We start from the raw sequence: 72089 nt of genomic DNA, 5'->3' as shown, positions 1-72089 counted from the left end.
TCCTTGCACTTCCCAATGCATCCTCTGCTACAATGGCCAGAAAGAGTCTACACTGGCTCCCCATACATCTGAGGATCTCTTTCAAGATCTTATGCTTAGCTTACAGAGCTCTGGCAGACGGGCCACTGGATCCTCTAGGTGCCCTGCTGACTCGTTACTTGCCCTGTAGACCTCTTAGATCCTCGGAGATGAATTTGCTGGTGGTTCCTCGTGCCAAAAGGGTACGTTGGGGCAATAGGGCATTTTCCATTGTTGCCCCCAAACTGTGGAATTCACTTCCCCAAGAGATTAAGACCCAACCATCTTTGTCCCTTTTTAAAAAAGCGCTGAAAACCTGGTGTTTTATCAAGGCCTACCCACAGTAAGAGTATACTTTAATAGCTGGTATCATTTGGTTAGGCACCTTAACGCCCATTGGGCTTAGTTGCGCTATAGAAATTTATTTTCATTTCATTTAATTTCATCTAGGTACTTTGCAAAAAAAGGGTAATTTTTCACTACAAAATTGAGGTGTGACCGCGTTGTGTTTTGCACTGTTTCGTCGCGGGCACTGGGCCGACCCACACAAGTGAGTTATCATTTTTCTTGTAAGACTTTGTGAAATGTGGGGTGGGAAGAAATTTGTGGATCCACGCAGATTCCAAAACTTTCCACCACAGAATTGTGGGTTTTTTGACAATTATTTAGGTTTGCAAGGGATTCTGGGTATCAGAACCTGGTGGAGGGCATTCAAGTCAACCCATCCTGGATTGCCCTGGGTGTCCAGTTTTCAAAACTATTTGGGTTTGCTAGCTTTCCCTAGGTGCCGGCAAAGGTAGGGTTCAAAAACTACAGCTAGGCATTTGCCAAAACAAGATCATTTTTCACTGCGAAATTGAGGTGTGATCACGTTGTGTTTTGCGCCATTTCCTGTTGCGGGCACTAGGCCGATACACACAAGTGAGGAACCATTTTTCTCGTAAGACTTTGTGAAATGCGGAGAGGGTGGAAATTCGTTGATCCACACAGATTCCGGAACTTTCCACCACAGAATTGTGGGGAAAACGTGGGTTTTTTTGACAAATATTTAGGTTTGCAAGGGATTCTGGTAACAGAACCTGGTGGGAGGCAGTCAAGTCACCCCATCCTGGATTCCCCTGTGTGTCTAGTTTTAAAAAATGTATAGGTTTGCTAGGTTTCACGAGGTGCCGGCAAAGGTAGGGTTCAAAAACTACACCTAAGCACTTTGCCAAAATAGGGCCATTTTTCATTGCGAAATTGAGGTGTGACCACGTTGCGTTTTTGCGCCATTTCTTTTCACAGGCACTAGGCTGACCCACACAAGTGAGGTACCCTTTTTCTTGTAAGACTTTGGGAAACACGTTGGGTGGAAATTTCTGGATCCACGCAGATTCCAGAACTTTCCACCTCAGAAATGGGGGGAAAATGTGTTTTTTTGACAATTTTTAGGTTTGTAAGGGATACTGGGTAACAGAACCTGGTGGGAGGCAGTCAAGACACCCCATCCTGGATTGCCTTTGTTATCTAGTTTTCAAAAAGGTATAGGTTTGCAGAGTTTTTCTAGGTGCCTCCAGAGCTAGGGTTAAAAAAGTACAGCCAGGCACTTTCCCAAAAAAGGGTCATTTTTCACTGCTAAATTGAGGTGGGACCACATTGCGTTTTGCACCGTTTCCTGTAACAGAACCTTGTGGGAGGCAGTCAAGTCACCCCATCCTAGATTTACCTGGGTGTCTAGTTTTAAAAAATGTATAGGTTTGCTAGGTTTCCCTAGGTGCTGGCAGAGGTAGGGTTCAAAACTACAGCTAGGCACTCTGCAAAAAAAGTGTCATTATTCACTGCAAAATTGAGGTGTGACCATGTTGCAATTTGCGCCATTTCCTGTGGTGGGCAGTAGGCCGACCCACACAAGTGAGGTACCATTTTCCTCAGAAGACTTTGGAGAACACAGGGTGGGTGGACATTCCTGGATCCACGCAGATTCCAGAACTTTCCATCACAGAAATGTGTAAAAATGTGTTCTTTTTGACAATTTTTTAGGTTTGCAAGGGATTCTGGGTAACAGAACCTGGTGGGAGGCAGTCAAGTCACCCCATCCTGGATTTCCCTGGGTGTCTAGTTTTCAAAAATGTATATGTTTGCTAGGTTTCCCTAAGTGCGGCAAAGGTAGAGTTAAAAAACTACAGCTAGGCACTTTACCAAAAAAGGGTCATTTTTCACTACGAAATTGAGGTGTGATCAGGTTGTTTTGCGCCATTTCCCGTGGCGGGCACTAGGCCGACCCACACAAGTGAGGTACCATTTTTCTCGTAAGGCCTTGGGAAACACGGGGAGTGTGGAAATTTGTGGATCCAGGCCGATTCCAGAACTTTCCACCATAGAAATGTGGGAAAAATGTGGGGTTTTTTAGACAATTATTTAGGTTTGCAAGGGATTCTGGGTAACAGAACCTGGTGGGAGGCAGTCAAATCACCGCATCCTAAATTTCCCTGGGTGTCTAGTTTTGAAAAATGTATAGGTTTGCTAGGTTTCCCTAGGTGCCCGCAGAGCTAGTGTTCAAAAACTACAGCTAGACACTTCGCAAAAAAAGGGTACATTTTCATTGTGAAAATGTGGTGTGTTGACATTGGGTTTTGAGCAATTTCCTGTCTTGGGAACTGTGCATACCCACACACGTGAGATACCATTTTTATCGGGAGACTTAGGGTAATTCAGATTTGTAAAGCAACTGTTATTATCTATTGATTGTTGATGCATTTCTGCCTTCCAAATGAAAGACATTGTTAAAAAAGAAGTCATTTTGAAAAATGACCGATAATACTAATGCTTGCATGAGTATTCCCAATTTAAAAAATGTGCAATTATATACTGTATCTAAACTCTAAATTTTGTTCCAATTTCAGAAATACATAGGTGTCTTTCATGCCGATTTTTCCATGTATACATTTTCCCACAATAATTGCTATGTAGCCAGTACATAATAAAAAGCCTTTGCTGCTCAGTTTTTGACTTGGGGTTCGACTGGTTCTTGGTGAACCTACAAGTCCTATATATCTCTACGACCATTACAGTCCAGCAGACATAACTATATATTGCTTTTAAAGAGCTGTAATAATTACAAGAAGTTAGAGGGGAAAACGTTGACACAAAAGGCTGTTTTTAACTAATTTTCAATGTTTCCTATTTTTAACTGTTAGTTTCTATAAAGAAACCTTGCTGGATCTACAGAAATGACCCCTTGCTGAATTCAGAATTGTATCTACTTTTCTAAAATGTATAGCTTACCAGGATTCATTATTTCCTTCACACCCATTTCTACCATTAACTTACGGAGGTTGAAAGCACAAATAATAGCGAAAATAATGCCATGTCTCAGACAAATGCCAAAACTGTTGTTTTTCTGACAAAAGTCTGTAATTTCCTAAAAGCTGGGAAAATGTTAATTTCAGCCCCACAAACCCTTTTTTGATAACATTTGCAGGGAAAAAATCCAGAAGCTTTCATTTGTAGCCTCTTTTTCCCACAAAATGTTGCTGTATTTTGGCTAATTTCTTGGACCTCTCCAAGGGAAACCGCAAACCCTGGTACCTTTAGAATCCCCATGATGTTGGAAGAAAAGGACACAAGCAAATTTGACATGGATACCTTATGTGGTCAAAAAGTTACAGGGGCATAAGCGCACCACCGCAAATAGCTAAAAAAAGGCTTAGCATGGGGGAAGGGGGGGAAGGCCTAGCAGCGAAGGGGTTAAAAAAGGTTCGGTAATCCACATAAACTATTCAAATGGTAATCCACCTCATTAAAAACTAACTGAGTGGCTGCTCTCTGGCTCAATGGTCCAGTGGAGCTCAGCTCATCTAATTTCGTGTGGTCGACATGTTTCATGCTTCGTGGTCAATACTGATCCATTGCATCTCATCAGGACCTAGTGGTTAATTACTATCTACACATGGTGGTGGTGGGCAATGAAGCTACTACCTACCTCACTTCTTGGAAGCGAGCATGCAGTCCCGCCAATCCTAGTGGTAACCTACGCAAGGAGGATGACATAAGGAGACAATATGCAGTCACAAGATACTTCACTCTAGCTGACAGATATACATTCCCCCCAACCCAGGGGAGGGTAAAACCTTCATCTCAGCTGTTAATATGCGGTCCAACTTAGTGTATAGTCTGACCTTTGATCAATGAGGAGTACTAAAATTTTAAAGTAAAAGTTAAAATCAATACTATTGCGACTGGACTACAGACCAGGCTTAAGAAGACTAAAAAGGCAGTCCTGCGGAGAGAATGATAGTAGATCATACACCGAAACATTGTAAAGTATTATCTCGAAGGGTCGTCAAAAAGCATGCAGGAGCAGATTCACCTAATGAAGGGATAAAACTCACTCCATACAGTTTGTTGGGGCTCTTAGACACCAGAATCGTGGTGTCCTGTTGAGAAGGAAGCAAGGGCAAGGGATACAGATTATAGCTGAACCTGTCATATGTACCGTCATGCTCAAATCTCTTGGTAACCTGCCCCAGTAGTGCCAACGAGCAAGTCTGTGGGAGGCACTCCTGCGAGGAAGAGGGTAGGGACACAAGACCTCCCTCCCCAAAATATTCAGGGCTAAATGCAAAATTTGCCCATGAAGCAATCGCTGTGAGCCTGTGGCCGCGGGGACCCAACAGCCGCTACAGAAATTGTAGGCACAGCAGATGACACTTGGATCTTAACAGCCTTAATTCTAGCTTATGTCTTCATGTAACTGAGTGTTTAATAAACAAAATCCATGCTAAGTGATCACACACCTTCTGTTCATGAGATAGATTCGGTCAACCCATCCACCTATTAAGCAATCCATTTTTAAACTGCCTACTTTGATAACTGGAATCACACCCATCCCATACAATGTTTGATGATCGTAGGTAAACACTACAAGTCCCCATTATGAATCTGGTGGCCAGGAGCAGTGAAGTAATTTCTACATTCAAGAGGTTATCTGACACTACATTAAATAACACCACACTACAAATACAAAAATAGTACATAAGCAAGAAAAACTTGAAAAAGCATGGTGGATAATTTGCTAACAGCGAACAAAATATACACTGCATCAATCATTTCAGAAGGTAAAGATATGAGCATTGACTAAGAAAATCTGGAAAACCTTCTCAAGAGATATTTGACAAGGATGGGTGGGGTTGAGATTCACAGCCAAGGTTCTTGCAGTGGAAAGGAATTAAACCAGTCATGTGCAACAAAGAGAGGACAGATCAAAAGGGGTGATATATTTGCTATGGACATTCCCTACCAACTGCTGATTCACATTTTCCTTGAGAAATTGTTCTTTTCCTTGAAGAAACGTAATTACATTTGACCAGATAGTCTAAAAATAACACAATGATTTGCATTAATGAGTCAATATAGGACAGTAGTCAGATAGATTCTTTTGAAAGTGGTGGTATACCTTGATTTGAAAAGCAAAGCAGTTCAGTAAAGACCTACAAAAATCACATACTTCCTTCTTTCAGAGCCTTCGCTATGGAATCAAATGTCCTTATGCATTGTCTAGCTGTCTTTCTGAGAATATTAAAGGTGTAGGAAGTGGTGTGTCTGTAAAAGGAATAAACATCTGAAAGGCATCCAAGCGAGGGGTAACATTTTTAAGGTAAAATAACTGCATCAGTATACCCAGTTAATCACAGAAAACTGCTCAAAAAGATGTACAACTGAATGCTTTCTAGATGAATATATATGACAGATACAATCACAGAAAACATATTCCACATTCAACTAGGAAAATGTAAAAGTAAAATAGAAGCCTCAACACTACTTATGTCTTAGCCTTACCTGTCCATTGACAGCAGTCGCCTTCTTTATACCTATACAAAAATAATTTTGGACTAAAAAACTATACTGAAGAGATAAAAAAATATACAACTAGGAATTAGTAAAAAAATAAATATATAAAAAATTATAAATGAATATATATTTAGGGGATAAAAAATATACAAATAGGAATTAATACAAAAATAATTGTATAAATAAATTATAAATGAATATATACTTAGGGGATAAAAAAATATACAAGTAGGATCAAAAAATAATTGTATGAAAAAGGATAAATTAATAGGTTATTAGAAATATTAAATATAAACTCCTCTCCAAAACTCCTCTCCAGTAAAAGCAATAGTCGCAATGACCAGTCAGGCAACCTGGCTACCCTCATGGGCAGCCATTACAACATAACCAGCAGGTGACATGTTCACTACATCATAAAGGATTGTGTTTATGTATAAACTTCAGTCTCCAGCCACAGGTATCATTGCCCTACAGTTTCAGGATATATTTAAGACATTGCATTTGGCCTACAGATTTTGAAAACAAGTTTGCATCAAATGAAGGAGATGAATATTGTTTAATGTACACCTTAAAAATCATTTCCTAAGCATATAATACAGTTCTGATCTAAAAAGTACAGACACTAGTTTGCTCAGCAATCCTGAAGTGCCATCAGTAGGGTACAGTGCTAGCAATATCTTTGTTTCTTCATTTTTGTGAGTTTTTTTCAGTGGAAATTAGGAAAGTGTTGGAGTTAGAGTACATCATAGAATGGTCCGATTTACATTCAGTCACAGGAGATGCCAGTAGTATTGACTGATATTGAGGATTGAGGATTTTCCACTCTTGAAGGGAAAGATTAACATAGTACCTGTTTTTCTGTTTATTTTTTTTAAGATCTTTAAAATCAAAAGGATTATCTATTCTTAGGTAAAGTTGTGTACCATCATTTTTTTATGTTTGGCGATTCCATTTTCCAGGAGCAGTGGAACCACTGGTTTCATGTAGAGCAGTGGTACTCAAAGTATGGCCCTGCAGGCTTTTTCTTGCCACCCGCAGACATTCATCTAGGAAAGAGCAGCAGAGAACTAAAAGCTGCCCCAGTTCCCTTTGTTCCATTCTTACTGACCAATCAACTTTGTTTGCTGATTCTGGGCTTTTTTCCTATAGCTCCGCTTCAGGTGGAACACTCAGGATTTTTAAAACCAAACATGGCTTTATATTAGGTGTTGCCTGGGTTTCAACATAAGCTACTGAGGAAAAGACATTCCCCGTTTTTTTCTAAATCTCCCATTTTCCAGATTTGAAAAGGCTTTGTTTTTTACCAGTCCCAATAATCTTCCTTTCATCAATGCTGCCCTCAAGCACATCCCAGACTCTAATGTGTGGCACTTGAGAACATATTTATGAGTACCCATGATGTAGAGGCTTGACAAGAAAAGGATAAGGTAGAAGCAAATGTGAGATCTGAAGTCATACATTTTCATGAATTTTGATCATGAAGTAAAGGGTGAAAAACATTTCAGCACTCAACCCTCTTTTCCTATTCAGTGGGAGGAGCTGTTGAAGAGTGTTTAGTAATCTACTGTAAGATAGGTCTAACAGAGCTGGAAGGACAATGTCACTCTCATCCATAATGTAATCGACTAACTTGATACCTTTTTGATGAAAACCAGATTGGAAAGAGATTAGTCAGTCCCCATTCCATACACTAAACATGACTTACTGGGCCTATGCCCTACCCTGCCTAAAGCTTGCTATGAATAAGCATGTGCGAAATTTGCAAATTCGCGTTCCGCGAATTCGCGGATTTCCCCGTGAAATTGCAAAAAAAATCTGCGAATTCGCGAATTTTCCTGCGAAATCGCAGATTTTTTTGCGATTTGCCCTGGAGTACTTTCTACTGGCTAATCCAGTAAGTGCTCCCTCATTGGGCAAATGTATAGTGCTTTTACTACACTGCAGCTGCGTAAAGGGCCAGAAGATGTGTCTCCAGAGACCATGTGTGCCTGTAACACAGGCACAGGCACACATGGTCACTGGAGACACATCTTCTGGCCCTTTACGCAGCTACAGTGTAGTAAAAGCACTATGGGGCAGATTTACAAGCCGCTTGCGACTCTTTTGCGCCACAGTTGCATCACTTTTGTGATGCAGCGGCAGCACAAAAGATGCGCCATGGTGCTGGGCATTAACAACGTGACGCATCTGAGAGATGCGTCACGTTGTAAAGCCCTGCGCCATCAGGAGGCGTTCCGGCACAGGGGAGGGCGTTCCTGCGCAGGAACGCCTCCTAAAAGTGGCTGAGTGAAATCTACAAGATTTCACTCATTCACTTTTAGACCAATGCTGCGTCAAAACCCTGCGCCTGCTTGAAGCAGGCGCAAGGCTTGACGCAGCATTGGGGAGATAGGGCCCCCCAAAGCATTGCTGGAGCTGTGTCGCGCTTGCGATGCAGCTCCAGCAATGCGCTGCTTTTACGGCACAGATGCGTGACGCATCTGTGACGTTTTTGCCACATGGTGCGCCACATTGTAAATGCGGCACACCATGGGTGGCGGAGCTGCGGCGCACAATAATTGGTGCATCCCAGGGGATGCGCCAGTTATTGTAAATCTGCCCCAATACATTTAGCCAACGAGGGAGCAATCACTGATTAGACAGTAGAAAGTACTCCAGTTGAGTAGAGGTATTGCACAATAAGGTGGCATCTTAGTGGACAAACACGCAGGGCGGGATTCATTCTTACCCTGTTAGACTCGTTTTTTGTGCCCTTCTGCCCTCTGTTAGACTTGTTTTTTCCTTGTTTTTGTGCCCTTCTGCCCTCTGTTAAACTCGTTTTTCCCTTGTTTTTCTGCCCTTATGCCCCCTGCTAGACTCGTTTTTTGTGCCCTTCTGCCCTCTGTTAGACTCGTTTTTCCCTTGTTTTTCTGCCCTTTTGCCCTCTGTTAGACTCACTTTTTGTGCCCTTCTGCCCTCTGTTATTCCCTTGTTTTAGTGCCCTTCTGCCCTCTGTTAGACTCGTTTTTTGTGCCCTTCTGCCCTCTGTTAGACTCGTTTTTCCCTTATTTTTCTGCCCTTCTGTCCTCTGTTAGACTATTTTTTGTGCCCTTCTGCCCTCTGTTAGGCTCGTTTTTCCCTTGTTTTTCTGCCCTTCTGCCCTTTGTTAGACTGCTTTTTGTGCCTTTCTGCCCTCTGCATCACCACATCATCACTCAGCGCTACCCCAGCATCACTCAGCACCACCACATTATCACTCAGCACCACCACATTATCACTCAGCACCACCACAGCACCACTCAGCACTACCACAGCATCACTCAGCACCACTCAGAACCACCACAGCACCACTCATCGCCACCACAGCACCACTCAGCACCACCACAGCATCACTCAGCACCACCACATTATCACTCAGCACCACCACAGCATCCCTCAGCGCCACCACAGCATCACTCAGCGCCACCACATTATCACTCAGCACCACCACAGCACCACTCAGCACCACCACAGCATCACTCAGCACCACCACAGCACCAATCAGCACCACAATAGCACTACTCAGCGCCACCACAGCATCACTCAGCACCGCCACAGCATCACTCAGCACCACCACATTATCACTCAGCACTACCACAGCACCACTCAGCACCACCACAGCATCACTCAGCACCATCCCAGTATCACTCAGCACCACCATAGCACCACTCAGCATCACCACAGCACCACTCAGCACCACCACAGCACCACTCAGCGCCACCCCAGCATCAATCTGCGCAACCATTCAACAACAACTGGTTCAAATATGTTCTCTCAATGTTTCAAGCTTTATTACAAATGTCACAAAAAGATGTCAATATTTCACTTCTGTTCTTGGATTTTCATCACAATAAAATTCACTGAACATATTCTTCACAAAAGTTATTTACAAAAGTTTAAGCTATTGCCATTATAAATTAAAATCACTTTTATTTAAGTATTAAATATTTTTAAAAATTAAAAGCCATTGTAATTTGTAATATTAATACATCTAAGTCACGTAAATACAAAACATGTTGCATTACACATGCTATAGGTGTCACATTTGCGAAAGTTATAACTATTGGCATTGTAAATGACAAATCTATTAATTTAGCCATATTCAAAACCAACACATAAATAAAAAAAATTGTCATTTACTAGACCAATAGCTCAAACTTTCCTAATGCGAGACCTATTGCATTGCAAATGCTTGTTTTTATATCTGTCAGTGCTTCCTGTTGAGGTTTAATTTTCGTAAAAGGCGCCTCATTGCCTACTTGTAACTATTCTCTGACCCGGCTTCAAGGGTCAGAGCAGTGTCAGAGAATAGTTGCAAGTAGGCAACAGGGCGCCAGGAAGCACTTACAGGCTTACAGCAGCAGGTGCCCAAGTTGAAGTTAATTTCTTTGTAACCCTTTTGTAAAAGGTTACAAAAAATTAGCTTCGACTTTTGCACCTGCTGCTGTAACCCTGTAAGTGCTTGGCTGAAAATTCGTCCCGGCTGATTCGCGGATTTTACCACGATTTCGCGAGATTCGCAGATCGCGAAATCGCGGAAAAACCGCAATTTCCGCAAGCGGAACTAATTTTCAGCCCATGCTTATTTCCAACAACATCTCTTCTGAATCATTAATATAGAGGTTGAAAAGAAAAGAGGCTAAGATACACCCCTGGCGTACCCCCTTTCGGTATTAAAGTTCCTGGTTACCTTGAGGTCTAGCACGTATCTGATATTTGCTCTGGTATCTCTATGTAGTTCCATCAGGAAGTCCATCAGGTTTGACTCCATCCACATGGCCCTCATGGATTGCCACAACTTTCCCCGGTTGACACAGTCAAAAGTGGAGGAAAGATCCATGAAGGCCATGTAGATTGTCCCTGGGCAGGCAATGGTGTACTTTCCCAGGATCAGATAGAGATTAAGGCATTGTGCCATGGTCGAGTGACCTGGGCGGAACCCATACTGGATACCTGATATGATCTTGTTTTCTTCCGCCCAGGCAGTCAGTCTCTTTAATGTGACTCCGCCTATGACCTTAACCACGGAGTCGATGAGAGAAATCGGTCTATAATTCATGGTACAGTTACGGTCACCCTTCTTAAACACTGGCATGATTGTGGAGACTCCCCAAGACTTTGGGCACCCTTCCTTGGCAGCAGCATTAACTACCGCGACCAAGACTGATGCCCAAAGGGAAGGATTAGATTTAAAAAGGTCCGGTGGGATACCATCCGGGCCTGGATTCTTCAGGCTTGTGAGGTTATTGATACCTTCCTCCACTTCTCTTAGAGTAAACACAACTACATCCTTATTCAGTGTCTTTGCTGACAACTGCGACAGAATAGATGTGCTTTTAAAGATAGCGACACGGTGAGACACCCCTTCTTCCTCCGTTATATTGGTGCCCACTTCCTCAGCTCTTTCCGTTTTAAAGAGAGTTCTGTTGATAATGCTCCAAAATCTCGAACTGCTAGAAAGGGTCAAAGGGTCTAAAAGCTCCAGCCATGTGGCCTCCCTCAATTCCGTTTTACGGGTGGCCAACACTTTTTTATAGTTGTTACGAAGAATGCGAATCTGTAGTCTGTCCCTGGGGGTTGCTTTCAATGCTGCCTTAAGATCTCTGGCTGCTTTAGAGCATAAAGGACAAAACCATTTGGGGTCACTAATTGTCCTATTTTTTCCAGTGACTGATAACAGACTCCCTACTTTGGAAACAATCCTGTCAAAAGCATTGAGGGTGCCCGTGGCGGTTGATTCGGGATTCAGACAGCAAGAAAGTTCTGCAGCACAGACGTCTTGGAGCTTTTCTTGAAAAAGGGACGGGGTTACTTGGGTCCATTTTAACAGATGCCTACCATCAGTTAAATTTAGTGTAGCTGGACCTATCACTGTATCCTTTTTCTTCAAAAGACTCCCTCCCAGGTTACACACACTGGATTGTGGTCGCTATAGCACTTGCTAAAATTGCAAAGCCCTGCATGAAGGGTAAAATAATTCTAGAAATCAAAATGTAATCTATGAAAGATCCAGCGCCACGACTTTTAATAGTTGGTTCCCTTTGTTTACTGGACGGTGGAGCAAAACTCATAGTAGAGGACAAATCATACTTATTGAGCATATCATTAAGAACATTTCCCTGTACCGAATGCTCAAAGTGAAGTCCCTGTATCAATGGACACCCCAAAGTACCCATGTCGGTGATTTTGGGATCACCGCACTGGTGAGCATTAAAATCACCTGCAATCATAAGATTATTTCTAAAAGGGCCACAGCACTGCTATACAAAATTATTCAGCTCAGTTATCTTGGATCCCTCGTGTTTGTGTACTGCATTATAAAAGTTTATCACACAAAGACTGGTATTCCGTTGCCCCAGAACGATTGTCTGTAGGTCACTATGGTCTGAAGAGATGACCTTGATATTACATCTCAGGGCCAGGGAAGTAAAGATAACCAAACCACCCCCGCTCTACCACTGTTTACTGGGATTGCAGGAACAAAGAAGGCTTTGTACTCTACCAACAAAAGATTGCAGTTAACGAGCCATAGTGACTGTGTTCTTATCCGTTTAATCCCTAGCAATTTAGACTTGGTTATTCTTGCAATAGCAAACTATGTGGGAGATTACAGAGATATAGTATGACAGTAAATAGAAGCTAATGAATGTACTATGCTAGTTGTAAGACTTTCCCTGTAATAGGAATGAGTAGCTAACCAAGGATCATCCAATTGTGGAGTATCAACCAAGTATGATAACTGTGATCGTTTTTTGCGAAAATGGAAGATTAATTGTATGTATATCTATTGTAGGGGAATTGTACAGACCCTGAAACAAGACAGACATCGAACCTTAGTCTTGATAAAGGTGGAACATATTCGCTTCAGAACCACTGAAACGCGTCAACGCCAAACTCCTGTACAATTCAAGTCCTCTCCTCCCCTGTTGATATACAAATTTGTGGCCATAAAACTAGGGAGTGATGAAATTGTAGTATTGAATGTACCACTTGTATTTTACAATTTTTTATGTTTTACAACAAATTTTTGTCTGTCTGTTGCATTGTGCAGGTCACAATAGATCGTATTATTAGTTGAAATTTTAATTGTTTCTTCGTAATTGTATGCTGTATAAATGTAAACTGTTTTTATTTCTGTTACTTTAATAAATTGATGTGTATCTTATGTTTAGAATTGTAATAGTTCATGATTTTATCGTTGGTTGCTTTAAAGCTAAGTTTTAGCTTATCCTGTATATGTCTCGAGGGAACTAGTCTAATTTCTGGGTCCAACACCCCACTTCCCTTGACTAACTCAAGGGGTTCCTCTCTTTTCTAACCCTATAAGGTGGGCCAGAACTAGCCTCCTTGAATATCCTCTCTACTGGCGATGGGTTGTTATAATTTACCACAATACAGTCCCCCCTTCTTGATTTCCTGGAGCTACCCAACCAGGAAACACGGCGGACCATTATGACATTATGTATGGAGGTTGGTCCTTCACCAGTATTGCGGGACAACCAGTGTGTTACTTTGTTTTTGAGTTGTCCATAATCCTCCTTTACTCCTTCAGGGAGAGATGGCACATTACCCAAAATTATCACCAGCGGGGTTGATTGTGGGGGTAGATCAATGACTGGTAAGTTATCCAGACTTCTATTTCTCTTTTCTGTAATAGGTCTTTCCCCAGTCCAATCTGAGGTTAGAAGATATTTTCCGGTTACCCCCTCAGTGTTTTTTGCTCCTACTTCGCTAATTGGCTTTATATTTTCGGACTCTTTCCTAGTCTCATTACTGGTCGCTTTTTGTAACCCCTTCACTGTAGTGGTTAATGTTAAAGGGGTTATGTTTGATGAGCTATTATTGGTTTCATTAACTGTTCTGAGTTGTAGAGCAGAGACAGGATTTTGCATGCAAGCTGCAAGAATTTCCAAAGTATGCGAATTGCTTCTGGAAGCCCATTCCAACTTCCCCATATTCTCATTATTACTTTCATTCTTGCTATTAAAGATAGCATAAATGACTTCATTATCTGTTCCACTTGTTCCAAGATGCCTTCTGGTATTTGTGATGTTAAAGAAAGCCACTTCGGTGACTGTAACGTGGAAGTAATTGGGGTTTTAGTGGGCAATCTCTGGGGGGCATTAAATAGTATTGGTTTGGAAGATGTCGATTAATCCCCCCCTTTATTGGTTGTTTTAATTACTTCCGGACATCTACCCTTTTGACGTCCTCCCCCCACTTCCTTTTTCCAGTCTGTACAGGGCCTATTGCTTGTTTTATGAATGGGGGTTCAGTTAAAACATTTAGGGTGCTTGTTTCTGCCGGCCCACTTTCTTCAAATAAAGTACTTTCTTTTGTGATATTCACCAAGGCGCTGGTAGTGGCCCCGACAGACGCTATACTCACTTCTAACAGACTATCACCATTAGATATCCGGCTGCATAGCTGTTCTGGTGTCTTTGCAGACATGATGGTACCCAGCGAAGATCGCTTCGAGTATAGAGGTTCCAGCGATAGGCGCCTTTGAGTAAGAGCTATTTCGTGCTCTAGGACTACTGCAGCTCTGGTTATAAAGTGATCTAATGTCCCAGTAACAATCCCCCCAATGGAGCTTGGTGCTGCCTTCCTCCCCTTCCCTGATCGCAGCGCCATTTTCCTAAGCCCTAATAGGCCTTGTTTTATCAGAATTGTCTAGTTACTGATAATGACACGGAGTACCTATAGCCAATAAAACAAGCAGCAGTCAAGCAGCAAACAATTGATAAAAGTCTCACTTTTGATAATGTCACGTTAGAGGGGTGGCCCAGCCCAGCCTCTTCAGGCCTACGATGGCCTTAGACGGCCGGCCCTTGTCCCGGGCTTCTCCCGCGCCGCCCGCGCGTGTCCCATGTTGCGTGGGAGAAGGCGGCGCTTTATAGCGCGATGTCAGCGCCTCCCCCTGCAGCAGCTGTGCACACTCTGTCCCGGCGGAATGAGGGAATGCACCCTTGGATCTGAGGTCCCACCAGGGTGTCAGCAGGCAACAGGCAGACGTCCCGCGGTCAAAAAGCATCTCAACACTGCTCTCGGCAATGAGGCAGCAAGGCATGTAACTTGTAAAGGGCCCGCGCTGCGTGGGGGAAGGCGGCGCGTTATAGCGCGATGTCAGCGCCTCCCCCAGCAGCAGCTGTGCACACTCTGTCCCGGCGGAATGAGGCAAAGCACCCTGGGATCTGAGGTCCCACCAGGGTGTCAGCAGGCAACAGGCAAACGTCCCGCGGTCAAAAAGCGTCTCAACACTGCTCCCCGCAATGAGGGAGTAAGGCAGGTAACTTGTAAAGGACCCCGCACTGTATGGGGGAAGGCGGCACTTTATAGCGCGATGCCAGAGCCTCCCCCTGCAGCAGCTGTGCACTCTCTGTCCCGGCGGAATGAGGCAATGCACCCTGGGATCTGAGGTCCCACCAGGGTGTCAGCAGGCAACAGGCAGACGTCCCGTGATCAAAAAGCATCTCAACACTGCTCCAGGCAATGAGGCAGCAAGGCAGGTAACTTGTAAAGGGCCCCGCGCTGAGTGGGGAAAGGCGGCGCTTTATAGCACGATGTCAGCGCCTTCCCCTGCAGCAGCTGTGCACACTCTGTCCTGGGGGAATGAGGCAATGCACCCTGGGATCTGAGGTCCCACCAGGGTGTCAGCAGGCAACAGGCAGACGTCCCACGGTCAGAAAGCGTCTCAACACTGGTCCCGGCAATGAGGCAGCAAGGCAGGTACCTTGTAAAGGGCCCTGAATGGAAAATTGAATTAGCGCGTGGTCGGGCCAAGTGTAGTGTAGTTCCTATATTCCCAATAGGCTCTGCACATTGGAATAACATATACTATAGTTTAGATGTAGCACTGAGGTTGACTAGGTCTCTATCGCATATATTAGACTTAATGTGAGTGCCAGCTAGCTCAGAGGTCACTAGAAACTTTCTCGAATTCCCAAGAAGGGATTAGTTTCTGACAACCGCTTAAACATAACAACTTTGTTTCCCAAGAATGAGAAATCAATCTCTAGAGTCGCAGAAACAATAGATAGCTATTTTACTCAGTCAATCGTGCATGCTTCGTTTCACCAGAGAGGCTGAGAAAAAAGAGAGACGGGGGTTTTCAATAAAAAGTATTTTTTGAACAGTCTTCTTTCTCAAGCATAAGAAATGTACTGCTACAATCGTAATACTGGTTATAAAGTACAGGGTATATAAAACAAAATGTATTAGAAAGTAGTAGTGTAAAACTATGATATGGTTTCTAAGCCATAAATTGCCTAAAACATATAAAATACATACAGTGATAAAATAATGACTAAAAGTACTCAACTGGTGCTTCTAAAATACACCTACCCCGGTGTACCTAACCTAAATCTAGTACAAGGGAGGAAGTAAGTGAGGAGTAGCTTAAGTTTAGTATTTCTCTGCCAAGAATCTATCCAAGAATTCTCTAAAGATCTAAACAGCCCCATACCTTGGTTTAGAATGAAGGAGGTCTTGTATCTCTCTCAGGACTCGATTTCCCAGCAACCCTCAAGGGTAGCCTGGAAACACTGGAGCTGGATTTCTCGGCAGGAGAAAAGACAGATTCTCTCAGTGCATCTGCTGGAGGGTTGGCTTCCTTCGGCACTTGCAGCTGCAGGGCGCTGTGTGTTTGTCTGGGCAAATGTAGGCATATTTATACTTTGAAGGTGCAGAGTTTGACGTATGATTGGACTTAATAATGTCATTAAAGACTCAGTTCTTCGAAAACTCCATGATTTCCTAGATAAATAGTATTCAGGCAAGGGGAAGTCCCTAGCTGCTGAAGGTGGGGTTTTCTAAGAAATCGTTGTTGATTCCTGGAACTTAGTGAAAGTAGCCATGCCGTATTTGGGCTGCATAGGCTCAGTCTAAATATGGGTATGATTTCTATGCCTATATATGGATCAGGTAATTTATACCTATATATGGGCATGAATCGGGAAAATTACACTAGGGTCCTAGATTCATTTACAACACAAGTAAGTTGGAGGGGGGCTCGCATTGGACATTAGGAGAATTGGAAAAAATAATGTCTAGTGTGTGGCCAGCTATATGAATGGGGCCTGCATTGAGCTTAGAAAGGCCAAAGAAGGCTAAGTCGGCCATGAGAGCTTGTGAATCAGCATTGAAAGTGTACTCGCTATGGATATTATAGTCACCTGGGGGACGATAAACTAAGGCCCCCTTCCAGCTAACTCGGGAAGAGAATTCCATCCGAAAGACAAGTACTTCCATCATAGCCCTAAAGAACTCGTCCAGTGGGGAGACATGGATGCTATCTCTATGTACAATAGCAATTCCTCCCCCCACTTTAAGGGGTCTGTTCATCCTAATGAACTTGTAGCCTACAGGTATGGCTAACGCAATAGAGGGAACAGAGTGAGGCTTCAGCCAGGTTTCAGTCAGAAATCCAAGCTGAGGCTGTACCGAGGACAGTAGATCCCGGACCTCAGTGGAGTGCTTAGGCAGGGAGCGGATGTTGCATAGCAAACTTTGCCATCCCACCTGTGACTTGTCATTGGGCTTACCTATAACTTTGACATGGGGGTTAGCATGCTCAGTGATAAAGGAGCCCATACTTGGAAGAGGATGGTATGGAACCTCATGAATCAGCACCGGCTTACCTGAGCTGCCCTGAAACTGGCAGGCTCGGCAAGCAAAGGGGACTTTAAGGAATGGCCAAGACTCAGTTTGGCAAGAGAAAATAGGATGGATCCTTAAATCCAACAGTTCCCTTCTGGTATAGAGCCTAAGTGAAGCTGAGTCATGTTTAGAAGTAGATTGACCAGGGTCCCTGACTCCTGGCAACAGGCTTGCCTTAGGCGAGCCCGCTGCGCGCATCCGCTGCGCGTTGTCAGAGACATCCGGTTATGAAGAGGGGGTTGGGGCACTAGAGCACCAACCTCCCTCGCAACCGGAAGAGGAGAGAAGAACAGGAACTCCCTCCACACCAATCGAGCAGAGCTCACGTTGGACCGGGGAGAAGAGCAAATGAGGCAATACAGTGAGCAGCAATAGTGAGCCAAAGATGTAAAATCACGTTTTTTAAAAGATTTAAAGTATAATATAAGTTCGCTTAAGCAGCAAACTCAACTGTGGCAGCATCTATAATAGCGCGCGGACTGAAGGCTGGCGGAGCACCTGGTCCAAACGGTCTCCGTGGAGGGATCTTTCAATCTGCCCCAGAGAGCTGGGCTGTGCTCCTAACCTTGTTATTTAACTCTGCATATACCTTGGGTAAAACACCTGAATCCTAGAGAGGTTCAATATTATGGCCGATCCACAAAAAGGCGACCTTCTGAACCCAAGTAATTTTCTGTTTAATTGCCTTCCTAGATCTGGAGGCAAAAGCATACACCCAAACTATATTAGAAAAACTGGAAACATGGGCAGAAGAAAATGAACTGCTGCCTTTTTAGGTCTCGGCAGAGGCAGTGCATGCGCGCTCTGCGAGACATTTAGTAAGTGGGTTTTCAAAGTGCTACTATAGGCTTTTGCTGGCCTAAAGCTTGCGGTTACGCGTGTGTGAATGTGCACAGCTGCCATCTGGCTTTCTGTAATGGATCATAAAGCCTTACAGCATGTGACTCATGCTTCTCCACCCCCTTCCTCTCTGCTCTCATTACCCCCTCCCTTCTCCCCCTCCCTCCTCGTCAGCTTTATGGCAGCGTGTGAATAATGCTCCTCCACCCCCTTGCTGTTTGCTCTCACTACCCCTTCCCTTCGCCCCCTAACTACTAACAACGGTAGGATGCACTTGTTCAACCCGCATTTTCTGAACCTAGGCTCTTATGAAGCATTGGTACACCAGCAAGATGTGCTCATTTAACCTGCAATTACGAGCACAAGTTTACATTTAAATTTTAATTAGCTTTTTTGGACCGTGTCTTTGAGTTATCATTCACGGCACAGGCATACCGGCAAGACGCTCACCCAACCAGCATTTATGAGCACAAAGCCACATTAACAATCTCATTTTCTTGGGCACTTTTATGTAAATGTTATGCACCCGTGATTTTTACCTTACTTTTTAGCATGGGCTTATCGACTAGACTCTCACCCAACCCGTATTTATGAGCACAAAGTTACAGCTCAGAATTTGTCAGTACAGACCAAAAGGGAAAGAAAAATTTATTTCTAGAGTCCCCTCACTCACCGGGGTTTCCCCACGGTGACATGCTTCATCATTGGGGCCATCCCAGTTCTCTACGAAAAGGGGCGTGCTGCGACTAGCGAACTACCCTCATTTTAATATACCAATCTAGGAGCTAAATAAAATTTGTTGAGGCCCACTAGCATGGTATTTTTAAGTTCACTCACACCCACTCCACCACTATCTCACCTTACACCACACATAGTCTCTCACAACAAAAGTGCTCCTGCGTAGTTCGATAGTCGCAGCACGCCCCTTTTCGTAGAGAACTGGGATGGCCCCAATGATGAAGCATGTCACCGTGGGGAGACCCCGGTGAGTGAGGGGACTCTAGAAAGAAAATTTTCTTTCCCTTTTGATCTGTACTGACAAATTCTGAGCAGTGACCATGACACACAAACTAGGTCTCTGAATCCAGTACTTTGGATTCCTACTTTTTTGCTAAGTTGACTTGGAGCCCGACCTAGTTTTGTTTATCCTCCTTCTCCCTCTGTCCTTTTACTTTCACAAAGTTACAGCTCCACTCCCGGGCTTGTTTATTTTACTGCTCCCGTACCAAGATTCTCTTGGCGTTGCTTCAGAGGCCAGGTGCCTGGGATTGTCTTGAGCCAACCCTAATGGCGCCCCAGGCTCTGGATTTGCCCACATGCTGTCTTGTATTTGAACATCGCCATTAACATAATGGCTGTTCACTCAGTCGTGCGGGCAATGTTCAGCCACATTGAACCCGAACCTCGCTGGGTTCTGCGGCGCTTGGAGTTTGCGGTTTTCCAGAATTGAATGTGAAATGTGCTACCGGCTCTCAGCTAAGGCCGGGCCACCATTGTGAAGGCGCTTTGAGGTCTGCTCTGTAGACAGCCATTCTTTGCTGATGCGGAATTTACTTTTCCACACGCTTGTAGTGCAAGGAAACAAAACCGTTCTATATGTTGAGACTTTATGCTGTCACTAGGTACTTACTTACTGACATGTTGGAGAAAGGTCCCTCATACGGCACATAAGCACATTCTGTATAGTGTGAACTCAGAAACTTCGCTGAGATTCAAGATATTGTTGATAGCTCTTTTAAAGTCCTTTGCCTTTCAGGTATAATTTGTGAAAGGCATTATTTTGTGTTCGGTTTTGAGTGCTCTAAAGTATTTCACCCTTTTAGAATCCATTTGAGTTTTGCAAATGATTGGTTGTGTTCACAGTATTGGGTCTCTGGAATTACGTCCTTATATTATTGAAATCAAGTTTGCAACATCTGAAGGAAAAGATAAACTACGATTTCTTGTTTTGGGAAAAGTGGGAAATTTGCCAATTACGGCTGCATAATGCACACATGCGGTACAAAAGGGGTTGGTGATGGACGGAGCTTCTGAATCAATCAGACACTCACACCCAGGCAAGAGATCTGGGTTTAATCCATCACCGTTCTTTAGACCACTCTGCCACCCCAGTTCAGACATGGCTTTATGCAAATCAGTCTGACCCTGTGCCTCATGGGAACAGTGCAGCCCGAACTGCCAAGCCATGTCTTCCCTGGACCGGAAACAAGCTTCCGAGGACCGGTTTCTGGCATTCCAGCCTTCTTCAGCCCGGCTTGCTTGAATCCAGTGGCAAAGTGAGCAAGGGACTCACGTCTGAGTATACCCTGCCACACTTATGGCGACCAAAAGCGGTACAAAAGGGGTTGGTGATGGACGGAGCTTCTGAATCAATCAGACACTCACACCCAGTCAAGAGATCTGGGTTTAATCCATCACTGTTCTTTAGCCCACTCTGCCACCCCAGTTCAGACATGGCTTGGCAGTTCGGGCTGAACTGTTCCCATGAGGCACAGGGTCAGACTGATTTGCATATAGCCATGTCTGAACTGGGGTGGCAGAGTGGGCTAAAGAACGGTGATGGATTAAACCCAGATCTTTTGACTGGGTGTGAGTGTTTGATTGATTCAAATGCTCCGTCCATCACCACCCACTTTTGTACCGCTTTTGGCCGCCGTGAGTGTGGCAGGGTATACTCAGACGTGAGTCCCTTGCTCACTTTGCCACTGGATTCAAGCAAGCCGGGCTGAAGACGGCTGGAATGCCAGAAACCGGTCCTCAGAAGCTAGTTTCCGGTCCAGGGAAGACATGGCTTGGCAGTTCGGGCCGAACTGCTCCCATGAGGCACAGGGTCAGACTGATTTGCATATAGCCATTTCTGAACTGGGGTGGCAGAGTGGGCTAAAGAACGGTGATGGATTAAACCCAGATCTTTTGACTGGGTGTGAGTGTTTGATTGATTCAAATGCTCCGTCCATCACCACTCCCTTTTGTACCGCTTCTGGCCGCCATCAGTGTGGCAGGGTATACTCAGACGTGAGTCCCTTGCTCACTTTGCCACTGGATTCAAGCAAGCCGGGTTGAAGACGGCTGGAATGCCAGAAACCGGTCCTCGGAAGCTTGTTTCCGGTCCAGGGAAGACATGGCTTGGCAGTTCGGGCTGAACTTTTCCCATGAGGCACAGGGTCAGACTGATTTGCATATAGCCATGTCTGAACCGGAGTGGCAGAGTGGGCTAAAGAACGGTGATGGATTAAACCTAGATCTTTTGACTGGGTGTGGGTGTTTGATTGATTCAAATGCTCCGTCCATCGACACCCCCTTTTGTACCGCTTTTGGCCGCCATAAGTGTGGCAGGGTATACTCAGACGTGAGTCCCTTGCTCACTTTGCCACTGGATTCAAGCAAGCCGGGCTGAAGACTGCTGGAATGCCATAAACCGGTACTTGAAAGCTTGTTTCCGGTCCAGGGAAGACATGGCTTGGCAGTTCGGGCTGAACTGTTCCCATGAGGCACAGGGTCAGACTGATTTGCATATAGCCATGTCTGAAATGGGGTGGCAGAGTGGGCTAAAGAACGGTGGTGGATTAAACCCAGATCTTTTGACTGGGTGTGAGTGTTTGATTGATTCAAATGCTCCGTCTATCACCACCTACTTTTGTACCGCTTTTGGCCGCCATATTTGAGGCAGTGTATACTCAGACGTGAGTCCCTTGCTCACTTTGCCACTGGATTCAAGCAAGCCGGGCTGAAGACGGCTGGAATGCCAGAAGCCGGTCCTCGGAAGCTTGTTTCCGGTCCAGGGAAGACATGGCTTGGCAGTTCAGGCTGAACTGTTCCCATGAGGCACAGGGTCAGACTGATTTGCAGATAGCCATGTCTGAACTGGGGTGACAGAGTGGGCTAAAGAACGGTGATGGATTAAACCCAGAAATTTTGACTGGGTGTGAGTGTTTGATTGATTCAAATGCTCCGTCCATCACCACCCCCTTTTGTACCGCTTTTGGCCGCCATAAGTGTGGCAGGGTATACTCAGACGTGAGTCCCTTGCTCACTTTGCCACTGGATTCAAGCAAGCCGGGCTGAAGACGGCTGGAATGCCAGAAACCGGTCCTCGGAAGCTTGTTTCCGGTCCAGGGAAGACATGGCTTGGCAGTTCGGACTAAACTGTTCCCATGAGGCACAGCGTCAGACTGATTAGCATATAGCCATGTCTGAACTGGGGTGGCAGAGTGGGCTAAAGAACGGTGATGGATTAAACCCAGATCTTTTGACTGGGTGTGAGTGTTTGATTGATTCAAATGCTCCGTCCATCACCACCCCCTTTCGTACCACTTTTGGCCGCCATAAGTGTGGCAGGGTATACTCAGACGTGAGTCCCTTGCTCACTTTGCCACTGGATTCAAGCAAGCCGGGCTGAAGACGGCTGGAATGCCAGAAACCGGTCCTCGGAAGCTTGTTTCCGGTCCAGGGAAGACATGGCTTGGCAGTTCGGACTAAACTGTTCCCATGAGGCACAGCGTCAGACTGATTAGCATATAGCCATGTCTGAACTGGGGTGGCAGAGTGGGCTAAAGAACGGTGATGGATTAAACTCAGATCTTTTGACTGGGTGTGAGTGTTTGATTGATTCAAATGCTCCGTCCATCACCACCCCCTTTTGTACCGCTTTTGGCCGCCATAAGTGTGGCAGGGTATACTCAGACGTGAGTCCCTTGCTCACTTTGCCACTGGATTCAAGCAAGCCGGGCTGAAGACGGCTGGAATTCCAGAAACCGGTCCTCGGAAGCTTGTTTCCGGTCCAGGGAAAACATGGCTTGGCAGTTCGGGCTGAACTGTTCCCATGAGGCACACTGTCAGACTGATTTGCATATAGCCATGTCTGAACTGGGGTGGCAGAGTGGGCTAAAGAACGGTGATGGATTAAACCCAGATCTTTTGACTGGGTGTGAGTGTTTGATTGATACAAATGCTCCGTCCATCACCACCCCCTTTTGTACCGCTTTTGGCCGCCATAAGTGTGGCAGGGTATACTCAGACGTGAGTCCCTTGCTCACTTTACCACTGGATTCAAGCTAGCCAGGCTGAAGACGGCTGGAATGCCAGAAACCGGTCCTCGGAAGCTGGTTTCCGGTCCAGGGAAGACATGGCTTGGCAGTTCGGGCTGAACTGTTCCCATGAGGCACAGGGTCAGACTGATTTGCATATAGCCATGTCTGAACTGGGGTGGCAGAGTGGGCTAAAGAACAGGGATGGATTAAACACAGATCTTTTGACTGGGTGTGAGTGTTTGATTGATTCAAATGCTCCGTCCATCACCACCCCCTTTTTTACCGCTTTTGGCCGCCATAGTTGTGGCAGGGTATACTCAGACGTGAGTCCCTTGCTCACTTTGCCACTTTATTCAAGCAAGCCGGGCTGAAGACGGCTGGAATGCCAGAAACCGGTCCTCGGAAGCTTGTTTCCGGTCCAGGGAAGACAAGGCTTGGCAGTTCGGGCTGAACTGTTCCCATGAGGCACAGGGTCAGACTGATTTGCAGATAGCCATGTCTGAACTGGGGTGGCAGAGTGGGCTAAAGAACGGTGATGGATTAAACCCAGATCTTTTGACTGAGTGTGAGAGTTTGATTGATTCAAATGCTCCGTCCATCACCACCCCCTTTTGTACCGCTTTTGGTCGCCATAAGTGTGACTGGGTATACTCAGATGTGAGTCCCTTGCTCACTTTGCCACTGGATTCAAGCAAGCCGGGCTGAAGACGGCTGGAATAAAAGAAACCGGTCTTCAGAAGCTTGTTTCCGGTCCAGGGAAGACATGGCTTGGCAGTTCGGGCTGAACTGTTCCCATGAGGCACAGGGTCAGACTGATTTGCATATAGCCATGTCTGAACTGGGGTGGCGGAGTGGGCTAAAGAACGGTGATGGATTAAACCCAGATCTTTTGACTGAGTGTGAGTGTTTGATTGATTCAAATTCTCCGTCCATCACCACCCCCTTTTGTACTGCTTTTGGCCGCCATAAGTGTGGCAGGGTATACTCAGACGTGAGTCCCTTGCTCACTTTGCCACTGGATTCAAGCAAGCCGGGCTGAAGACGGCTGGAATGCCAAAAACGGGTCCTCAAAAGCTTGTTTCCGGTCCACCGAAGACATGGCTTGGAAGTTCGGGCTGAACTGTTCCCATGAGGCACAGGGTCAGACTGATTTGCATATAGCCATGTCTGAACTGGGGTGGCAGAGTGGGCTAAAGAACGGTGATGGAATAAACCCAGATCTTTTGACTGGATGTGAGTGTTTGTTTGATTCAAATGCTCCATCCATCACCACCCCCTTTTGTACCGCTTTTGGCCGCCATAAGAGTGGCAGGGTATACTCAGACGAGAGTCCCTTGCTCACTTTGCCACTGGATTCAAGCAGGCCGGGCTGAAGACGGCTGGAATGCCAGAAACCGGTCCTCGGAAGCTTGTTTCCGGTCCAGGGAAGACATGGCTTGGCAGTTCGGGCTGAACTGTTCCCATGAGGCAAAGGGTCAGACTGATTTGCAAATAGCCATGTCTGAACTGGGGTGGCAGAGTGGGCTAAAGAACGGTGATGGATTAAACCCAGATCTTTTGACTGGGTGTGAGTGTTTGATTGATTCAAATGCTCCGTCCATCACCACCCCCTTTTGTACCGCTTTTGGCCGCCATAAGTGTGGCTGGGTATACTCAGACGTGAGTCCCTTGCTCACTTTGCCACTGGATTCAAGCAAGCCGGGCTGCAGACTGCTGGAATGCCAGAAACCGGTCCTCGGAAGCTTGTTTCCGGTCCAGGGAAGACATGGCTTGGCAGTTCGGGCTGAACTGTTTCCATGAGGCACAGGGTCAGACTAATTTGCATATAGCCATGTCTGAACTGGGGTGGCAGAGTGGGCTAAAGAACGGTGATGGATTAAACCCAGATCTTTTGACTGGGTGTGAGTGTTTGATTGATTCAAATGCTCCGTCCATCACCACCCCCTTTTGTACCGCTTTTGGCCGCCATAAGTGTGTCAGGGTATACTCAGACGTGAGTCCCTTGCTCACTTTGCCACTGGATTCAAGCAAGCCAGGCTGAAGACGGCTGGAATGCCTGAAACCGGTCCTCGGAAGCTTGTTTCCGGTCCAGGGAAGACATGGCTTGGCAGTTCGGGCTGACAGTTCGGGCTGAACTGTTCCCATGAGGCAAAGGGTCAGACTGATTTGCAAATAGCCATGTCTGAACTGGGGTGGCAGAGTGGGCTAAAGAACGGTGATGGATTAAACCCAGATCTTTTGACTGGGTGTGAGTGTTTGATTGATTCAAATGCTCCGTCCATCACCACCCCCTTTTGTACCGCTTTTGGCAGCCATAAGTGTGGCAGGGTATACTCAGACGTGAGTCCCTTGCTCACTTTGCCACTGGATTCAAGCAAGCCGGGCTGAAGACGGCTGGAATGCCAGAAACCGGTCCTCGGAAGCTTGTTTCCGGTCCAGGGAAGACATGGCTTGGCAGTTCGGGCTGAACTGTTTCCATGAGGCACAGGGTCAGACTAATTTGCATATAGCCATGTCTGAACTGGGGTGGCAGAGTTGGGCTAAAGAACGGTGATGGATTGAACCCAGATCTTTTGACTGGGTGTGAGTGTTTGATTGATTCAAATGCTCTGTCCATCACCACCCCCTTTTGTACCGCTTTTGGCCGCCATAAGTGTGGCAGGGTATACTCAGACGTGAGTTATATCAAAATTTTCCTTTCTGTGTATTAATCTTTCAGTTGGTGACCATGCGGCCTACACATTTCAATTATTGTCACGTTATGATTACCATTTTATGATTACCAATAGTACGCCACACATGAATGTCATTCTTTGTAACTCTCAAAGTTTATTTTTTATATTTTATAAAAGTTTTTATAAAAAGAAGAACATATTACATCGGTACACCTTATGGATACACCTATATTTATAAAAAGTGTGCTCTGTTACAATTTTAACCACTTTCTAACAAATCCAAATTACGGTATCTAATGCAGAGTCACACCACAGTTAAGAATCCTGGTGTAATCAAATTAAATACATTATACAAACAAGTTATACACAGTAAAAAGTCCCATTGTCGACGCGTTTCGGTGCGTAGAAATACATTTGTGGCACCTTCCTCAGGACAGACGAAATATTAAAAGCAGTGATTTAAACTTGCTCCGTCCATCACCACCCCCTTTTGTACCGCTTTTGGCCGCCATAAGTGTGGCAGGGTATACTCAGACGTGAGTCCCTTGCTCACTTTGCCACTGGATTCAAGCAAGCCGGGCGGAAGACGGCTGGAATGCCAGAAACCGGTCATCGGAAGCTTGTTTCCGGTCCAGGGAAGACATGGCTTGGCAGTGTGGGCTGAACTGTTCCCATGAGGCACAGGGTCAGACTTATTTGCATATAGCCATGTCTGAACTGGGGTGGCAGAGTGGGCTAAAGAACGGTGATGGATTAAACCCAGATCTTTTGACTGGGTGTGAGTGTTTGATTGATTCAAATGCTCCTTCCATCACCACCCCCTTTTGTACCGCATAATGCACACAAGCTCAGACTGCTAAAAAAGTTATAATACATGGAGCTGCCTCAGAAAAAAATTTCTAACTTTTATTAAAGATGCTCTATTCTGAAATCGGGGATAATCATTTTAAGGAGACGTGGGAAATCCAATTATTTATTTTCATGTGGAAAGCCACACTTTTGACAAACTAATACTGGAGCACTTCCTTTGTGTAAAGAAAGAAAACCTGGGTGAAGTGCTACGACTAGGTGTAATTGATTCTTGAGGCACTCATTGCTTATTCCTGAATGCTAGCAGTAGGCAAGAAGTACTACAAGAGTAATTCACAACAAAATCTTTGTGAAGTGGGCCTTTTGTATACATTTGAGCATCTTTTTAATCTTGAGCTGTGTAACGTATCCGACAGAGGGGTAGCTATCAGGGACACAGCTGGCGCAGTGGCTCCTGGGTCCGGTGGTGTGAATGGTCCATTGCATCTCACTTACAGCTGTACATTACTAAGCTGATGGATCTGGGGATAGTCGGTTTTCCTCTCTTGAATCAGGGACCACAGTACATCCTTGCTGTACCACTGATAATTTGGATTCTAGTTATAGTCTCATTTTTATTTCAGCCGTTTTCTTTTTGTTGTAGCCAAAAGGAAGGTATCTGTGCATTCGTTGCATATACTCAACGTGCCTTGGTATCACCTTTGAAAGCATAGGCTACCTGACTTCCATTTTGTTGTATTGTATTGCAAAATGCATATAACGCTCAGTACTCCCAGGTGGGGCTCTGAAGTGCTTGCGTACATGGGTAGCATGCTACACTGTGGTGGATGTGCAATTGGAAGTGTAATTGCATATGCTATTTGAAGAGTGTCGTTTCTGTTTTGATCCTGTGTGAAGTAAACACATATTTCAAGAAAAATATCAAATGAAAGTTAGACTCTAAAGCCAAAATCTATTTAAAGATCACCAGAAGTCAACTAGACCCTCTCAGAGAAATTCAGAAATCAAAAAAGCTTTTCTTAGATCATATAGGAATGTTCATATATATAGAACCAACTGGTAAATGTCTCTAACTAATAACAAATGGCATTACTCTAAAAGCTCCGATTACTTTCCCCTCCCCTAATTGTGGCGATCGAGGGAATACAGTGCAGTGTTCACAGGCTCCAACTGCCTTTTTTTCTGAGCCTGAAATATGCTGCTTACGGAAGGAAACAAGCATTGGCATAGCCAATAGGTCTTGTCTTGCCTTTGTGACCTTATAAGTATTTTATTATACAGCACAATATGCTTGGTGCAACATCAACTGTTGCATGGCTAAGCACTTATAATGTCCCAAAGGCGAGACCTATTAGCTATGCCAATGTTTGTTTTCAAACAGGCTTCCGAGGAGGAACAGCTACCACTGACAATATAATAGCCCTATTAGCCCACAGCCACCAAGCAACTTGGACGAACCAGCCTCCTCTCTTTTGCTGCTTTGTTGACTTAACAGCAGCTTTTGACAACGTGGACAGACAAACTCTTTGGAGGAAATTGGCAAATTGAGGCATTCCATCTTTGCTCCTAATGGCTGTAATATCCCTTTACTCGGACACATGGGTACGCGTGAAAACAGGACCCCTATCTCTGTCTGCCCAAATTTGTACGGCTGAAGGTTTGAAGCAAGGTTGTGTCCTCGCCCCTTTATGCTTTAACCTGTACACAACGATCTGGGCAAAGCTCTCTTCAACGGCCGTCTGGTCCCTCATCGACTGGGCCACCTCCCCTCACATGTTCTTCAATATGCGGATGACATTGTCATCATGAACCATACCAAAGTAGGACTGCAACGCGCTTCCGATCAAGTCAAGTCAAGTCATAGAATTTATATAGCGCACTACATACCCAGAGGGTCTCAAGGCGCTTAGGGAGGGGAGGAGGATTACTTGTCAAATATCCACGTTTTAAGTTGCTTTCTGAATGCTAGGTGGTTCTGGGTAAGGCGAAGGTAAGTGGGAAGTGAGTTCCATGTTTTAGCCGCCAGGTATGAGAAGGATCGACCTCCCATGGTGGTCTTGTTGATGCGAGGTACAGTGGCGAGGGCTTGGCTGGAGGATCGTAATTGGCGGGGGGGTGTAGAAGGACAGTCGTGAGTTGAGGCATTCTGGTCCGATTTCGTAGAGTGCCTTGTGTGCGTGGGTCAGAAGTCGGAAAGTGATCCTCTTATTGACGGGTAGCCAGTGGAGGTTTTTTAGGTGATCAGAGATGTGTTCGTTACGCGGAATGTCCAATATGATCCTGGCTGAGGCGTTTTGGATTCGTTGGAGTTTTTTCTGGAGTTTAGCGGTAGTACCTGCGTAGAGGGTGTTTCCGTAGTCCAGACGGCTCGTGACCAGAGCATGGGTGACTGTTTTTCTGGTTTCGGTGGGGATCCAGGGGAATGTTTTTTTGAGCATGCGGAGAATGTTGAAGCAGGATGAGGAGACGGCGCTGACTTGTCTGTTCATTGAAAGTGAAGAATCCAGGATAACGCCTAGGTTCCGTGCGTGGTCTGTCGGGATGGGTGCTTTTCCAAGGGCTTCCGGCCACCAGGAGTCGTCCCATGCAGAGGGGGATGTACCTAAGATGAGGACTTCTGTTTTATCTGAGTTCAGTTTCAGACGGCTGTGTTTCATCCATTCGGCGACTTCTTTCATTCCTTCGTGTAGGTTAGTTTTGGCGGTGCTGGGGTCATTGGTGAGAGAAAGGATCAGTTGAGTGTCATCCGCGTAAGAGATGATGTTGAGGTTGTGTTGGCGGGCGATGGCCGCGAGGGGGCTCATGTATACGTTGAAGAGGGTGGGACTGAGTGAGGATCCTTGTGGTACGCCACAGATGACTTCGGTGGCCTCGGACTTGAATGGTGGGAGGCGGACTCTCTGTGTTCTTCCGGTGAGGAACGAGGTGATCCATTCCAGTGCTTTTCCTTGTATTTCGATGTTTCTGAGGCGTTGTAAGAGGGTGCTGTGGCAGACTGTGTCGAAGGCTGCAGAGAGGTCGAGGAGGATGAGGGCGACTGTGTCTCCATTGTCCAGTAGAGTTCGAATATCGTCTGTTGCTGCGATGAGGGCGGTCTCAGTGCTGTGTTTAGCTCGGAAGCCAGACTGTGAGGAGTCGAGGGATTTGTTGGCTTCGAGGAAGGCGGCGAGCTGGTTGTTGACAGCTTTCTCGATGACTTTGGCCGGGAAAGGAAGGAGCGAGATGGGGCAGTAATTTTTGAGTTCGGTGGGGTCCGCTGTTGGTTTTTTCAGAAGGGCGGTGAGTTCAGCGTGTTTCCAGCTTTCCGGGAAGGTGGCGGAGTTGAAGGAGCAGTTGATGACGTCTCGGAGGTGCGGTGCTATGACGGAGTTTGCTTTGTTGAAGATGTGGTGAGGACATGGGTCTGTGGGGGATCCTGAGTGGATGGAGTTCATCAGGCGGATGGTGTCCTCAGTGGAGATTGGGTTCCAGTCGTTAAGGGTGTTCAAGGGGGGAGGATGTTCAGCATATGGTTGGGTGGGTTGGTCTCCGTGTTGGTTGTCGAAGCTGTTGTGGATGTCTGCAATTTTGTTGTGGAAGAATAAAGCCAGGGAGTCGCAGAGGGCTTGAGAGGGGGTGATGTCGTTGGAGTTGGCTGAGGGATTGGTAAATTCCTTGACGATGTTGAAAAGTTCCTTGCTGTTGTGGGCGTTGTTGTCTAGTCGATCCTTGAATGCTGTTTTTTTGGCCTTTCGGATTAGTTGGTGGTGTATGCGGGTGGCGTTTTTGAAGGCTTCCTTGGTGCTGGTGGTTGGGTCTTTTTTCCAGGCCTTCTCAAGGGAGCGGCAGAGTTTCTTGGACTTCTTAAGATCATTGTTGAACCATGAGGCCTTCTTGTTGCCAGGTTTGCTTTGACGTTTTCTCAGTGGTGCTAGGATGTCGGCGCTGTTGGATAACCATAGGGTGAAGTTGGCGGCGGCTTGGTCTGGGTTAGAAGAGTGGGCTGCGGTGTTTAGAAGGAGCGATGAGGAGATCTGGTCGATGGTGATTTTGTTCCAGTTTCTTTGAAGAGTTGGTTGGGGGTGGTTGATGAGTTTAGGCTTGTTGTAGGTAAAGTGGACGCAGCTGTGGTCAGTCCAAAGGAGAGCCGTGGTGTGGCTGAAGGAGACGTGGTTGCTGGAGGTGAAGATAGGGTCGAGAGTATGACCTGCTATGTGGGTGGGGGAAGTGACCAGTTGTTTAAGTCCGAGGTTGGCGAGGTTGTCCAAGAGGGTGGTGGTGTTGCGGTCGTTGTTCTTTTCAAGCTGAAAGTTGAGGTCTCCCAGAAGGATGTAATCTTTGGAGGGGAGCGCGTGTGGAGTGATGAAGTCCGTGATGTCATCACTGAATTTTGCGCGGGGTCCTGGTGGTCTGTAGAGGAGGGTGCCTCTGAGTGTAGTCTTGGGGTCGGTGTGGATCTGGAAGTGAAGGTGTTCAGAGTTGGCGAGATTGGCGTCAGAGCTGGTTGAGATGTGGATTGATTTTTTATGGACGATAGCGATTCCTCCTCCTGTGTGGCCGGTACGGTCCTTGCGAATGATCTTATAATCTTCAGGGATGGCAATGGTGATGTCTGGGGCGGAGGAAGCGTTCATCCATGTTTCCGTTAGGAAAGTGACGTCCGGAGAGGTGGTGTCTAGTAGATTCCATAGGTCCATGGCGTGCCTGTGGACCGAGCGGGTGTTGAGCAAGATGCATTGTAGGTGGTTGGGGTCGGGAATCTGTGGTGTGGTCGCAGCGGAGATGTTGTCGGTGCCGACGAATTTGCAGGAATAGCAACAGAAAGGTCCATGGGTGTGTCCAGGAGCGGCTTGGACGCAGTTGGGGGCGCGACCGGGGTTAAGGGCTAGGAGGGTGGCGGCATCGTAGGTAATGCGGGAGGGCTGGGCAGCGCGAGGCGCAGGGGGTCTGGCGCTGGGCGCGGTCCAGGCGCGGACGGGCGTAGATGGGCTTACCTTTGGCGCACCTTCGGCGCGGGTTGGGCGTGGTCGCTGCGCGTAAACGCTGCGCGCGGGAGCGACTGTCATATATGGATAGTGGAGGGGGGAGGGGCGAGGGCGGCTCAGCTGGGAGGCGTGGCGGGCTCAAGGGAACAACAACAACAACAAAATCAAAATGGAGGGGAGGGCAGAGCAGCCTACACATGTACTGATTCTTGTACTTAGAAGACAAAAACACAAAAAGCAAATCACTTGCCACATAGGTGCTACGACTATCATCTCAGTCCCAAAAAACAAATACAGGTTTACAGAAACTGCTCAACCCACTGCTTACAAAAAGGTTCTGGTAAAGAAATCGACAGCTATTACTTATGGACTAATCAAACTAATCAACAAGCTATAAAGCCAGTCAGCAGAAACAATACGAAAAGTCATGCAAGCTTCCCTCTTACCAGCACTTTCATATAGGCATCATGCGTTCCCGTGCGCTTTCTCGGAAATCCTGGCACGAGCACAGTGCCTGTGCTACAAAAAGATATTTCACCTTCCAAAACATCTTTTCAGGGTGAGACTTAGACTGGAGCTTGGATTGATCAAACAATCTCTAACTCTTGAAGCAGACCTTTTAAAACACTGCGTTTGAATTCTGAAAGCCCCAGAGCAATCTCTAAAGAGTTGCCTCAAAGATACATTCGAAAAAGCTGGATTCCCGTGGCACACTTAGCTTGTGAGAGCCCTTGCCATTACAGAAATCAACAAAACAGCTCTTGCCTTTCCTTTCATCTCATATGCCACCTGGAAAAAGGGCATTAACAAGCAGGAGCAAACAATTTAATTCCGGCAAGACCAGGAAAAAAAAACCCAAAACTAGAAGATCGATCCTATACATGTGACTGCTGGCCTTGCAGATAGCGGAATTTAGCCCAGATTGGGCTAACCACAAAAACAGGGAGGATATGCCATCTATGTGCTTACAAATTAGAATTATGGTTGCACCTTCTGTGCTGTTGCCCAGCTATGGCTAACGAAAGAACCCTTCTCAGGGAACTATACCTGAGTGAAAAAGCAAGTACCGGCCTAGAAGCTTCGGCAATATGCTTTACTCAAAAGCAACTCTACATGCTAGCTCGCAGTGGGCTATTTTATACAAACAATCAGGGACGCTCTCCAGCCTTGCTATGGGCCCCGACGTTGCCCTCGATTAGTTCAAAAGGTGATCCCGGATTACTTTAAAAGGAACCAAACATGAACCCTAGACAAGATCAGATCAAAGGAACACTATTACTCACCTTCTCAACGACAAAACAGCAGTCGGTGCATTCAGAATTACGATACACCCCCGTCCCGGCACTGGAGGAAGGAACTGAGACAGGATTCTTCCAACTAATATTATTCACCGAAAGGTTCCTCAAATTTGGGCTAAATCGCAACGCATGAGCACGTTATCCGTTATTTTGTTCCAAGAATGGATCATGTGGAACTCAAGGGGAACGGGAGGAAAGTGGGACAAGGAACTTTGAGAGGCAGTTAGGCGATTGGGGCCAGTCGCAGAGCACAAGATGAACTTAAAAACGAAAATAAGCACCGAGTCAAACCTAAGCACTTAATATTTGTACTTTATTAGAACTTTTTTATTCTTACGTTTGGGCATGTTCAGGACTATGGCTTTCCTTTTAATAATGTTTTTAATTTTCCTTATCTTTATTATTGTATTGCAATGGTTTTAATTAACTCATGCTATCAAATAAACAAATAAATAAGAGGTGGGTATGAGGAAGCAAAGGACAGCAGAAGGAGGAGGTATTGAAGATGAAAGGGGTGTGTGGAGAATTAGGATTTATTGAGGGCTGATTGTGAGACCAGCTTGTGTTGTGGGGGAAGTGCAGGTCAAGCAGCAGGTGGTCTGACGAGATGAGTGAGGATCGCGTACTAACCCATGCCCAAGTACACACTCCAAAACACTCCACTCACTCAACTGACTCTCCATGTACCGACCCACACCAGCTCACTGATGACACTTAGTCACAACGATGCATTCATGTACTCACTGTCTGTTTAACCACGCATCCTCGGAAAACACTAATAACCTGAACCCCCTAGTTTTTAAAATTTTTTACTCAGAATGGAGAACTTAGTAAATACACACAGTTTACTAATCAATTAATTTATAAAAATAAGCAATATTGAATTAGAAATGTAGGTTAAAGTAATTTTACTCATACTAATAAAACTCTCTCAAAAGTGGGCCCTAAAGTTTACGTAATTGCCTCATGCTTCCATCTCAGAATTGTAACACGCCTGCCCACCATTTATATCCGTAGCTGCAACAAGGTTAACCCAATCCTCCGCAAGACATCAAGTGGATCGCCCCCGAAGCCAGAAAGACTGTCACCCATGCACTCATAACTAGCAGACTGGACTAAGGAAACACCCTCTATTCTTGAATCAACAATTCCCTGCTACACAAACTCCAGACCATCCAGAACACCCTGGCTAGACTAGTCCTCAGCTTTCCATGACATGAGCACATCACCCAACACCTGCGAGAGCTTCAGTGGCTCCCCGTCAAGAAGAGAGTAACCTTCAAGCTACTCACCCACACCTACAAATTCCTCCACAACATCTGACCCAAATACCTCAACGAATGAGTCTCTGTTCTCGGACCCAAAAGGAACCTCGGCTCCACGACTTCGCCCTGGCAGAAACCCGGCGCATCCGCAGAACCAGAGCAGGGGGAGAGCCTTCTCTTACATCGGGGCCATAGCCTGGAACAAGCACCCAGTCAACATCAGGCGCTTCCGTACTCTGCACACCTTCAGGAAGAGCCTCAAGACCTGGCTCTTCAGAACAACTGGAGCTGCACCCTCCCCGTGCCTTGAGACCTGCACGGGTGAGTAGTGCTCTTTACACCCCCTGATTGATTGAATCATGGGCAGTACATAACGAAGCTATTGTGGTAGATGTAAATTCTATAAGTACACTATCAGGGGGTTGATTCATATCAGTGCCCAGTGGTGTAGATTGACAGGTGTAAGAACCCACTCATGCACTCACTCTCATCAATACACCTGGATTCACTCAGCAAACACTGTCCTTCACTAGTTCAGTTACAACCACCTCTTGTACTATCACATCCACAAACTAATGCATTCATACACTCTTACTAAAAACTCACTCTCACCAACTCACTTGACCCTCATTCACCTACTCACACATGCAAATGCACTCTTGCATTCCCTGGCTCAACATGCAACACTAACTCAAGCATGACGTCCACTCATTACCACACCCATAACCTTCAGTCACGCCGTCACTGGTATCAATACACTCAGGCATTTTTAAAGCACATCTAAAAAAGTCCTTGACCTAAATTCAAGGATGAGCTTCATGCAATTACTCATACACAGCAAAGTAGGTGCTAACTGTCTCAACACGCACCAGCTCTCTCCAACTCACCCAAGACCCTTGGTTATGCACTAATATCAAGATATATGCACTGATTCACTGTACACTATTGCACACCAGCTAAACCATGGCTCCCACTTACAGCTCACATATTAAACTCATGTAGAGGAAATGTGCCCCAATGGTTACTGCAGGGGTCTTTGGAAACAGGGAGCCCAAGTTCAAATCCCAACCATGGCACTTTGCTCACCATAATTTGATTGTGGGGAAATCACTTACTCACCCACAGCCCACTGTGCCAAAAAGTGCATTTGTTTAATCCCCACTTGATTTACACAATCTCGTAGGTTGTCTCTCAAAAACCATCCGTGTAATGGTTAGCACTCCATTGTGACCGAGCTAGGAAAGCACAATATAAATAACAAAACATACACACATACATTAATTCACGGCTTCACCAATTACCAGTTCACACAAGCCCACCCTTGACGCTAACTCATGCCGCCACTGAGACAACACTCTCCTGCATTCACTCACTGTCTCAGTAAGTAGGTACTTACAATAAGTCAGGCTCGTGTCCATCACTCACAACAATGTACTCATTCACTCTCATACCAGCTCAGTCACTTCAGCACACTGATGCACTAATTCACTCTCTAACCTCACTCCCACCAAAAACAGCTCATCAAAGACCCTGCTTCATGCTCATATTGAAATCAACACACTCATCCATTCATTCACTGTCTTTCTAGGATCCCATCACCTTTTCGCTTATGGTGCTCTCTCATACTCTAGGTCAGTCAGTAAAACTATATTTACATTTACCAAAGAAAATCATAACAGTGAATATACAAATGATTGTTACTAAAAAGATTAAAATAAATAGTATAATGGATTAAAACAGCAGGTAATTCAGAAAAACCTAGTTATTCCTTTCTCAATACAATTTAAGATACCGCAATAAGAAAAATAACACTTTCAATCTCGGTAAAAGTTGTAAATATAGTAAGGCTTGTCTGACTTGTTTCAAATTCATTGCTAACAAGAGGGGCCGTTTGTATTTGTAACGTAATTTGCTGAACCTGGGACATATCATGGCAATATGCAAGGAATCGACAATAAATGCATAATCACAGGCACACACTGAGAGTTTGGATTATTTTAACCAGCCACCATTAGAGAACATAAGGTGAGGGATCAGATTTAGCCAAAAACAGGACAGCAGCCTCCGATGGTGACTGGGCTTTAAAGATATCAAGCAATGCCTTTATATGTGTGCACCCCAGCCCCCGGGAGAAAGCATCAATACTGTAAATGACACTTTTAAAAGACTAACAGCCTAATTCATGAAGCTGAATTCGGCTCGCTAAGGGCCAGATTCTGAGAATCTGGCCCTTTGCGAGTGAGATTTTTGCATTTGGGATTCATCATCCCAAATGCAAAAATCGGTAATAGCGTTTTCGCAAATTTGCGATGGATTACATTTAAGGAATCTCTATTTGAGATTCCTTAAATGCAATTCATCATCCATTTAAAAATTGCGAAATCGCAATTTCGGGCCGCTATTTACCGCGAGGTCAAACCTCGTGGTAAATAGCGATAACTCAGAAAAATGCTTTTAAAAGCATTTTTCTGAGTTGCATGTTGCACACACACATGTCCTTTGGACATGTGTGTGCGCAACCCCTGTTCATATTAGCATTTAAGGGGTGCTACAGGGTGTCCTTTGGACACCCCTGGCACCCTTTCAATCGCTATCTTATTTGCGATTAGCTAATTGCTAATCGCAAATAAGGAATACTCCCCATTCATTCCTATGGGCCTTTTGGCCCATAGGAATGAATAGGGAGTTATTCCTTATTTGCGATTAGCAATTAGCTAATCGCAAATAAGGAATTAGTAGGAATCGCATTTTTTTGCATATTCCTACATGAATCCCGTTTTGCGAGTCCTTAATAGCGATTCGCTATGAATCGCTATTAGGGGCTCGCAAAACGGGAGTATGATGAATCAGGCTGATTACGCTGTTTTTAACAGCTATTGCGAATTAAAAAAGGTGAGTAAAACAAAAGGCCCACCTAGGAAACGTTTTCTACTCTGCTAATGTGATGACTTTTTAACCCAATGTCAGTGATTTAGTGCTTTTGGGTCCCACCACTATAACACGATATTTCCCGTAGTTGATCGTAAGATCTAGACCGTCCATGAAACTGATAAAAAGGTCTAAATGTCGCTGCAGGTCCTTGGCTGTGTGCACCACTAAAACATCATTACATACATACAGAAGGGCAGGCACCAAATGACCACCTACACTACCAGCCATCTTGAGCCTGTTCCAATAAGACAGATTCTAGTTAATTAATATAAGAATAAAATGAAAGGGGCCAGTATACAACCTTGATGAACCCCTCTCTTCAAACTAAAGTGCCATGTGCATTTCCCATTTGGAGCATATCTCACTGAGGCCATAAGACCATTGTGCAAATCACGCAAGAAAGTGGAAAGTGCAGGCTTGATCCCCATGGGCCCTTTCACTGCCGAGAGCTAGGGTCTATTCACCCTGTCAAATGCCGAACTGTGGTCCATTAAGGCACGATGGCTTGCGCCCCCCCTTTGCTTTGGTGTACTTAGGGGCAGATTTACAATTACTGACGCATCCCTGCATATCGGCAGGGATGCACCAGTAATTGTGCGCCGCAGCTCCGCCACCCTTGATGCGCTGCATTTACAATGCGGCGCACCAAGGGGCAAAAACCGCACAGATGTGTCACGCATCTGTGCCGTAAAAGCGGCGCATTGCTGGAGTTGCGTCGCAAGCGCGACGCAGCTCCAGCAATGATCAGGGGGCACCTATGGGCACAATGCTGTGTCAATCCTTACGCCTGCTTCAAGCTGGCACAGGGTTTTGACGCAGCATGGGCCCAAAAGTGACTGAGTGAAATCTTGTAGATTTCACTCAGACACTTTTGGGAGGCGTTCCTGCGCCGGAACGCCTCCCCCTGCGATGGTACGTCTCTTCTGGCGCAGGGCTTTACAACATGACGCATCTGGGAGATGCGTCACGTTGTAAATACCCTGCACCATGGCGCATCTTTTGCGCCGCTGCTGCGTCACAAAAGTGACGCAACAGTGGCATAAAAGCGGCACAAGGGGCTTGTAAATCTGCCCCTAAGTAATAAGCAAATATAGATTATGGTTTTGCTCAAAGGTACCCACCTGGTCTGAACCCATATTGTATATCAGACAGAATATTATGTTGACTTGCCCACTCAGTCAGATGGTCCAACAGAACCTGACCTATGATTTTTACCTCAGAATCTACTGATGAAATGGGCCTATAACATGCTGGATCCGCTCTGCTCCTCGTTTGATAACGGGTACAATCACACGCAGCAGCTCCACCAAGACTCCTAAGCATGCATTCACTTCAACACACATGTATTCGCTCATTGTACACAACCCTCACACCAGCTCACCCACGGCCCACTCTTATGTACTCATTGATGCACTGCACTCTTGCATGCATTCACAGCCTCAATATGCACTTACCCCAATTCTAGAGCATGACCATCAATCATACTCACTTACAGCAGCACATGTATTCACTGTCTCACAGAACACCCCGTCATAACACTTCACCCATTATCCTCACCCAAGTACTCATTCTTTTCTCATCAAGTACCTACTGACTAAAGCTCAGCCAAGACCCTCACTCATTTACTCACCCACATCAACATACATGCATTTACTTACATCCACTCACACATGATCCTCACACATGCAGTCACTGACATCAACAGACTCATGGTTTACTATCCCATTCATCATTTAACACCAGATCATCCATGCCACAGATGTACTGCAACACACACACTTGCTCGCCCAGGAACCTTACTATGGGGGAGCAAGTGTGCATTCATATCAACACATGTGCATTTAATCCTTGTCTCTCTAAGGAACTACTCACACCAACGCAACCTTCACACTTATTCATGTACTCACTTACACCTGTGGTACTGAAAATTCTGGACCCGTGTTATAAACATCGTCGTATCATGACGATTTTGGTATCAGCAGACCGAGAATGATTAGGATACTATGCACAAGCATTTTAGTCATATTCAGGTGACAAAATCACCCTGAAATCAAAGTTTCCATCCTGAACCCTCGGGTTCCATTTTGTGAACGGCAGCCATTTTGTGATTGCCCTCACATAGGCCAATGACTAAGGCCAAAAACGAGTCTGAAGGACACGTACACCTTTGCTGACTCTTCTGTGACCTGGGCAAGCTGACTCCACTGCCCGAAGCCAAACCCGTTCGGCCTGTTCCTTTCCCAGTGGCCGAATGAGATTAGTATCAAGGCACAACATATCATAAACCTTTCATCGCACACAAACCATGCCTAATCTTACACGCACCTGTCCCTGTTTCTTTCTTTATGACTTGCTTTACGAGGAGGAGGTGCCCGTTTTTATTGGGGGTCCGTCGATATCTGATGAAAATACTGGGCCTTGCCAGGTGATTGATTGTGGGCTGGACAAACTGAAATATGGGCTTGTCATCATGACTCTGCTTTTTCTTTGTAGTGAAAATATGTGAATGGTCAACTGTAAAATAAGGAATGTTTGCCTAAAGCATAATATTTAGTATAAAAGGAGAAGGCTGGCTTTGTAAGATTGAGCAGTCTCCTGAGAATATACACCATGTTGTACTTCTAGGATACCTGTTACTGGCTGCAGCCAATAAATTCGATCTTTGACTTCACCTAGAAGACTCTGTGTTTCTGTAGTCTAAAACAGGAAGGACTCGAGGTCATAGGGTGTGTCCCTGGCACCGCTGGGTTCTTAAAAACCCAGTACTTCAGTTGGCGCCCAACGTGGGGCGATTTCAGCGGTACCGGTCCAAGCCAGAGGCTCGTGAGGAGCTTCGTGTGAAAATTCTGGAGGAAGGCCGCCATTTCATCGACCCCTGTATGTCGACGTGGTCCGAAAGTCTTTGCTGCGAGGTTCCCCGCTTCACGACGGCTACGAAGGACTGCTGCCCTGACTATTGCCCTGTTTTGGACCCTTGATGATTGGTAGAGCGAAACGATAGATGAGTCTTCTGGCGACGTCATCGATACCTCAGTTAAGTATGAGTGGAGCGTCTCCCAGTCCTTAGTTTGGTTCTTAGTTTTGGTATCCCCTTGGGATCGCTTTGTTTGGAACTTGCAAGTGCCAAAGCCGAGGGACTCGTGTATTCACGAGACTATCGTATTCAATAATCCTTTGAAGTTTGAAGCTAGACTAGTGAGCGAAGATGCCTGGTCTTAGCAGACTTGGAAATTTGTTTTGTCTTGGTTGTAATAGGGATTCCCGATTGGAGGACTCGTGTCCGGTTCCTCCGATTGGAACTCCGACCTATGAACTATATGTGAAACATGGCGTAGGCCCCATCACATATAATGAAGTATGGATCCGATACACCAGGAAAGATGGTGTTCTAAAATGGCCCCAATATGGTAGCTTTGACACAGAGATTTTAGACAATCTAGAGGTTAAACTTTTTAAGAAGAAAGCCCGGCCGGCGATGTTTGACTCTTTCCGCCTATGGCGTAAGGAAGCCAAACAGAAGGAAATTAAATTAGCAAAGAGAAATAAGAGAGAAAGGGGTATTTCGATAATGCAAGCTGCTACGCAGTTTAAAGATAACAAAGAAGAACAGGCAAGTGAGCAGTTGCACAGGCAACGTAAAATGGCGATTGATAAATGTTACCCAGTTTTGCGCCTCTTCACCAAGATGCAGCAAAAGAACTTGAAAAATATCCTTTAATGTCACACTTATTGAGTTCACCACCCGCTTATGCGCAGAGTGCTACAGCACCTCCGCAACCTTTGGTGGCGCAACCTCTGATTGCTTTGCCCCTTGCTATCCAACAGCCGCCAGCTCCTTTTCCGCTGGTTCCTATTCCTCTGGTGCAGCCTTCTCAAGGGCCACCGACTTTGCTACCTGCTCCGCCTTTAACTCCTGCAACTTTTCCACCTGTTCTTGCTACCTCCCCTACTATTGTTCCTACGTTGACCTTTTCTCAATCTGCTTTATCTCCCGTCTTGTCAACTTCTCCTTCTGTTCGACAGAGAATGACTAATACTGTTACTAGTCTTTCGTTTCTCCTTTCTTTGGGTCAATAACTACGACCCCTGTGTCGGAACGTAAACAGTTGCGTAGCCAACTGCCTGATTCACGAGAGAAAGAAATATTGGACCGCCTGGCGTGTAAATGAGTCACTCGTCCTTTAAGATATGATGTGGAGTCTGTTATGGATGTCTTCCATCAATGGGAAGCGCCGAAACAGAGATATGTTTTCGATAAGGTGTGTTCTTTTCTTCGTGAGGAATGGGTGAGATGATGATGTGGGACAGGCTCCTTCCGAGTTGGTCAATCTACAGTCTGAGTTTGCGAAGGAAACTATTGTGGGTTCTGAAGTTGAGAAAGCAGTTGCGACGTTGTTGTTGTTTAGGAATGAGTCTCCTTCTCAGCCGATGTTTGAGCCTGACGCTTCAGTTAGGAGAAAGGCGCAGCAATATCCAATAAGAGAGGTTCCTCCGGTATGGGAGGAAGCAGTTCAGGCTGATGCTGTTCATGGTATTTTAGCTGCACCGGCACACTTTCAGCGTGTTTGGGTACATGTTCCCTGGAAGCGGGCTGAAGTATTGGCCCTTAAGCAGTCTTTACCTGACCCTCGTAAAAACCCTGCAGGGTACTATAAGGAATTATCACAGACTGCAGGCTCATGCATTATGAATTTGGCCGATATAGACATGTTGTTCGGGAATGTTGTTCCACAGCCTTTATGGGGAAAGATTCGTCATGCGGATCATGATCAAGAATTAGGTGATACATGGGCTAATATTGCTGCTGCAGATGACAGACAAGTTGGTGGTGCTAAACCTGAGCATTTAGTTGCAGAACTCCCTGGTAGAATCATTACTTATATGAAGACTTTAATGCCTGAATTGCGTGTCAATTGGGACAAGTTGTCTGCATGTAAGCAGAAGAAAGACGAAACGGTGTCTGACTTTTTCACGAGGTTCGAAGAGACCTTCGTAGACCACAGTGGTCAAGATCTGGGTACAGAAGGTGGTCAACGGTTGTTCGTTGACAAGTTTGTGCACAATTTGCTTCCCCAGTTGTGTAAGAAATTGAAAGATTCAGAAAATTCTTGGGCCGTTTCCTCTTCAGCACAGATATTGGCTACCTCACAGTACTACGAAAATAGGGATAAAGATGAGAAGGATAGAGTAGACAAGAAAACGAAAGAATTAAAGACGAAGATTCTTTTGCAACAGGCGTATCCACCACGTGGTGGTCAGAGTAACTATCAGCAACCCCAATATTTTCAGAGGAACTCGCAAAGGTTCGAGTATCCCCAACAACGTGTTCCTGTAGATCCCAATCAGTGTTCATATTGTAAAGAAGATGGTCATTTCAAGTATAGTTGTCCTACTTTGTTACAGCATACGAATGGTGCTTCTTGTGCAAGAGGTCGAGGTGTTCCACAAGCTCCTAGAGGTAGAGGACGTGGAAATTTCCCGCAGAATGCACATTCCTTTCCGCCTCAAAATTCAATGAATAGTTTTGATCAGCAGAATAACGCGTCTGGTGGGACGACTCAGTACTATGCTGATGACTACTATGCAGAAGATGAGAATATGGAAGGTAATGATTGCTAGGACAGCCATAGACAAAGAGAGGGAGTTGTTTCAGTTCCAGTAGATCAGAGAGGACCTTATGTTGAGGTGATTACATCAGGTGTGTCAGAGCCTTTTCTGTTGGATACTGGTGCTACAAAGAGTTCTATTATGCACTCTAAACTCCCTGGCGCACCTTTGTCTGGCGAAGTGAATGTTTCAGTAGGTTTTTCTGGCGCCCCGGTTAGGAACCCGATTTCTAGTCCTATGTCTCTTTCTGTTGGACCTTGTGAATTCGAAGCACCCCTAATTCTGACGACAGGTTGTGGTGAGAACTTGTTAGGATTGGATCTGTTGAAAAGATTGTATGCGACGTTGTATTGTTCTCCTTCGGGTGTACAACTTACACTGGGCAAGAGAGTGGTTTCTCCAATGTATTTGTCGAAGGATAAACTTCCGACAGAATTGTCTTCTCTCCCGGATATTCTTTGGGCTACTGGTCCTAATGATGTAGGTCCGCCATATGTTGTGACATTGAAAGCCAATGTTAGAATGCCGCGAATTCCCCAATACAAGATCTCTAGCGAAGGTGAAAAGGCGTTGTTAGCGATCATTTATGACCTAATTGAAAAAGATGTAATTGAAGAGACAAGAGGCAACGTTTGTAATAGTCCTGTTTTGCCTGTTTTGAAGCATACTGACCCTTCCCAACCACCTGTTTACAAGTTTGTGATTGATCTTAGAGAGGTAAATAAAATAGTTGTGCCACAGTTTCCAGTTGTCCCTGATATCACTGCCCTATTGACTATGATTCCAGCATCAGCCACTTGGTTCTCGGTGATTGACTTGAAGAATGCTTTCTTCAGCATCCCGATTGCCGAGGAAAGTAGGGATATTTTTGGCTTCAGTTTAGGAGGCCGAAGCTTCCGCTTTAAACGCGCTCCTCAAGGCTACTGTGAAAGCCCACTGATTTATAGTCAGGCTTTAAAAACACAGCTTGATACGATTGTTTTACCGGATGGCGCTACCCTTATTCAGTACGTCGACGATTTGCTTATCGCTGCAGATACTGAGGAGATTTGTAAGGAAGCCACGTTGTCGTTGTTGCGTCATTTGTCTGATTTACATCACAAAGCGTCTCTTTCAAAACTACAATATTGTCGACAAGAAGTGACCTACTTAGGTCATCTCTTATCGAAGGAGGGAAGGAAACTGACCCCAGAAAGAATTCAGGCAATTGCAAAATTGAGTGTGCCAAGGACACAGAGAGAAGTGCGTGCTTTCTTGGGCATTACATCATATTGCAGACAATGGATACTAAATTTTTCTTTCTTGGCCAAACCTTTGGTGGCATTAACGTGTAAAGATACACAAAATCCCATTCCGTGGTCTGAAGAAGGTCAGAAAAGTTTTTCCGAATTGCGTGATGCATTGTGTTCGGCTCCTGTGCTGGGTACCCCCGACTACAGTAAACCTTTTACGTTGTATGTCCACGAGAGAGAGGGATGTGCGTTGTCAGTGTTGACACAGTCTTTTGGGGACAAGCAACGTCCATGCGCATATTTCTCGTCGACTTTGGATCCGGTAGCTAAAGCATTGCCAAGTTGTTTGAGAGCCACCGCAGCAGCAGCTGTTTCTATTCGGCAGTCTGCTGGTTTAGTGATGAATAATATGCTGATTGTGATGGTTCCACATGCAGTGGACACCTTGTTAAACAGAACCAAGACACAGCACTTAACTAGTGCTCGATTGTCAGGTTACGAGTTGACACTGTTAGCGAGTCATGTACACATTAAAAGATGCAACACGTTGAATCCTGCCACGTTGTTGCCGATTTCAGTTGAGAGATAGAATGTTGTAGGACAACATGATTGTTTCCTTAGAACTGAGGAAGAAACGAAAGGGAGGATAGACTTGAAAAATACTCCTCTTTCAGAGTGTGATGGTACTTTGTGGGTTGATGGTTCGTGCTTCAAGCTTCCGAATAGTGATACGACTGCGGCATATGCTGTCACGACTTTGCATACGATTATTGAAGCTGCACGCATCCCACATAATTCAGCTCAAGCAGCAGAATTAATTGCACTTACGAGAGTGTGTGTTTTATCAAAAGGAATGAAAGTGACCATATATACTGACAGTCAATACGCATTTGGCGTGGCTCATAGTTTTGGACGTTTGTGGCGTGAACGTGGGCTCCTGACTTCGCATGGAGCCAAGATTCAGCATGGTCAGTTGGTAAATGAACTCTTTGAGGCACTTACTTTGCCATTACAAGTAGCAATCGTAAAATGTAGTGCTCATAAAAAGGTGACAGATGATGTTGGTCGTGGAAATGCATTTGCTGACGAAATCGCAAAAAAAACAGCAAAAGATGTGATGAGTCGAATGTATGTTGCAGGCCCTGCAAGATGGGTTGGTGACGTTGGGATGTGTGAAGATACGATAGAGAGTGTGAAGTCTATTCAATCTGAAGCTTCAGAGAAAGAGTTGACTGTGTGGAGAGAGAGTACGGGTAAATTGGATACAAATGGTTGTTGGGTTGAATTGTCAGAACATCAGCATTGGTTGTTACCCGATGCGTATGTGCTTGCAGTGGTTACAATGGCTCATGGAATGGCTCATATCAGTGTGAAAGGGATTTGTAAGTTGTTGGCTCCAGTATGGCAAAATGCTGGAATTCCTAAGTGTGCAGAGAATGTGGTGAAGAATTGCATGGTGTGTCTGAAATACAATCCTGGTAGGGGAACCCCAACTCCAGCTGGTACAAACAAAATGGTCCCAGACAAACAAGTAATAAACAGAATCGTAACAAGAGTAGATACATACACAAGTAATTATAACAGCATTGTTTTTAATCACAACGTGTATTATATAAGAATCATTCATAAAAATGAGTACAGGTTAAATCACATATAGTGCCCTTAAGAATGAAATAGGGAAGGGTAGTGCTGGGATAGTGAAAGATGAGAACTAAACAGAAGGTCATGAAGACCAAAAATATAACAAAATTTGTAAGAAAAAACACAATGGAACGATAAATTAATCAATAGTTTTAGACAATCATGCCTCAAAGGAAATCAATGATAATAAATGATGACAGAGGCTGAACACAGGAAGGAGTTTCGACGTTTCGACCCAGGTGAAATGCAGGCGTGGTATAAGCCTTGCTAGAGGGTCTTCATCAGGACAGGAGTAGTGGGGGATGGGGCAACGAATCTGTCAATGAGCTCGCTGACAGGAGGGGCTTTCAAAACTGTGGATCATGGAGCAATATGAGGGTTCTGCCAGAGGCAGAGTAGACGTCAACTGCAAAGTTAGTAATATCGGTATGTAAGGGACAGCGCTGGATCAAAATTGGAAACAACTCTCCTGTCAGCGAGCTCATTGACAGATTTGTTATATTTTTGGTCTTCATGACCTTCTGTTTAGTTCTCATCTTTCACTATCCCAGCACTACCCTTCCCTATCTCATTCTTAGGGGCACTATATGTGATTTAACCTGTACTCATTTTTATGAATGATTCTTATATAATACACGTTGTGATTAAAAACAATGCTGTTATAATTACTTGTGTATGTATCTACTCTTGTTATGATTCTGTTTATTACTTGTTTGTCTGGGACCATTTTGTTTGTACCAATACTTTGCCCAGGTCCCAGTGACTCCTTGGGTTAACCCGTGTTTTTGTAACCCAACTCCAGCTGGTCATTTTGCTCCTCCTACGTATCCGTTTGAGGTTTTGCAGCTAGATTTCATCCACATGGAAAGGTGCAACAATTTGAAATACGTACTCGTTGTTGTTTGTGCCTTTTCCAGATGGGTAGATGCATATCCCTTAAAAGACAACACTGCCCTATCCACAGTTAAAGCTCTTGTCAAAGAATTCTTCCCTAGGTTTGGAATGCCGAGAATGGTCTGGAGTGATAATGGGAGTGAATTTGTGGGTCGAGTGATGAAGAAAGTATGTGAAGGGCTAGGTATCCAGCAAAAATTCCATGCTGCAAATCACCCCCAATCAGCTGGACTAGTAGAGTGCTATAATGGCACGCTAAAACTGAAATTAGCCAAGATTCAAGCGAGCTCTGGTCTTAAATGGCCTGACGCTTTGCCCTTAGCACTCCTATAGACAAGAATGACTGTGCATTCGCGAGTGGGACTTAGTCCATATGAGATCGTGTTCGGCCGCCCGGCCAACATATGGGGAGTCCCAAGGCCAATAAAATTCAATGAGATCGAACACCCTCTACTGCTCGATTATTTGTATGATTTGACGGCTAAATTGCGTGTTTTACACCAACAGGTGCACGATACTCTGCCTCAGGCTACTGAAGCTCCAGGACATCCTATTGATCCTGGATCATGAGTGCTGGTCAAGAACTTCCAGCGGACAAAGAATGACGAGCCCCGTTGGACCGGCCCCCACCTAGTCCTTCTCTCAACAAGATCAGCCGTTCGAGTGGAAGGAAAGAAGAACTGGATCCACGGCGTACACTGCAAGAGGGTCCCTTTGCCTCTGCCGTACGACCGGTGGGTCCAGGAAGGTATCGCTGACTCTGAAACTGAGACTGTGCCTCGTTTTCTGCCTTTTAGCGACGCATGTTTAAAAGGAACAATTTCTGAATGAGAAAGTGACAATCTTTTGCAAGAAGCTGTGCCACCGTCAATTCGATTGGACACTACAGAACCTGAGTTTTTGTTCCAGAACCAGACAGTACCTGGGAAAAGCCGTTATAATCTAAGGCCGAGAACTATGGACAAATAAAAATTTCCTTTTCTTTGCTATTTTTGAAAGTGCAGCTCTCTCATCTGAGAAACTTTCTTATCTTTGTTTTTCGAACCGCCATCCGGGTTCAGCTGTAGGGTCGTGGTTGCCCAAGTCTTTGGGGTGCAGCCGAAGACGTTAGGTCGACGGTCCTGGTTGGTCTAAGGGAGTTCCCCTGGATTGAAAGAAGCATTCCTTAGCATAGAACACCCTACCGCCGCGAGCAGCAATTAGAGAGGATGGAGTTTTTCGAGATGGAGAGACCTGCCAAACAGATGGACTCTAAAGCCAGAATGTGTATAATAATGACAAAGAAACGATTTTTGAAATTATGTATTTTCATGTTGCTTAGTATAATGACGTTTTTAATAGGATATGTTTTATTCTCTTTTCAAGTGACATTTGCACCCACTACAAAGCCCATACCTCCTTCTACTGTTTCCTCACATTCTTTTCACCCTCTGCCTGAACACGAGTCTGCTGGAAGAATGGAATTTGTCAATAATTCATTCGTTCAGCTTTTGCACCGGCACCAGTTAGTAGTGAGCACAACTAATTGTTGGGTGTGTGGTCTTATGCCACATACAACAGATAAGGGTATCCCATATTTTGTCTTACCATTTAGCTACAATGGTTCTTTGTGGGCGTTTCAGACGATGTTCATATATGCCATCAAACCATATCCCCCACGTTCCACGAGAAGTAACTCGAGCAACAAGGCATTGGTAGTGGGAATCACAAATATGAGCAGAGACATTGACTTGTATATAACGATTCCCAGAGATGAGTTACAGGCTTACGGTAGATGGAACGTAACAGAATATGGAGTTACTCTGAGTGAGAACCAGCGAGCAAAGAGATCCTCCCCGATTTGGATTGTACCCCATCAGGGTCACCTATGTCTGCACGGTAATGGCAAGAATTCCAGAGCTCAGTTAGGGAAAAGTATCTGCACTGAAACATATGTTTTTGCGTCTCGGACTTCCCCTTCATTCCTAGCAGCTAAGGGTACCTATTTCATCTGCCATGATAGAGCCTATACATGGTTGCCCCCTGACTTCTCGGGCACATGTTTTGTTTCGTTCCTGTTGCCTCCCACCTACACGGCCGCGGCAGATTACCATAAGACAAGGATAGTTAGAAGTGTCATCAGTAAAGAAGACACTGCAGGACAAGAATTTGGAGATTTCGTAAAGGGTTTTCTGCCGTTTTGGGGGCCTATGGTGAACAGCAGGAACATAAGGCAATTGACAAGGGTGGTTGAATCCACTGTAGTTGAAACCGCTGGTGCCCTTAGTAATTTGACTGCTGAGCTCCTGTCGGATCGCCTTATGACTCTTCAGAACAGGGTCGCATTAGACGTCATACTTGCAGACCGAGGTGGGGTATGTAAAGTGATCCAATCAAGTTGCTGTGTTTTCATTCCAGATAACGCTCCGACAGTCTACCAGGCCATTTCCAAACTGCATAAGATCTCTGAATCTATTCACATGGATAAAGGAGATTGGTCATTGATGGGGTGGTTCTGGGAACTGATATCCGCCTGGGGATGGAAAATTCTAATGATCATTGGGATGATCCTAGCCATTCTTTTCCTGTTCTGTCTGTGCGTACAGTGTGCTCCTACTATATGTAGCCTCTGTGCTACATCGTGTGTAAGGAAACCTGTATCGAGGGACGAGCTAAGTAATAGGATGATGTGACAGCGACATCTCAATGACCTTATGAATATAGACCTGGACTCAGATTAGCTTGAGTATAGGTTATTTCCTATGTAAGGGCAAAAGGACGGGCCGTGGTACTGAAAATTCTGGACCCGTATTATAAACATCGTCGTATCATGACGATTTTGGTATCAGCAGACCGAGAATGATTAGAATACTATGCACAAGCATTTTCGTCATATTCAGGTGACGAAATCACCCTGAAATCAGAGTTTCCGTCCTGAACCCTCGGGTTCCATTTTGTGAACGGCAGCCATTTTGTGATTGCCCTCACATAGGCCAATGACTAAGGCCAAAAACGAGTCTGAAGGACACGTACACCTTTGCTGACTCCTCTGTGACCTGGGCAAGCTGACTCCACTGCCCGAAGCCAAACCCGTTCGGCAAGTTCCTTTCCCAGTGGCCGAATGAGATTAGTATCAAGGCACAACATATCCTAAAACTTTCATCGCACACAAACCATGCCTAATCTTACACGCACCTGTCCCAGTTTCTTTCTTTATGACTTGCTTTACGAGGAGGAGGTGCCCGTTTTTATTGGGGGTCTGTCGATATCTGATGAAAATACTGGGCCTTGCCAGGTGATTGATTGTGGGCTGGACAAACTGAAATATGGGCTTGTCATCATGACTCTGCTATTTCTTTGTAGTGAAAATATGTGAATGGTCAACTGTAAAATAAGGAATGTTTGCCTAGAGCATAATATTTTGTATACAAGGAGAAGGCTGGCTTTGTAAGATTGAGCAGTCTCCTGAGAATATACACTGTGTTGTACTTCTAGGATACCTGTTACTGGCTGCAGCCAATAAATTCGATCTTTGACTTCACCTAGAAGACTCTGTGTTTCTGTAGTCTAAAACAGGAAGGACTCAAGATCATAGGGTGTGTCCCTGGCACCGCTGGGTTCTTAAAAACCCAGTACTTCACACCTAGATGCTCTTGTATTCACTCACTGTCACAAAATATGCACAAACTTACACTAACTCAGGCACCTACTTACAACAACGTATTCAAGCATTTACTTTCTTTCCAAATACCCACTCTATCCATTTTCGGCCCATTTACGCATGCCCCTGGTGACTTTGGTCTGATCATTGACAATGCTCTTCCTTGGTCAGCTTACATCTGGGCCTTACCATGGAGCAAACAGTGTCTCTCTGGCTCCTCAGGACTAGATAAACAGAATGTCTAGCAGCTTGAACAAGCTTGCTGCATGTTCTGCAGTAGACTGGTGTTTCACCTTATGGGAAAGTGCATATAACGATTTTTGGGGGTTTACTCCACCCCAGTTCCAATTTTGAGGAACAGGGACTCTGAGTCAGTTACCAATAGGCTGTGATTGCACAGGCCCAGCAGCATTCCACATGGATGGTGGAGTCGTGGAGGGGTATATAATGCCACTCTGCCATGCACATATGACAGGTGTGGCCTACATGTCAGAAAAACAGAAATACTACGGAACCAACCAACACATCTACCCACAATCAATGTGGTTACACTGTATCTGGTCTGTCAGAACCACTCAAGCACACAGTGCCCATGATTGCTTCGGTTTACTGCATGTCATCATGATTCATAACATGATGCCCTCATAAATGTATACCTGTTGTTTTGCATGCGAGCGGCTGAGATGGAGAAAACCCAATAAAGAAATAAAAAAAATAAAAAATGATGCCCTCATGATATTACTCAGAATGCAGCAGATTGTGATTACACCCCCTGGCAGCAGCTCCACAAGGATGATGCAGTCAAAGAGGGACTACACCATGTCAGTTTTTGCTGCGCAATAAGTGGCACATACTGAATAAAGGCGAAGACCTGTGCAGCTGGACTGGGCCTACATACTGTGAAAGGTTTGAAACCTTGCTGAATAACCAGATCAAATAGACATCCTCTTTAACTCTTTCTTTTTTTTAAGTTTAAGTTTATTGAAACCAAGTAAAATAGGAGAATACAACAGTGCATTCAAAGGGTAAAAAACAATATATGCATAAACAACTGGGCATAAAGCAAATATATAATAAATGGCATCAATAAACACTTATTGTAAGTCAAAGAGAAATGAGAAGTTCAAAAAGAAAGAAACAGAAACAAGGTAAACATTGTATGCATAAAATCTATATCAAGTGAAAATAAAGTAAAAGCAATAAAATACATCTGGCAAAGGTACAAAAGAAAGGATCTTGAAAAAGACAACAAGTGGACAAATCAAGGAGGTTTGCAGACTTCATCAGAGCCAGCGATGGGATTTGGAATAGCGGTGGAGCTGGAAGGGGAACAAGTGGATAAATATGTGGTAAGAGGAATCCACAATAAATCTCTCTTTACAGCCAGGGAAAGGGGGGTAACATAGTAGGTATCAAGCCTATGATTAAAGCAAATCGCATTCCACCAAGCGGAATAAGTAACTTTTGAGAAATCCTTCCAATTGGAGGTAATCAGGTGTAGGGCAACTGCTAAAAATAAATCTAGTAGTCTAAAGTGAGAAGGGTGTTGAAGAAGATTTGGGGACAAGGAACCTAAAAGGATATTAGAAGGGGAAAAGGGGATTTGTATAGTAAAAATAGTATTTATGCGGGACAAAACTGAGTGCCAAAAAGTGGTGACATTGGGACATTGAAATAACATATGAGGCAAATCAGCATGAGTACAAGGGCAGGACCAGCAGGTAGGGGAAAGGTCAGAAGAGAAGGAAGCCAGTTTAACCGGAGAAAGCAGCAGTCGCTGATATACATATTATAACGTTTGAGTGGTGTTGGCAGCTCTGGAAGTTTTGTGAATTTTTAACCATAATTTATCCCATAGAGAGATAGGCCAAGATACTGATAAGTCTTGTTCCCAAGCCAATTCAGTCTTTGTTTTAAGACGCGTAGGAGATTTTAACAAAGAATTATAGATGCAAGATGCCGAAGGAGAGGACTACAACAGCGAGGAGAAAGTATTGCAAAGGGGAGGTATATCCTGGGAGGGAGGGAGGGAGAGATTGAAGGTAAAGTAGAAGAGCAGGACGTAAAAGATCATATTGTTTTCGTGCAGAATTAGAAAGGTGAAATTGAGACTGGAGATCAGCAAAGGGTAGGGGAGTATCATTATGAAGGAGCTGGGAGATCCACATCAGTCCTTTGGATTTCCAAGAATTCCATAAAAAGGAACGATTCTTGATTCGTAGTAATTTGTTGTGCCAAATAGATTGTTGATGAAGAGAAACACAGGAGGGATACGAGGAGGGTAATAATGGAGCCAAAAGACGATGAGAATGAGCAATGATGGGAGAACGTAAAAGGGATGTCGTAGCAGAAAAAGTCAGAAACTCTGGAAAATCAAAAGGAGAGATCAGAGATTTTTCCAAAGATAACCAGACTGGAGGATAAGTAGGAAGATCAGTAGACAACCAATGAGAGGCTTGTTTAAGAATAAAGGAATAGTGATAAGATTTGAAATCAGGGAATTTAAGACCACCATTAGATTTATCTTTTTTAAGCGAGGATAAGGCAATGCGGGAGGGCTTGTTCTTCCAAAGGAACTTGGATAGAACGGAGTCCAAACTTTTAAAATAATATGAAGGTATCCGAACTGGGATCATAGAAAGAGAGTATAAAATAATAGGGGTCAGCATCATTTTAATGGAGTCTAATCTCCCCCACCAGGAAAGGAAAAGAGGATGCCATCTGGAGACAGAGTTTGATAACTTTTTCTTAATGCAATCAAAGTTAGCATTTAGAGTGCCGGAGATAGTAGGGGAAAACCATAAGCCCAAATACTTAACTTTGGTTGGTTGCCAGGAGAAGCCAGTTTGGTCAAAATAATGTTTGAGACATAAAATATTAAGGGGTAGAACTTCACACTTATCCCGATTCAGGCGATAACCCGAAACTAAAGAGGAAGCATCAACCTGGCGGAGAAAAGAAGGGATGGAAGAGTCAGGGTTAGAGCAATACAAAAGAATGTCATCTGCATATACAGATAATTTAACCTGATTGGGGCCAGGGTTGTAACCAGTAATTTGGGAGTCTTGACGTATTTTAGTAAGAAAAGGTTCAAGGGCTACAATAAACAAAAGGGGGGATAAAGGACAGCCCTGACGAACTCCTCTAGAAAGAGAAAAATAATCAGAGATTTTCCCATTAGCAAAAATGGATGCTTTAGGACCAGAGTACAAGAGAGAAATAAGGGAAATTAGCTTGGGGGGGAAACCAATCCAGGTAAGAGCATGAAACATAAAATCCCAACTAATTCTATCAAACGCCTTCTCGGCATCCAGGGTTATAGCCGCAAGAGGAAAGTTAAAGGAAGGAGCCTTGCTGAGAATATTAAAGAAAACTCGAGAGTTATCAGAGGAAAGACGCCCTTTGACAAAGCCTGAAAGCTCAGGGCCAATGAGTTCAGGAAGAATAGGGTCAATACGTAAAGCTAGCAATTTGGTAAATATTTTATAATCAGTATTTACAAGGGAAATGGGGCGGTATTTCTTGCAGAAAGCAGGGTCTTTACCTTCTTTAGGGATAAGACATATCATTGCTTCTTGAAATGTACCTTGAGAGAGACCGCTGGCAATAAAGGAATTAAAGAGGAGGAGCATACGGGGGAGGAGAAGTTTTGAAAAATGTTGATAGAACTCAATGGTGAAACCATCCGGGCCAGGGGCCTTACCATGTTTTAGGACCGAGACTGCGTGAGAAATTTCTGCTAAAGAAACATCTGCTTCAAGCGAGTGAAAGTCAACATGAGAAGAAAGGGGAGGAGCGAGTGAGTGAAAATAAGAAGAGAGATCCGAAGGAAGTGGAATAGATTCAGGAGTATAGAGTTGTTTATAGAAAGTAACAAACTCCTGTAAGATATCAGCATCTTTGAAAAGAGACGAACCAGAAGAGTCAGTAATGGAAGAAATCCGGGTTCTATCTTGTCTAATCTTCAAATAGTTAGCCAAAAGTTTCCCCATTTTGTTTTGACCACCGTAATAGCGGGCACTACTTTTTAAGAGATAGGAAGACGCGGCGTCAGTAGACATTTTGTTAAAAGTAATCTTGGCAGAGAGAAGGTCTTTTAGAGATGAATCCGAGGGAGCACGATAATAAGAGTATTCTAACTATTTAATCTTGGCAAGGAGAAGAGAGGACTGCTTCTCAAAGAATTTTTTCTTTTGAGAAACATAGTTAATAAAGAATCCTCTAGCAGCAGCCTTGAATGAGTCCCAGATCATGGATGGAGAAGATCCAGGAACGGAATTAATGAGAAAGAAATCATCTGCGAAATAGCTGAATTGGCCAGAGAATTTGGGATCAGTGAGAAGGGAATTATTAAATCGCCATCTTCCAGAAGGAGGAGAGAAAGGAATAAGGTCTAAGGGTGGGCGTAAAATCCGTTTCGCGGGCGAATTTGCGGATTTTCCGCGATTTCGCGATCCGCGAATCTCGTGAAATTGCGGTAAAATCCACGAATCAGCGGAGACGAATTTCCAGCCAAGAAAGGGTTACAGCAGCAGGTGCAAAAGTTGAACCTAATTTCTTTGTAACCTTTTACAAAAGGGTTACAAAGAAATTAAATTCAACTTGGGCACCTGCTGCTAATTGCTTCCTGGCGCCTCGTTGCCTACTTGCAACTATTCTCTGACCCTGCTCTGACCCTTGAAGCAGGGTCAGAGAATAGTTACAAGTAGGCAACGAGGCACCTGTCCAAGGAATTAAACCTCATCAGGAAGCACTTACAGATATAAAAAAACAGGAAGAAGGGAGAGGATGGCAAATACACCCATTTTGAGTTGTCAGGAGGGGTTAAACTAAAAGAGACCTTTACAGCACAATTTTCATATGCATTTTGCTAAAAATAAAAAGCTGTATGTTCTGTAGGGGCAACTCAGGAATCTGGCCCTTCAGAGATCCGGCCTCTCTTTCTTTCTCTCGTTCTCTCTCTCCCTCTCTCTCTCCCTCTCTTTCTCTCTATCTATCTATCTATCTATCTATCTATCTATCTATCTATCTATCTATCTATCTATCTATCTATCTATCTCTCTCTCCCTCTCCTTTCTTGCTCTATTTACCTCTTTCTCTCTCTCTTTCAAGTTCTTCCTCTTTCTCTGCTTATCTCTTTCTTTCTCCGTTGTTCTTTCTCTCTTTTTCTCTATCTCCCTCTCTTTCTTTCTCTCTCTCACATCCTCTCTTTCTCGCTCTCTCTCTCTTTCTCTCTCTTTCTTTCACTCTCACTCTCCCTCTTTCTCTCTCTCTTTCTCTTTCTCTCTTTCATCCTCTCTCTCTCTCTCCCTCTCTGTGTGTCTTTCTCTCTCTCTTTCCATGTCTCTCTCTCTCTTTCTCTCTCTCTTTTACTTTCTTGCTCTTTCTCTGTCTCTTTCTTTCTCTCTCGTTCTCTCTTTCTCTCTCCCTCTCTTTCTCTGCTGAACCAGAGGGTGGCAGTGGTGAACCAGAGGGTGGCAGGGGTGAACCTGAGGGTGGCAGGGGTGAACTAGAGGGTGGCAGTGGTGAACCAGAGGGTGGCAGTGATGAACCAGAGGGTGCTGTGCCCATAAACGACTGCATGGGTAACTTCGCCATGCAAGCGGCTTGCGAAGACGCAAAAAGCCCCGCGAACACGCAAAAAACACAGTGAACACGCAAAAAACCCCGCGAACACGCAAAAAACAAAAATCCGCAAATTCGCACAAATTTGCGAATTTTGCGGATTGCGAATTCGCAAATCCGCAAATTTGCAGATCGCAGATCGCGAATTCGCAAAATTCACCCATGCTTAATAAGGTCAAAATCAACTATAACAGGGGCATGGTCGGATATTAGGATGGAACCTATATCAGAGGAAAGAACATGTTGGGTCAGGGACTGACTGAGAAACAGATAATCAATACGGGATTGAGTTTTGTGAGGAGGGGAGAAATAGCTATATTCTTGAAAATCAGGATGGCAAAGTCTCCAAATGTCAGTTAGGGAACTTCGTTTAATGGTGGAAGTAAGTTGATTATGCATTATCGAAGCAACAAACTTAACAGGGGAATGTCTGTCAAGAATGGGGTCGTGGACTTGATTGCATTCGCCACCAAAAATAATATAATTATCAGTAAAAGAGAGGAGTTTGTCTGAGATAAAAGGCCAAAAGGTATTATTAACAGAGACAGGAGCATATACATTAAATATAACAATAGGAACATTGTCAACAGTCAAAGTGGTGATCACCCAACGACCATAAGAGTCTATTTCTTGGTGAGTGACAGAGACCTTAAACTTTTTGTGAACTAGGATAGCAACTCCATTCTTCTTCCCTAAAGCAGGTGAGGAAAAAACATGACCTACCCAAAGACGTTGCAATTTAGAAGCTTCAACATCGGAAAGGTGGGTCTCTTGTAACAGAACAATGTCAGATTTCAGTCTAGCCAAGTGCGAAAGCACTCGTTGTCTTTTAATAGGATTATTCAATCCTTTAACATTCCATGAAATAACTCAGAATGTAACTCATGAAAAACAACCATGCTGGAGAAAAAAGCATACAATGCAATAAACAAGCATGAAACCAAATTATGCAATAACCTGGAAGAGAAATGAATCTGACAGAAAAAAGAAGGAAGAAAGAAATAGAAACGTAGATGAGAAGAAATGAGAGCAAGAGGGGGAAAAGGGAGAGGGAGAGGAAGCATCAGAAGAGGAAAATAGAAGAAAAGAAAGAATAGAAGAAAAAGAGGGAGATGAGAAGGAGAAATAGTGTGAGAGGAGGACAAAAATGATAGAAAAAGAGTGCAAGCAAAAGATAGGGAAAGATGTAAAGAGTACATCTTACATAGAAACAACCAGAGGAGTACAAGAGAGAAGAACATACCTACAAAGAAAGTATCCAAGGATACGAGGGGAGGGGAAGAGCCAGACCGGACGGCTGGCACAGCCGGGAACGGACAAGACGTAGGACCGGGGGCACCAGATCAAGGAAGGGAAGAAGCTGTGGGAGAAAAAATTAACACAATATGAAAACTCGAAGTCAAACGAGAACAATACAGGGAAAGTCAGAACATATAATATTTAACCAAAGTCAAACAAGAACGATATAGGGAGAGTTAGAATATACAATATTCAACCATCAAGACGTGGAAAACTGCGACAACAATCAGAGAAGGGAACATATAAGAAGGGAATCAGCCAACATTGGAGGAGGAAGTGTCCATGGATTCGGTATTATGAGCATTTATGAAACTCTGGAGACAGAGTGGGTCTTCGTAAGTAGTGGTTCTGTTGTTAAAAGTAACCTTAAAAAGGCAGGGGTGTAAAAGACCATACTGAGCGCCCATTGCACGAAGAGCAGGTCTCAAGTTGAGAAAGGCCTCCTTCTATTCGCAGTGGCCTTGACGTAGTCCTGGGCGAAGAATAAAGTGGATCCAGACCAAGTAACACGTTGAGAGGATTTGGCAGCAGAAAGAACCTTCAATAGATCCGTGTACTCCAAGAAATACAGGATTACCCCTCTAGGTTTCGGTGAGGGAGCAGTAGATGGAGCTGGACGACCCAGTCGATGCGCTCTTTAGATGTTAAGAATGGTGCCCTCTGGCAAACGGAGAACTTTGGGAATAAAGAATTTGAAGAATGTAAGTGGATCAGACCCCTCCTGTCCCTCCTCAAGGCAGTAAATACAGAGATTATTACACCTATTACGATATTCCAACTCCTCCACGTGACGTTGAAGCAGAGAAACTTGAGCTTGGAGAGGGGAAATTTTAGTGCAAGTGTCCGTAATGGAGGAAATGGACTGCTCAACTGCCGTAACTCTGTTATCCAGTTCAGACCAAGTGTCAGTGAGAACTTGCAGTTTAGCATTGGTATCCTCCAATTTGGAATTGGTGTCCTCCATAAAGGAAAAGCAATGCCCTAATTTCCTCCAGTAACACCTCCATTGAGACAGGTGAAGAGGATTTCGGTGGCGAGGATGAATTCTGCCTAAGACGCTTAGTGAGAGATGTCCCAGAAGGCATTGACGCAGTTTCAGAAGCTGCCATGTCGTCAGCCGGGGAAGAGAGTCTTGTAGGCGAGAAAATTGAGTAAAAACCTTCGAGTTTTTGATAAAAATAAGCTTTGCTGTAGTTACTGTGGAAAAAGAGCCTTTGGACCTGCCCATGTAGAGAAACGACAAAGAGGTGGCCAAAAAATGCACTGAGGAGGAAGAAAAAGCGCAAAATGGCCGCCACAAATTTTCATTTACTGCAGGCAAAGTCAATAGCGCTGTAAACGTGCATGAAACATCAAAGTATCCCACAGAGCAGCAAGGAAGCAGGAAAAAAGGCAATAACTATTTTAGAAGCCACAGCAACCCATTGTGAAGTAGGAAAATTGGCACCTCAGCGCTGCGAGTAGAAACAAAATGGCGGTAGCGATATTTCGACAGGAAAAGAAGGCTCACATTGTCCCAAATACGGTGAAATATTCATTGAAAGTGGACCGGAGAGGTCCGACGCCGTTCCGGAGAGGTTCCGACGTCGCTCCATGCAGAAAAAAGTGCTGAGGCAGCACGAAGAGGAGACAGCCGCCCGTTCCCGCCGAGGAGCCTCACACGGGAGCCGCCATCCCCGTCAGGCGCTAAGCCACGCCCCCCTCTTTAACTCTTTCTACTTCTCAGGCAGGTGCTGGACTGGACAAATAGCATAGGTTAGCAAAAGTAAGTAAACAAACTGTTTATTTTATAACTGTAGACAGTGTGGGACACCCTGTAGGAGTGTAGGGTCTGCTTTCCTATGGTCACCCCAGATTTTTGCTTTTTGCTTCACTGGTTTTCGACATAATGTGGCTGTGGGCCTGCTAATCATACCCACAGCCTGCTGTTCTCTCTCTAAATTCACATACGTGTACTTTAGGTACATCACCAATTTGGTACTGGACACCTTATCAGCCCCTGTACAGTGAACTATAGGTACCAGGGCATAGGTGCATCCAAGGCCTACCAGGGGCTGCAGCATATCTTTTGCCACCCCTGGCTGGCCCTTCAATCAGACACAACTAGCTGATCACTCAGCTGGGGCAAGGTGGTGTAATCGCCCCTTGCTTACATATAGTGTACCTATATCTAAACCTATATCTGGACACATATATACCTATAAGTCACTCCTATGGCAGGCCTTAACAATCCTGGAGGCAGAGTGCTTGGTTTTATGTGAGATGGTGCTCTAGCATGAGCTGAGCCTGTCTGAAGCTGTCGGGACCAACTCCCTTAGCTGTTCCAGGATATTGCCATACCATATACTCTTAAGTGCATTATAATCCTCACGGTTACTTGCTAACTTTGGTTTGGCTTTATCAAAACATGTCGTGTAAGGTGTCATACGCTTGGAATACTACCCCCTCGCCAGTCCTGGTGACGGGGGGGAGCATTCCACCCTTCTAGAGGGAGAAGACATGTACTTTGCTTAAACGCAGTTAAATCTAACCAAAGCCCCAGCATCACAAAATGGATGCTGCTGCCACAGACACGAGTCTGGCCTCCTGCTGCTGACCGAAAGTCCAGCAGGGGAGGCCTGGACAAAAGGTATCCTGTCACAGGGAGGTGTTACACCACCCCAGACAGGAGATAGAGGATTGTAGCAGGGAGGGTTGAATGAAACTAGACACTGCCTGGGGAGCACAAGGCTTCCCATGCATAGTTCAGTTCAGAAAGGTACTGGGACACTCCAGTCCCAGCTCTGGCGCGAAACTGGACAAAGGGAAAGGGGTGTAACCACCCCCTTCCTGGAGGGACTTAGCAGGTAATCCAGCCCCTTGGTTTGGAATAAAGGTAGGAGCTGTGCCCAGGAGCATTAGATTATCCTGAACGAAACTTTGATACAGAACTCTGGACCCTTCGACATCCCACTCGACGTGGAAGACTGAAGAATCTCCCTTGTGGTCAAGGAGTGACCACCCTGTGCAAACAATAACAAATCAACAAGTGTTCCTGAAGGAATAATTTAACACTACTTAGCTGCCCAGTCACTGCCCAGTCACTCCTCCTCCTAACCCAGAATGATTGCGGTGCTAGCGAGGTACCTGTACTGAAAGCTCTTCATTGGCGTCTCACGTCTGCTGATGGTTCCTAGCCAGGGATCAGGTGATGGGTTCAGATGTTGTTCTCCCAGCGTTCTCCCAGCGCTTAACTCAGCTGTTCCTCCAGCGCTGGTGTTGTTCTCGCAGCGCTCGGCTCAACTGAGCTCAGCGCTCACACCTGGCGCCGCCTGGTCTTCCCTGGTCTTCTCTGCTCTATGGCTCCCAACCAGTGCCGTACTGTGGCGGCACCGTGGTGACCCGTGGTTCGGCGTGGCGATCCTCTCAGCTGTGCTCGCTGCTCCACACCCACCGGGTCGAACCGGGTCAGACCCGCAGTTGCCGGTGCGCCGCACCCGAGACAGAGGTGCCTCGCCACAGCTCTCTTTCCACGGCTCTCCCGCTCTGGCGAGGGTGTTCGAGCGATGTTCTAGCGGGCCGGCACCCCCCCTGTGGAGTCACGGGGTTTGGGAGTCGCAGGACCGACACGGGTCCGGCAGCGGCTGTTGCCTAGGGGCTGCTTGGGGGGGCCAGATAAACCGGTAACCGGTAGCCGGTAACCTAGCTGCCTGACCAGCGTCCTCGCGTCCTCTCGTCCTCGCCTCTCGCTTCACTTTGCTTCACTTTGCCCTCTCTCCTCACAGCTGTGGCCGCTTGTCTCGTGGCTCCTCCTCCAGCACTTTCAGCATGGAAATGTATATATGGTTGATTTGTAAATACTGCCCATATAACGCCTAAAAAGTGTCAAAAACGTACTGCACATGCTGAGAAAAACGCAGTACAATTTTTGTTGCCGTATATGAATGGATATGTGGAACAATATCTATACAATATAAAAAAGTATATGTTTTGAAAGAAAGAAATTGATATATAAAAAGAAAATATATTTTTTTGATACAATTGTCTCTTGAGTATTGTGATTTCATGCTCACTATTGTGACAAGTTACAAATTATAAGTAGTGTTAAATTATTCCTTCAGGAACACTTGTTGATTTGTTATTGATTATACCCAGTTCCTTGGGACTATTGGGTTGCCCTATTGTTGTTCTACACCCTGTGCAAACAGGCAACATCCAGCGCCCAACGGTTTGCTTTGTTGCAGTTCCCGCCATAACTTGAGCGACAGAGATCAACAAGACCCAGCTTCCCTGACTTCTAACAGCCCGATCCACAGTCCTAGCGAATCTGAGACCCGTGGAGGCGACGTGAAGCGTGGAGCCGGCCATCTTGAAAAGGCTGTAAAGTGCTGACCGTGCAGCTCCCGAGGCCCCCTCGAAGCTGTGCATTGGGGTTTGAGAAGCCCCATCCCCGAGCAGCTTGTGCACCGAACATCTCCATTCCACACTCATCGAGTGCTGCGTGGGGCCCTTTTGCATTTTCCTGCTCGACACGTTGGTCCAGTCGCTTGCCCGTTGGCTAGTGGCCCCAGAACCGACGAACCTTAAAATTTACACTGCTAGTCTGGCTGCTTCCGACTGGCCCTCGCTCCCCTGAAAAGGAGCCACCGCTCTGACCTTGCTGGTCCGAGTAAGAAGCGATCTTCGAATCCTGCGTGGGTTGCATTTGCCAAGTCCTGTTAACTCCGATCCAGAAGCCGACTCCGCCGACAGCGAGAGCCTTTGTGGGAGAGCTTGTGCTCTACTCTTGGTCACCGTCGATGCCCCAGAGTCCACGTGGCAGTGGAGACAAGCTTCACGACAACCACCTGATTTATCCCGACATCGCCTGGTTCCTTCCTGGTTCCATCCTGGTCACTGGCTAGTGACCCAGACTCTGTCCCCTCTGCTTTCAGGTACTCTACATCTTCGATCCACTCTTGGATCCAACCGGACTCTTCTCTCCTGGCCGCCTGCAGCATCTTCATCTCAAGGCTCCATAGATCTCCACGACAAAACCCGACACTCTTTGGCACCTATGCACCCGCTTCCTGTGGGTGAGGTAACGACCTAACACCGGTGCTCCTGCAGTGGTTTACACCTCTAGTGTCCTAGTTTAAAGTGGGGTAATTCTATTCCAGTCGGAAGACTTCCAAAACAGTAACTCGATAACTTTTACGCACCATTGACTTTGCATTGGTGTATGCTTGTGCTTTAGGCACTGCTCCCGTGTCCCGCGGGCCTCTCCCGACTTCATCACTGCTAGTCCTGTGTAGTCCCAGCGATTCACAATGCCCTAGGCCTTACCATTGTTCGAGAGGTGGTACTTATACCACTATTTTAGTATATGGTTTGAGTGACCACCGGGCCTATCCAAAATTGTGCAACTTTTGAATGTTTAACTGTGCTTTTGTTTAAACGCTTGTGCCTCTGCACTCATAAAGAGTACAGAGGATTATTCTATTAATAAATACATATATTTTTATAATATATAACTTGTGTGGTGTCCTTTCATTTGATATTACAAAATTGCATATGGTAAAACAGCTGGCTTCACATGCCCTCTTGAGTTTAGCCCCAAGACTGCTTAGTCCATGCTACCCCTAGGATAGCTTGTCTATAAGGTTGACTTTACAACCACCACCATAAGGGATTGTTTGGACTGATACAGGGTGCCTACAGAACTGTGGACATCATACACCAGGCCAACTTCTCATACACCGCTCACCCATGACCATCGCACATGCACTCACATTAATTCTCTCAATTAGATGAAAATAGAACGAAAAAGGCTTGCTAGCTTGAGTAAATCTAGCCTAGAGTATTTAATAGGAAAGAGTAGAAAATGTGTGAATGGCCCAACAATAGGTTGCAAAAAAGAAAGGCAATAGGAAGTGAAGAAGCAGCAGGAGCTGGAATTGAAGCTCTGCAGGTATTGAATATTGGGAGATGAGAGAGAGTGGGAAATCAGCATGAGGTATGAGGCAAGTGAAGGGCAAGCATCGGGACATGTGAAGGAGCAGGAACGTGAGCAGGGACGTTTTAAAGCATGGGCAAAATGGTCTATTGCCCAGATCTAAGCCTTTCAAGCAGCCACCTGGCAAAGTTAATTTGAAAGTCAACATTCCGGCCCCAATAAATTGCTCAAAAAACACCAGCTACTTTTCATAATTTTTCAGCTGAGCATGCTTATCAGAAATGTAGATCCATATGTACTTAGGGTTTGGGCCAGGACAGACACAATAACGAGGTTCCAATATTCTTTCAAGGATATTTACTTTACAGCACATAAAGTATTTTGCATTAGAAAGGTGTCCTAACTTTCCGTCAAGGTGGCGTCACTTGGTGTAACTTGGGTAGATTAGTCCAAGCACCCATAGTTTTTGATTCAGTATCTACCAAGATAGCACGCTTGGTTTTGTGTAAAAAAAAATCAAATTCAAATAAAATGCCTTCTTGAAGCAAGTGCTAGCATAAAGAAATTGCATATTTTCTCTGAACATCCCTCACATTGCATTTGTGCTGCACTATACAGCATATATTAAATGAGTAGAATGTTTAAGTTTCTGCCTAGGACTTTCTACTGGAAGAGTACGATTCTTTGCCAAATCCAATGCCTAACAGCACACACACACACCTCCGCACAATGTTAATGACATTTGTATAGCGCCTGAATACCCTCGGGTGTCTTGGCGCTTGCTACAAAGCTTACTGTGACACTAGGCAGCTTGCTCATGTGACCGTGCAGGGGCAGTGTGCAACATTAATCCATCTTTAGGTTTTTCCTGCACAGCGCTTCTGAAATATCTTGTATTCGATATATCTTAAAAGGAGGCTCTTATCAGTTCCCATGGCAGAATTACTGTGTTAATTTGCTGATGTGTGAAACATTTTTTGTTACCTTCTCCTGGCTGCATGCATTTCCTATACTTCTACTAAAGCTGTTTACATTGTTTCAGTCCAATTCACTGTCAAGATAAGATCTCTTCCAACTGAAAAGGCAGAGAGCTTCTAACAGTATGCTGGATTGCTTACTTTTTATAACTTAGTTGTGTAAAGCAGATGCTTTAGCCTTAGAATGTTTGTGGCATTTCCTTTTCATGCCTCAATACTTTTCTTTGCACTTCGTATGCAATAATCAGAGTTATTTTTTCAACTTAATCCATTTGGTCATTATCAAATTGTAAATGTAGCAATAAGCAATGCATCTTACTAATAAAGTTCATATACAAGAGCTATGCTATATTTCACTAATAATCAGGCAGTCACAAGTGCAGTTACCTTGCAGACAACAGGGTCATGATTTGAATAGTGCAGCAGGTGCAGTAGAACAGGGGCTACAAATTGGCAGAACTCCTCTAAGCACATAATATTGTTAAATTTGACTACTAAACAGGCAGTCACAATTGCAGTTACTTGATTTGAATGGCGCTGTAGGTGCAGTGGCACTGGGGAAAAAAGTTGTCATAACTCCATTAAACATCAACTGTTGCCATATTTTAATACCACACAGGCAGTAACAAGTGCAGTTATCTAGCAAGCAATAGGGTATTGATTTCAATAGTGTAGCAGTTGAGTGGCATCACGACCAAAAGCTCCAGGCACCCCACTAAACACCGATTATTGCTATATTTTACAACTAAACTGGCAGTCACAAGTGTAGTTATCTTTCAGGCACTAGGGTCATGAGTTGATTGGTGCAGCAGGTGCAGTGGAACCGGGCCAAAATGTTGTCAGGACTCCTCTATAGACCCAATATTGCTATACTTTACTACTAAACAGCAGGAAGTCACTATTGCAGTTACCTTGCAGTTGAAGGGAGCTTGATTTAAATGGTGCAGCAGGTGCTGTGGCACTGGGGCCAAACGTTGTCATAACTCCAATAAAAACCAAATAGTGCTATGTTTTACCTCTAAACAGGGAGTCATAAGTGCAGTTATATAGCAAGCACTAGGGCAATAGAGCCGCAGGTGCAGTGGCACCAGGACCAAATGCTCAAGTTACCCACTAAGCACCTAACATTGCAATGTTTAACTACTAAACAGGCAGTCCCATGTGCAATTATCTTTCTGGCACTAGGGTCATGATTTGAATGGTGCAGTAGGTGCAGTAGCACCAGGCCCAACAGTTGTCAGAACTACTCTAATCACTGTGATGGCTAACACTAACCATTTGAAGGAAGTTTGCGTCACAGGGCCTGTAGCTATGTCGGCGCGCACCGCCCAGAGGCGCTGACTTGGAGCTTCAGAGATGTGGACCGTTGGCGGAGCACAGCCGAGAGCGCTGCCAGTCCCTGCGGCGGCGAAAGTCACTGAGCCGAAGTGTGCTCATGAAGCGCTTGCATCTGGCCCCCAATACGGGCGGTGCCGGTCCAGGGCATTACCAGCTGTACCTCGTGCGCTCCGGCTCAGCAGATTGAGGGAAGCCAGCAGATTGCGCAGTGGCAAGATCTGGCAGCTGAGACTTCCGGGACAGCCTGAGCTGGAGCCCTGTTGGCGTAATAGGTGTCGCGTTAACCCACAAAGACCCAAGGTACTTCTGTGGGCTTGCTGGCCTCCATGTGTAGCAACTCGAGGGCACGAGGAGCAGGGACAGCAAGGTATTGGCAGAGGTAGATCAGATTTTACATCCTTATCAGTTGGGGTTCAGAAGTAACATTGGCACTGTTGAGCAGTGCCTTAACCTCAACTTGATCATTGGCAAATGTAGCATAGCTAAAAAACACCTATTTATTTAGCCTTCATGGATCTTACCTTGGCCTTTGACTTTGTCAATAGGTCACAGCTTTGGAATATTCTTCAAATTATGGTCCGGACGAGCCCCTTGTACATTTTTTAGCCAACCTGCACAGACCTTCACGCCAGGGTGCGTAGTAACAGGGATGGTAAGGTATCTAAAGACGTTGTAGTTGAGAGAGGGGTCAGGCAGGGGTGGTCCTGGCCCCTCTCTTATTTATTCTTTATATTAATGACCTGAACAAATCATTAGTACCACTTACCCACGATGTTCCCTACAGAAATGGCAATAAAATCCACGCCCTGTGATATGCGGAAGACGCAGTGCTAATAGCCCACACCCCAAAAGCTCTCTGCACTCTGGTGCGGGGTTTTGTTGATGTTATGGCCTGCTTGGACTAATGCACTAATATAAAAAAATCTTTTTTAATGGCGTGTGGTTCGAAGAAATAGTTTAACTTATCAAGTGTTCTAGACTCAAACAGTTTGCAAGCACTTGCACTTTCCCTTATTTAGGATTGGTTTTTGCATCAAACTGACAGTGGTCTGACCCTGTGGCTTATTGTAGAAGAACATTTTCCATCTCCACTAATACTATACTTGGTTTGCCTAAGCCCAGGAATACTGAGGTTGTATCTGCTACTGTTAAGATTTTCAAACTTCAATGTATTCCAACTGCTACTTATGGCGCAGAAGTATGGGGATTTACTAACAGCGGCAGCATCCAGGAAGAAGAGAATCGATTCTGTTGCATAATCCTGGGCGCCCCTATTTCTTCCTCACAGTATGCCTGCCATTGTGAACTCAATTTGCCATATATTGAAGACTATATTGAAGCCCATCCGGCATTATTCTGGCTCCGAGTCTGGAAAAATCCTGCGGCCCAACTCACCAGGGAGATCATATCTGATTGTCTTAAATGTGATAGGGGGATGGAAACACCTAGGCTGGGCTCTGGTTACAAAAGTTTAACCAGTGTGAACTTTGAGCAGTTATTTCTAAACACCTTAGACCTTGGTAATACCAGTAAAAAAATCCCTCGAAATGGCCTTATACGCATCTTACAGGAATGCTGGACTTGATAAAGAATATAAGAAATCGTCTGTTGCCAGATACATGCGTATTGAGAATATTGCCCATATCCCGTCTGGCTACCTTTTAAAACCCATTAGCCACTGGGAAAGGGGTTTACTTTTCCGTTTATGGATTGACACTATGAAATTTATGCATTGTTTTCCATTGGGTTACAATTTTAATCTTGATCCCCTTCCCTGTCCTTGCAAGAGCCGACATAATCAATCTATGCTGCATTTTCTATTATTCTGTAGTTTTTATCTGATACTTACTAAAATGTTTCTGATAACTTTTTTAAAGAAAAGATTTGTGACTGATTATAAGGCAGCTTATGGGACGGTTATTGATTTGGAAGACGATGAGCTAATTTTTCGGGTTGGCTCTTTCTTGAAAGCGGCTGTGCGTACTCGTAAGTCTATGTGCCCGCCGTGTTTTGGCTCCATTCACTTTGTTTTCATTTTATGAAATATTAATATCCTGATGAAATTGCTTTTCTCACTATGTTTTCTTCTTTGCACGTTGTATTACTGGGGGGATCAGCTTTTTAATTGGAACTTTTTAATATACTCCCTGCTGCTGGATAATTTTGTACTGTAAATGTTGCTGCCTGTCTGTATTTTTATGGATGTATATTTTTATCTGAATACTGCATATGTTGTTGTTTGTTTGTACTTTTATGGATATATATCTATATCCGAATAAAGAAAATAAAATGAAATGAAGAACTCCTCTAAACACATAATATTGCTACATTTGACTACTAAACAGGCAGTCATAATTGCAGTTACATTGCAGTTAAAAGGGACTTAATTTGAATGGTTCAGCAGGTGCAGTGGCACTGGGACCAAAAGCTCCACGGACCCCACTAAACCAAGATCATTGCTTCTTTTTGTTACTAAACAAGACAGTAACAAGTGCATTTATCTAGTAAGCAATAGGGTCATGATTTTAATGGTGTAGCAGGTGCAGTGCCGCCAGGCCAAAAGTTGTCAGATCTCATCTAAACACCAAATCTTGCTATATTTAAATACTAAATAAGCAGTCACAAGTGCAGTTACCTTTCAGGCACTGGAGTCATGATTTCCATGGTGCAGCAGGTGCAGTGACACCAATGCCCAAGTCTCTAGGAATCCCTCTAAACACCAAATATTGCAACATTTTACTACTGAACAGGCAATCACAAGTGCAGTTACCTTACGGGCAATAGGGCCATAATTTAATGCACAGCAGGTGCAGTGGCACCATGGCCAAAAGTTGTCATAACTCCTCTAAACACCAAATAGTGCTATATTTTGCTACTAAATAGGCAGTCAAAAATGCAGTTATCTTGCAAGCTAATCAAAACAGCAGAAAAGTGTGCCTTCTCATGAGAAGAGCAAGCATGGAGAATCACACTTGATTCCTTTAGAAAGCCCACACTCACCAACCTGGTTGGTGACATGCTTCATCATCTGGCCCTACCAGGAAGGCCGAGTGCCTCGCCGGTGTGCTTCAACGCCAGAATTACTGTGGAGCTGGTTAGTGAGAGTGACAAGTGAAAGTGATTGTGTGGTGGGTTAAAAATGTCTCGATTGTGTGCAAAAATAAGTTTATTCGTTGGCCAACCAGACACAGGTTAAAAATAGAGTGAGTGTTAAATGAGCTGGATAGATTGATCAACTATGTCTCACTGTGCGTGGCCAACATGTTTCTGCCTATATGGTGCTATTGGCTAGGTATTCTTCAAGACCAAAGTGTGAACCTCGGTGGTATGAGCGCGCTAAGGCTCACCCTAACCAAGAGGACAAATGTGTGAAAAAACGAAAGTTAATAGTAACTTCCTGTTACTGAGGAATCCTTCCTATTTGGAGGAACCAAAATCTGTAATGAAATATAAAAACAAACACACAAAGAAAGGAAAAAAACTGTTTAAAATGCAGTAGTGATGCGTTTGCCATTCAAAGTTTGTCATGCACTTGTGCTCTTCTCAAAGTGCACTGTAACCTTACCTATGAATGCTAAGGTGTACTATGGTGAGTAAAACTGTGCATATGTTTTCACATTATCGCTATTAGTAGTGGCTGAGCCCACTCATAATGTGAAGGTACCTTGTCATTTATCGCATATTTAACCTGCATGTCAGCTTAGGCGTTAGCAGTCTCTGTGTCTTTAGTGAAAAAACGCTAACGTTAATTACAGGACCAAGCCGGTGTCCCTGGTCCAAACGAGCCATACCAAATGCATCACCCAGCCAGTTTTCATACAACGGGGGCCTAGAGTTTTTTGACAGTTTGCAGATCTCCCTCCTGGCGATTAAAATCAAACAAAAAAATAAACCCATTTGTGCACTAGAGAGCGAATTTGTGAAATCATTATCCAAACTAAAAATAACTAATGCTAGGTTCAATTTAAGCTTCATTTTAAAGATGACTTCAAGGGCACGCTCCACGTTGTTCAAAATCCTCTTAAAGAAACACATTCAAGGAATATATGTATGTCATCCGCCTCGGCAAACTCTCATCTTGGACACTTCAGGGAGGAGCAAGGGGCTAATCTTGCTATTTTCTTGGGGGTATAATACAGTCTGTTGATAACAAAATTTTTTTTCTTTTTAAGAGAAGCTGGCTTGACATGCTTATATAGGGTCTGTAGGGATAAGGCATACAGGTTAACAGCCATATCACCCAGGGCGGATGAGTTCCAAACGAGGTGAGGTGGAGAAAGGTCTACATCTTCAGCATCCAGCAGACTCCTATACCAGTACCCAACCTCCTTTTTTGTATGCTTTGTAGTTTAAAGACGTTACTCAATTTCCCAGTTGCCACCTATGAGCTCCTTCTCAGCTGTAAACCAGGAGCACAGTTGCAAGTATTTAAATTTAGAGAAGGAGCTGCCTATTTTTGATCTTAGGACCTTCCAAGGAAGAACTCCATCAGATGATATAAGGTCAGACCAGGTCGTAATTCCTGCCCTCTTAATAGGGGATGTAAGATTGTCTTCCAGGTATAGAGGCAGCCCGCAATGATCCCAAATGGGAGCAAAGTCAGAATAATAACCAATCCCCCATCTCACTCTTACTCTATACCACACATTAAGTGCTGTTCTTAAGACTTTTAGACGAACCTTCTTAAAGAACCTTGGTGCCCCAAAAGTATAGAGAAATCCAACTCCCCCCCCCTCGAAACTGGCCATCACGCTTAGAATCTTCCCCCAGGTGGTTTCAACAGTGCTAGTGAGCAAAGAGCGTATGTTTTTAAACTGAAAGGCAAAAGATTAGACCACCCTTAAGGAGTCTCCGTCTCAGCTTCTTCCAGGATAGCCTGGAGTTTTTATTAGACCATTCAACACTTCCTATTTTGCCTTGAATTTTACTCAGAACCTTAATGGGGAAGTCGAGGGGAATAGTGCTGAACAAATACGTCAATTTTGGCAGGATAACCATCTTGATAAGGTTTATCCGGCCATAAACAGTCAGGGGTAGATTCTTCCATCTGGAAAAGAAATGGTCAATTTCCTTGGCCACTTTCCTCAGGTTTATCAGAGGGATATCAACTAGATCTTGAACTATGATTATCCCTAAATACCTAATTTCCTTACTACTCCTTCCAGTCCGATTGTCTACACCCCAGCACATTACCTCTGTCTTGGAGGAGTTGACAAGATATCCAGAATACAGACCAGATTCCTCCAGGGTAGCGTCCACCCTTGGGAGTACCTCAGCTGGGTTGTTGGTATAAACCAGCAGATCGTCCGCATATAGGGCTAACTTACACCTGTAATTTAAAACTTGGGAGAGAGTGATTTGGTCATCCAAGCTCAAGGCTTGAGCAAGAGGCTCGATGTATATGTCGAACAATAATGGTGAGATGGGACACCCCTGCCTCATTTCCCTTGTTATGTTAAAGCTTGGTGTCAACAAGCCATTCAAAAGAATAACTGCAGAGGCACCCTCGTAGCATCTAATAAGAGTCTGTATAAAGGTCGAGCCAAATCCTATTGTTTTTAGGGTTTCCCAAAGGAAGACCCAATTGACCCGATCAAACGCCTTGGCTGAGTCAAATGCAGCCACAGCCAAAGGCTCTCTCCGTGCCATCGCTAAATCGATGCTACCTATTAGCAGCAGCTTTTGTTCCTGGATAAACCTCCCTGGGATAAAGCCCTTTTGATCTGCATTTATCAGCAGCGGAACTATCTTGACCAATCTCCCCGCTCAAATGCTCATAAAGATCTTATAATCAGCATTAAGCAGGGAGATTGGTCTATAGGAATCCGCTTTGAGGGGATCTTTCCCTGGCTTTAAAATAAGGACACTCGTGGCCTCCTTCCAAGATTTAGGTATCCTACCATCAAGACTATAAATGTAGTTGAATAGTCAAAGTCAAAGTCAATTTTATTGTATAAAATAATTAAAAATCATTACAAAAATGCATGTAGACCATCATAAGACATAAAACACTTTTTAAAATTTTTGGCAATTAAAACTGTTTGTCAAGTGGCAAAGTAAGTGTCAAACATTTCAGTTTGGAGGTATAATTCCAAGGTCAGCTTGCTGTAAGAGAGATTCGGCTTTCATCATAAATTTGACCCCCCTGCAGGCCAACATAGGACATGATCTATCTAGCCATCGAATTACGGCTTGCCTGCAAGTCCGAATGTTCAATTTGTTAAAAATGTTCTTTAAAAGTCGTCTCCTCAGGTCCTTAAGTGCCGGACACACACATAGTAAGTGCGTTAGAGTTTCATTTCGGTATCCATAGACGACAATGGGGGTCAGTATGACAATTTTTCCAGGCTGGTAGCAAGTCCTTTGAGAACTGTAGACCTAGTTGGTGTTTTATATATCTTTGTTTTAACAAACTGTTAAAGTGGCTTTCTAAGTAGGTCTGTGGTTTTATCCAGGAATATGAATTAATCACAGTCCACCCGTGTCGTCTTTTTGCGATCTTTATCTTGTCTTCGAGGTAGGATTCCCATTTTACCGCATTGTTTACAATTTTATCAAAGGTGGATCTATCTGGCTTCGTGTCCCA

Source organism: Lissotriton vulgaris, chromosome 8, assembly GCF_964263255.1.
Source record: "Lissotriton vulgaris chromosome 8, aLisVul1.2, whole genome shotgun sequence".
NCBI classification, from domain to species: Eukaryota; Metazoa; Chordata; class Amphibia; order Caudata; family Salamandridae; genus Lissotriton; species Lissotriton vulgaris.
The sequence above is the reverse complement of the archived record's forward strand: the minus strand, read 5'-3'. Positions refer to the sequence as shown.